Source organism: Lygodium microphyllum, unplaced genomic scaffold (assembly GCF_053477565.2).
Source record: "Lygodium microphyllum isolate KBCC unplaced genomic scaffold, Lygodium_microphyllum_v1.1.10 scaffold_35, whole genome shotgun sequence".
NCBI lineage: Eukaryota > Viridiplantae > Streptophyta > Polypodiopsida > Schizaeales > Lygodiaceae > Lygodium > Lygodium microphyllum.
Window position 1 is genome coordinate 225,526 of NW_028229518.1, and position 72,089 is coordinate 297,614.

The 72,089-nt window shown below is 40.1% G+C and overlaps 1 protein-coding gene across 3 annotated transcripts; it reads left to right on the plus strand.

Moving 5' to 3' along the window:
• Positions 1-20,385: 20,385 nt before the first annotated feature.
• LOC148009163 (2-hydroxy-palmitic acid dioxygenase MPO1-like) lies at positions 20,386-37,833 on the plus strand. Of its 3 annotated transcripts, XM_087673741.1 has the most exons (6): positions 20,386-20,592; positions 36,311-36,386; positions 36,463-36,825; positions 36,947-37,009; positions 37,113-37,184; positions 37,348-37,833. In XM_087673741.1, the coding sequence occupies exons 3-6, from the start codon at positions 36,475-36,477 to the stop codon at positions 37,465-37,467; spliced, it is 606 nt and encodes a 201-aa protein (XP_087529867.1). In that variant the 5' UTR covers positions 20,386-20,592; positions 36,311-36,386; positions 36,463-36,474; the 3' UTR covers positions 37,468-37,833. The 3 variants fall into 3 exon arrangements, with proteins under 3 accessions (XP_087529867.1, XP_087529866.1, XP_087529865.1); XM_087673740.1 differs by lacking the exon at positions 36,311-36,386 and having other exon boundaries at positions 36,454-36,825; XM_087673739.1 differs by lacking the exon at positions 36,311-36,386 and having other exon boundaries at positions 20,387-20,592; positions 37,348-37,832.
• Positions 37,834-72,089: the final 34,256 nt, after the last annotated feature.

Below are 72,089 nucleotides of genomic sequence, written 5' to 3' on the forward strand. Positions count from 1 at the left end.
GACCACCTAAAGTGCGTGGAGTTTCTCAAAACATACAACCCAGACCAAGAAAGTGGTATTGTAACAATGGGCAGAGGAGAAGGTGCAAAGCAAGTACAAGTCCGGTTGGATCCAGCCTTGGTGGAGAAGGCTTTGGGATTGGTACCAAAGACAGAAAGGAAACAAAAAAGGGATGTTTATGCCATGCTAAAAAGGTGCTCACAAATGATGGCATAAGCATCCAAGACATCTCTGACACAGAAGCCAGGTTGCAGGCCAAGTTGGTACATGTGCTCTTCTCCAGCCAGCGTTACGATTCCTTGATGCATCGAATTAGCGTACCAGTGCTGGAGAATGTAGCAGCCCATACCCTAGACGAAGTAGATTGGAATGGGTACGTGTGGAAAACGATTGATCAAGCAGCCAAAGCGCTAGCCCTAGGAAGTGTACCAGCAGGAGGAGAATCTCCAGCTTCTAAAGTCACAGAAAGAAAGAAAGCCTCCTTCATCGGGTATGGAGGAGTCTTGACTGCACTCATCCAGGAGGCAGTGAAGGAAGCACAGGAGGCGGAAGAGGGAGAAGGAGAAATGCCAGAGAGGTCGCCTCCTCACCAGGACAAAGATAGGTCCACCGACAGAACTGAAACAGAAGAAGAATGGGAGGGACAGACTAGCAAAAAGACAATCAGGAAAACCAAGAAAAAGATGACGTAGAGGAAGAAGAAGGATGACGAAGGCAGAAAGAAGGAGAGAGAAGACTTGGAAAGGGCAAAGAAAGAGTCCCTAAAAGAAGCAAAGGAGAGAGAGAGGACAAAGAGACAGGAGGAGGAGAAGGAAAAAGAGGAATTACAGAAAGCAAAGGAGGCATCGAAACAAGAAGCAGAAGAGAAGAAAAGGAGGGAAAAAGAACAAAAAGGGAAAAAGAAGGAAGAGCATAGAAAAGTGGAGGAGGAAAGGAAGAGAAAAGCGGATGAGGAAGAGGAAGAGCTACGAAGGAAGGAGGAAGAGGACCTAGCGGAAGCCACCCGCCGGTCCATCGAACAATAGAGCCGAGCAGATGAACTGAGGAGCTTGAGCCCGCGTAGAGAAGAGGGGCTAGGGTCTAGCACACAGGTGCCAGAATTTGTGCCACCTCCAGTCCCTAAGGGCAAGGGCAAGGCCCCGATCCATCCGATTCCTACCCTCCTAGTGCCTTCCGCTGAACCCTCCTCTATCACCCCCAACATCCCGACCAGTGCAGACGTGTCAAACTTCGTGGCCTGGATGCAGTATTTCATCAACAAAGAGATGGAAGCACAGAAACCACGACCACAGGACAGAAGAGGCCAGCTACGGATGCGGAGTCCAGGCAAGAGCCCAAAAAGCAGAAAGTCAAAGCCTCAACCTCGCCCATCCACACAACGATGATGCCATCGGCTAATTACGATGAATACGTCGCCGAGCTGCTCTCCCAATTGGAGAAAGCTAAGGAGGAACGCAAGATAGTCGTGGCTGAGTTGGCAGCCGAGAAGGAATCAGTGGCCGCCTTCCAGCTGGATAAAACAAGAATGATAGCCTTGCAACAAAGGGAGATCGCAGATCTCAGACAAGAAATGAAGGCTAAGGATGAGAGGGAGGAGCACTGGAGGCAGTAGCTCGAAAACGAGACATAGCAGCTAGTAAAAATGCAAAGAGAGCACAAGCTCCTAATAGTCCAGTACCAAGAGCTTACTGCGAAATCTGCTCAGATTGATGCACTTGTGGCTGAGCTGACCCTCGGATTCAAGGAAGAAGCACCACATGCAGAATGGCAGGGGGAGGAAGCAGAACTGGAAATCGATATGAATCGATTCAAGGAGGATGTAGTCCCCCAATCCCCCTCGCCGCAGTCTCAAGAACCACCACAAGAGGACCCATCTGTGGAAAGAAAAGTCGCCTCTAGGGAAAGACACAAAAATCTAGTGGAGGAAGCCAGGAAAAAGCTGAGAGCCAGGCCAGCTGTGCTACCATCCGCACCTCTCCCACCGTGCCTTGATGATCTTTCCACAGGATTCCACGCAGAACTGGTGTTGTGGGAAATACAGGAACTAGGAAAGGATCCATTCCCCTTTAGTTTCCTCCTACCGAACAGTCTGCGGAGGGTCCTGCCGCTCAAGGTGATGGACGAGGTAATCGCGGTCGGTGGCCGGTTGGGGCAAAGATGGCTAGAAGAGCGGGAAAAGACCCCGACCTCTTGGGGCACAGAAGCGGCCGACTACTAGCAAAATAAGTTTTTGAAGTCCCACACACTGTACAGGGCTACAAAATCCAACCCCTGTGGAGGAGGCCAGCATGCGACATCAGCATGCTCTCCTGGATGGCGTTTTGTAACACCCTGCCATTCGAGCGGAACAACCCTACCTACATGGCGTACCCTCGAAGGGTAGGGGTAGATTTTGATGCCACCCTCCACGGGCGGTACGACTTTCCCATTATTTATAACTCCACTGTAGCATCCTTCGAGCATGCCCTTCTTTTTACCGCCGAAAGCCTAGATGAGTCTATGATGCGCTTTCTTGCGGATTTCTCCTCATGTCCTGACCCCGCTCTTGTAACAACTTGTAATTATCTTAGGTTACTTAGGCTACTTCTTAAGTAGGACCCGACTCCACAAGAGCCGGCCTACCTCCCCTATTCTTTGATCCTAACGCTATAGAAAACTGCACCATGGCTCATCTTATGATGAGGGCTAGTCTCCTTCCCTCTTTTTGCCTAGCCCTCCTAGAAGATATGAACGACAGCCAATTCACTAGGTGCAATCACCCCTTCCTCTCCACCACTTCGCTTCATGTCAGCATGAATCTGAAAGATTTCATGCAAAGTCGCCAATTTTTGAGTAAATCTATCCGACCCACTTCCCCTTCTCATTATTTCAAAAAAAAAAAAAAAGAGAAATGCACCACAGTCACTGCACCTAGGGTTTCCCTAGGCCCCTCCCCACTTCACGCTTAGGGCACATCAAGGGCAGGACTTTCAGACCTGTCACCCTAAGACTTGCACTGCACCTCCAATGACGCACAAACTGGGTCCTTAAGTGTGGGACGTTACCAAGGGCTTGCCCAAGGTTAGACCCATCTCCCAGTTCCACAGCCACGGGCACCACACACTACACGGCGAGACAGACACACCCCTTAGGGAGTGCACAACTTTTCTTGCAGGTTATGTTCGAGTTTCAAGAAATGGCTACTCTGCGAAAGAGGATCACCCACGGCATCCTTTAATGACCAAAACTTCTTTCCATGTGCCGGCATCCAGCCATCTACCTGTTGATGGCTACCATGATTGAACCAAGTCAAGGTAGATCTGCCATTGGCATAGATCTTGGAACCTCATCTTCGAAATATGCATGCCCAACGCCTCAAGATCTACAGATTGCTTATTGATTCCACCAGCCTAAAGAATTTCAATGCAGGGTTGAAGATCTTCAATGCTATACTGAAGACCTTCAACTCAAAGACAAAGACCTTCAACTCAAAGACAAAGACCTTTAAATCAATGACACAGATTTTCAATACCAAGACAAACTATATCTTTGTCAAAACAAAGTTTGGGGGGGGCTTCTCCAGAATAAATCCCTCCAATACCATCCTCCTAAGGGATTGCTTATTTCTTCAAGCATTTCTGATGCTCAAGGGATGACCAGCTACATAACGAACGCCACAACTATGTGAAAGATGTCGAGCATCTTTATGGAGCCTAAAGCACGCTGGAACCCCTCCTGGTCATCGTCACTAAACTCCATCAACTCTCATTCACACAACCACCTTGGAAGAAGGTGTCATCCCCCCACCAATTCCGCCTCGCAGCAACCCTAAGTAGCCACTACTTCCCATCGCAGTGCCATGGGACTGGCACTTGGCTAGGAGGGGCATAATGTTACCATGTTTTCCGCAGCACAGAGGAGCGGAAAACAGAAAAAAGGAAATAGCCAGAAAGGCGCCTTGACCAGTAACCAGACCCTAAAAAATTTAAATGTTCGAGCACGACCCTCAGAAAGTCTCAGTGTCGCCCCGAGGCGACAAAAGAGTAAAAGGCGCACCATTAAATACGAAAGCGCTCCCAAATCCTTGTAAAAGAACGCCAGGCTCGCTCCTGTGTAAAGTGTATGCATTAGTTGGGAATATGATAAATTAGAATGGTGGGAAATGGGAAAAAGGGCCTAGGCTACGGCCGGCCATGTAAAAAAAGGGAAAAGGGGATGACCGCCCAAAAATGATTTAGGGCTTTGTATATAAAGTTGAAAAGTGAATGAGAAGCTCATTCCTTGGTATGTGGCAAAAAGAGTCTTCTTCTTCCTCTCTTCTTCTCTTCCTCTTGCTTGTGTGCTCTTGAGAGAGGGAGTGTGAGAGTGTGAGGGAGTGAGTGTGTGTGTGAGTGAGGGATCAAGAGGGTGAAGCTCTTCACCATCTCCTCTCCTCTTCTCCTCTCCTCTTCTCTTCTCTTGCGTGTGCGGCTATGGAGGATGGAGCTTGGAGATGGAGGAGGCTTGAGGATGCTTGAGCTAGCATCAAGAATCGTGGAGCTACCGGAGTGCAAGAGAGAGAAGGGTACTCGATCAAGTATCAAGGTAAGCTCACTACACTCGTAGGATCGATGGCGCGTCGCCTAGGTGAGAGATAGCCATTAGAGCTCGCTTGGAATGCTTGAAACAATAAGCGGTCCGTGAGTCTTGGCGGTTGAGCGAAAGCTCCCACAACAATAACCATATCATGTAAAGCCATAGTGTAGTCTTGGTCACATCCCTATTCTTAACACCAACCTTGTAGTAGTGAATATTCAATGATCATAAGAGAGACCAACTCACCAAAATCTGAAAATGGCTTTCGTATATATACAAAAATAACAATGATTTCCAAGCCTTCCCATTATTAAGGCCACCCAAAGTAGATGAAACCAAATCATCATCATTATGCATTGCATCAATCATTGTCAAATCATCTATAATGCTCCAAGTATTCAACTCTTGCTTGGGTTGAATCTTTTATGCCTTTGTATTTGCTGAAAATGTATTCTCAAAAATTATCCAAGCTACATGTAAAGTTTATGTATTTTTTATATATTCTAGCATAGTATTATTAATGACTGCAAATAGCCAATATATCGCCTTTTTGTTCTTTGCATTCTATTATTTCCATGCCTTTAATTAATCTGCAATCATAGGTTTACTCAGCTCTAGCTTCTTTTCTTCACCTAAAAGGAACTTGTAAAGGTCTTTTTTAATAAGAAAAGTTGTCATATAGAAATTCCATGGTGGGTAGTTATTATTCTCTAACTTCTTAATGATGGGGTTTCCACAATTCTTTGTCATTATCACAAAATTAATATAAAATAGCAAGCCTCCTGTAACCTTTCACAACAAGTGCACAATAATATACCAATTAATGTTTTTCACTGATTTCTCAATAGTATATGTCATTTGCAATCTATTTGCAAATAAAACTTGTGTTTGCATTCTGGCAAATACCTCAAAACTTATAGATTTGAAGTTTGTAATGTGTGTACCCACTTTTGGACGACACAGCTGAAATTGTAGGAAACCTTGAAACTACTATTTGTAACCTTGTGGATCTAAAACAAAGCTTGAAATTTGCCTTAGATTGCCAAAAAAGAAATCTAAGTTTTTTGTGTGTACACCAAACCTCATAGCAATCTAAGATTTTTGCTTTGTCTTACTTCTGATGCCTCCACAAGTACTATCCAAGAGAAAGAGTGGAAGAATAGCAAAGCTTCTTACCCATTGCTTACTTGCTCGAATCCTTGCTTCTCCTTCACTTCAGCCTTCAAAACCAACCTCTCTCAATGACACTGCTGTGATACCATGTCATGAATCATGTGGTGGGTGAACTTGCTTGAGTTGTTATGTCAAACACACACCATACACACAAGAGGAAGCTCAGTCAAGAACACAAGAAGAGAGATTATAGAGGCCAATATGTTTTCTTTCTAGTTTCTTTTTCTTATTTCACTCACAATACAATATACACAAAGTATAGATAATATATAACAGAAAGAAAAGTGTCCTACTTAGTCAAACAATGCATAATCAACTATATTAATCGACTTGATGCTATAACTATACTAGCTATAAGTAGGTGTAATAAACTAAATATAATAAGTGATAAATTAGTGGCTATGTGAGGATCATAATGATCATTTATATGCTAAGTGTAGATATGCGAACCCATCTAACTAGGTGGTCCCATAATCAATATCTGCATGTGTTGAGCTTGCCATATCAAGAAAGGAGTATTGAGATGTTGAGCTCTGCATGAACTGGCATCCACTACACATACCTTGGTAATGTGGCAATATATTATTCACTAGCATGTTAGATGACTAACATGAGGATATACCAATGATTCAAGTCATCTATAAACACGAGGTATGATATCCTTGATTTTGCAAACTTGATTTCTGTATTGATACTTGAGAAGAAGAACCTTGGCTTGGATTCCTTTTTTTCTCAAAGCAAGAATAAGTCTGAATATGTGCTTTACTCTACTAGGTAGAGGTAAAGATCATGGCAGAGGCCAAGGTGGTGGTCATGGTTATGGTTATGATGCACAACAAAATGGGGGAGGACAGTCTTTAGAAAGCGGGAGTTAAAGAGGGCAAGTTGCAAATTCTAATAAGCAATAGAATTCTGATTATAGTAGAGAATGCTAGCATTGTAGTAAAAAAGGCCACATTTCTAAAACTTCTTCAAAAAGAAGATTGAAATTAGAAATTGAAAAAAGTAACAAGGCAATTATGCATCCACTAGCAGGTAGAAACAATGATGATAGAAGTAAACAATTATTTGTTATGCAACACTTTATAAATAATATGACTACTAATGATGTATGGTATGTAGACTCATGTGCTTCTAACCAAATGACTTCTTATGGAGAGTAATTTAAAAAGATGTATAGTCCAAACCCTCCATGCTATGTGAAGACAAGGGATGATATAACTCACCCCATTAATTATGTTGGAAATGTTTCTTTGAGTATGTAGGATGGCAAAACCAAGTACTAGACTTATGTATTGCATGTACCAAATATTATTTTGAAAAAAAATTATTGGTCAAATGGTGGAACAAGGATTGTAGGTTTGATTCACATCTTATGGTTATTATATAGAAGATCTCAAAAATGATTGTATATTGATTGCAAAAGAAAAACATGATGGTAGATTATTTACTCTTAATATAAGTCTGCCTAAAATGGATGTTACTATGTTTGCACAAGGTTTAGGTGTTGTGGTTGATATTAAAATTTGGCATAAGAGAATTGGTCATGTGAATGTGCAATGGCTAAAAGACATATAGTCAAAATAGATTGTGAATGGCTTGCCTAAGTTTAGAGTTGATGGGATGCATAAAGTATGTGAAGCATGTCAATTTGGAAAGCAAGCAAGGCATACGTTTTCACATGAAAAGCATGTATGCAAGAAGTCACTTAAATTGATACATTCGAATGTGTGGGGTCCTACAAAGACTACAACTTTGAGTGGTTGTAAGGATTATATATTCTTCATTGATGATCATACTCGTGAAGGATGGGTTCACTTCATGCATTAGAAAAGTGAGGTATTTATATGAGATGAAGAAAAAACCTAAGGTATGGATATGGCAAAGGGCCTTAAGGTAGGTTCAACTCCTACTATTCATTCATAATAAAACAAGGCTGAAGGACTCTACTCTAATGAAGCTAGTCATAGCTCACCATAGCTCTGATACCATGTTGAGAAACGCGGATCTAGAGCTATGCTAGCTATGGCGGACGGAGGTTATAGACATAAAACACGATTGAGATAGAGAATTGTAACTCAAGTGAATTAGGTTCCAAGATAGATTAACTTGGACTCATAAACACAATCTCGAGTGACACAACATGATAGTACTATTTCATTGAAATGAGTGTCAACCAAGTACATGCCTTTATAGCTTTTTGGATAGTATCACAGTACCTCACTGTGCATATGGGATTTTGGACATCTCTTCCTAGAACTTCTAGAGCATATGTCTTTGTCATATCTTTCATACAAAGCCACTTATGGGCAAGCCTCTTTTGGGAACACATTTAGCCTCTATGGGCATACATACCAAGCATCATTTGCTATTCTCAACTATATTATATATATATATATATATATATATATATATATATATATATATATATATATATAATGCAGCAAAATAGAGTTATTGAGTGGAAAAACAAGATATTGCAAAGGTGTCTCGTGCATTGATGTCAAAAAGAAACTTGCCTTATCACTATTGGGCTGAAACAATTGCTACTACTATATACATTATGAATAGGACACCCATTGTTGTTGTACATGTTATGACACCTGAAGAGAAGTTTACAATTAAAAAGATAAATCTATTCCATTTGAAAGTATTTGGATATATTGCTTATATGCATATTCCTAATGAGTTGCACAGTAAATTGGATCCCAAAGCATTAAAAAGTGTATTTGTTGGGCATTCTCTTGAGCAGAAGGGATACATATATTATAACCTTGTTGCACATGAGTTGAGAGTTATCAAGGATGTTATTTTTTATGAAATGTGTAGCTAGTACAATAATGTGCAAAATGTAGTTGGGGTTGATGAGCATGAGAGTAGCTATGTAGAAAATAGGTCAACAGCTAGAGCCTCACATAAGCTTCCTACTCCTAACTTTGCCTACCAATAGTTTAATTGAGAAATCAATTATGCTAAGAAGTCTCCACTTGCTCCACAACTAGCATTGCCGGCCTCTGCAGCAATCGTATAACATGCTGAGATTAATCCCTTGGGAATTCCAAGACCTCAAGTACTAATTGTCACACACCTATCTAGTCCAATCCATTTCATTGAAGAACCAACAGAAGAAGAGGAATACACAAATCCTTTTGTTTGTTATGATGATAAAGGACATCCAATCATGATGGGCTATCGTATAAGGGGAGATTTGGACTTAAGTTTGGGGCTTATAAGAAATTCCACCTCAACATAAAGAGAGATCATTTAAAAATAATTGAAAATAGCACAAAAATTAGTTTAATTAATATATGATTTTTTCTTCAAAATGCACGAATTAGCATGAATATTTTAAGTTGCTAATTACGATTGATTAAGAGTCTAAAGGTAAATACATGTAAAATAGACTAGTCAGTGCTCAGAATTTGATGACTCGTATCTAGATCAATTTGAAATAATGATGCACTTCCTAGAAAAAGATTTTAGCCCTATCTCTCTATGTAAGCACAAGAATCTTTACCCCCAACAAGAAGTCCTATTATCCTCGTAACCAAACTAAGGACTTGGAAGCATAGGGTAATAATAATGTGGGTAACCATCACAGAGACTCAAGTTGGTACTTTGGAGACTATCACAAATCATTTTAGCATGAGAAACACAAAAATCATCTAGCAAAGGAGCAACACCTATATATAGAATGAAGCATAATCTTGTACCATATAACTACATTTACTTTACAAATTTTCAATGTTTTGAACATGGACTATGCATCCTACCTAGTGTGGTAGATAAAAATAATATACCTAACAATTTGATAATATAAGGATACATCGATTGGATCTTTTAGCTCCTAAAGGAAAAGATTTATGGCCAGAGCCCCCCTGGCACTCCCGCCTCCTCCTACCTAATAATTTCTTCACCAAGTGACCTCTCACCATTGGGGCTGGTCCAAAGCTCCTCGCGGTGGTACAAAATAATCCCCCTTGGAGCAGGGTTCTGCGTCTAGCCGTTGGGGAGGCATAGCACGATCTTTCCTCTTATTATCTTGATTATATGTTTACAGTCAGATCTAACTATTGCAAGCACAATCAATATTTCTTGTGCAACCATCAATGCATGCACAACTAAAAAAGAAACGCCATCAAGTATTTTTAGCATAGGAAGCAACCCCACCTAAATCTAGGATTTCTCTTTTAAGGTCCAACCTTATTCTTAGGGTTTCACTTTCTACTTTCAACTCTTTTTTCAAGATCCGCAAGATATTTCACGAATCTAAAGTCTATGTTATCCTTATGAAAAATTTGGTATTTCCTCCCTAAAAGAAAATATGGACATTTATACGTATGGCAGGCAATTCATGCGCTGCCCTGTCCTAATCTGTGCTTAGCAAGATTTCAAATGCTTTTCCAAGTCTGTTTAGCCTTTAGAATCTGTATCAACAAATTATTATCAATGTCCAACAAGTCCTACAGATTTTCGATATTTATTTAATTTCTTGATAGTTTCATGGTTGTCGAGTATTTCATAGTTGTTTTTGCTTCAACATTTTTGATATTTTGGGTTATTTTTACTTGCAAATTCATACATGGGTCAACTCATGATATTGATGCTCTCACTAATATAATCATTAATATTAAAATTGCATGAGTTTTCAGCAAGAAAATAATTTTTATTTTATTCTACTCATATTTCTATGGTTTAATCAATGATGTCCAACTATTTGCCAAGCTTTCAACGTTATCTAGAAAGATCAATTTTCATTTAGCTATGTCCTAAGTGCAATGCTCATTGTTTTTCTAAAAACTTTATTCTAGGCAATGCAAAAATCATAAGCGTAATTTTTCTTTCATCTTTCAGACATCGAATTACTACGCATCTAATTTATGTATGTTTAGTATATATTTTCTTATATAATTTTATGTTGATTTAATGCATTAATTAATTATTTCATAATATTATCTAAATTATTTTTTATAAATTATTATAAAACTCATATGTGTATGTTTATCATTAGCAAAATAAAATAGAGATACTCGCTTTCAAGAAAAATTTATAAAATATTCCCTTCCTTAACACCGTCTATCTTTTTTCTATTATTATAATCACATGCGTCATTAATGAAATAACAATAAATATCATGAAGTAAACTATAATTATGATATTTTCTTAATGATAGACATATAATCCTTTTCCAAGTGAAAGAGTCTTTTCATTGAATAGTTAATTAGTATATTACTTGGGCTATTTTCCTAATAAGTGACATTTCATATGCATTTTCATTAGAATGTGTTTTTAATCATTTAAAGTCAAATATAGCGATAACCTTATAAAAAATTAATTTTTTTCAAACCAACGAGATGTTACCTCTATCAAGTTTGTAGTAACAAGGGTTTCACCAATTTCTACTGTGTCATTTTCTCCATCGGTCGTGTTTCTTACTTCTCTTGCTTCAAATGGGCTTCTTGAAATTTTGCGACCTCGTGGAGCCATGGATGTCAAGCAAAATTGACGTGATAGCTCAGGAAGAGTTGACGGTCGTCCAAAAAAATTTGCCAGCATTTTGCTTACCGATATGGCTGTATGGGAGGAAGGCGTAATAGGGGATAGAGAAAGTGGAAATGAGGTAGAAGAGGGGTATTTTCCTTCTTCACGGCTCAAGCTAGAATGGAAAAGAGAAGTAGAGAAATTTTTCCACCATGAGGAGATCATGAGGAGGTCTTACTTCTTGCTTTTTTTGTGAATGAGAGGGGGTGTATTTATAGCCATGAGCGGGAGCATGCAATTGACTCATTCTTTTGGCTACTTGTTAAGAGCTAAGTAAGCTTTATACAAAATGCATTTTGATCGCCTATCTATTGGATAGTGGCATTGGGATGATTTTAACCAGGTGTAAAAAAGTCATGATTTTTTGCCTATTTTTTCAAAAACATATTTTTTTCTTCAAAACTACTTCATCTGGTGGTTTTTGGCCAAGTTACCTCATGACTTACTTATTTTATAAAGTCATGCCATACTCTTTGATACTTAACTTACTCAATATCACGCTTGTTCTTGCGCGTTCTTTGTCTACTGATTAAGGTTTTTGTGATTTGTTTTGCAGTTACAAAATCAATGCGATCTTTGACGCATTAAATGGAATGAGAATGCTAAATCAAATATAATGCAGGAAAAATGATAATCAAGCCGTCATAATATTAGTTGCGAGGTGTCTTTGCTTCTTGTTGGATGGAAACATTGAGGCGTCTTCTCGTGTTGGATTACAGAATTGATTTAATGCAAGACTCAATATTAAGAAAATTACGTGTGATCACTTATGTGACAACTCGACAAGTAATTTTTTCAAAACGTCTCAAGCCCGAATTTGTTTCTTGATATGAAATGGTGTGGCAGGAATATTACATCCTCTCCTCCTTAGAGAAATTGAGATGTCCTCATCTTAAAAAAGAACTGGGGAAACTCTTTTTCTAGAGTTGTCTCTTCTATTCAGGTGGCATCCTCCTCAAGACAGTCTTTCCACTGGATCAGATCTCTTTAATGGTTTTGTTTCTCAGAGGTTTCTCTTTTACATGTAGGATCTTATCAAGCTGGAGTTCAAGGGCTCCTTAACTAGGCATTACAATTTTCTGGTCATCAAGAATATGATCTTGATTTGCCACATAAGCTTTCAGAAGACTAACGTGAAATACATTGTGGACTTTCACATGATCAGGAAGGTGCAGTTTGTAGGCATTAGCTCCTAGGCTTTTGAGAACCTTGTATGGTCCACAATATCTTGGACTCAACTTTTTGAACTATTCCAATGACAAAGAACTCTTCTTTGGGAATACACAATGAAAACCATGTCTCCCTCTTGGAAAATATGCTCTTGCCGCCCTAGATCAACATAAGCTTTCTGGTAGTCTTTGGCAACTTGGATGTCTTGTGTGATAGTTTTGACATGATCATCCATGTCTTCTAGCATTTTCTTAGAAGCCTCAACTTTTAGGGTTGGATCAAAGAAATTCAGTGGCATCAAAAAATATTTCCCATACAATGCTTGAAATGGAGTCATTTGAATACTCTAGTGATTTGATGCATTGTAGGAAAATTCTACTAAGGGCAAATATTGTATCCACCTTGTCCGTTCTCTAGAACAATAAGCTCTCAGTATATCTTCAATGACCTGATTAAACCGCTATATCTGACCATCAGTTTGGGAATGGTAAGTTGTGCTAAAGCAAAGCTAGGTTCCAATTGCTTCAAATAGGCTTCTTCAGAAATGTGATGTAAACAGAGATTCGCAGACTAATGATCCATTTAGGAAATCCATGAAGCCTAAGATTTCTTTCACAAACAGTCGTGCAATATCTGAAGCTTTGTAGTTGTTCTTCAACTTTCTGGAAACTTAGACATTCAATAACATATCTAAGTACATCATGCTTCAGTCTTTCCCAGTAGTAACTTTTCATGACTGCATTAATAGTTTCTGCATAGCCAAGGTGTCCTGAGAATGGGGAGTCATGGGCTTCCCATAATATCTTCTTTTTCAGCATTTGAGTGAGGGGAATCTAGAGCCTTGTTTTGAAATAGACAAGTCCATCATCCGCAGTGAAATTTTGGTATTTGACTTTGAGCTTAGGATCAATGTCCTTAACTAGGATTTCTCTATACATTAGCTGATACTTAGGATCCTTGTCTGCCTCTTCTTTGGCTAGCTCAATGACTGGATTGCTAGGCATCGATATCATGGTAGCTAAAGTCTCTCCTTAAGATGGCTCTTCCATGATAAGTGCATTCAAAAAAGCTGTACGACTGAATGCATCAGCAATCACATTCTCTTTTCCAAGTTTGAACTTGATTTCAATATCAAATTCTTGCAAGACTTCAATCCACCGACGTTGCCTCATGTTGAGGTGTGGTTGAGTAAAGATCCATTTGAGCCTTTTGGGGTCAATGACCAAAGTAAACTTGCTTCCAAGAAGATAGTGTTGCCACAATTTGAGAGCATGGATCACAGCCAATAGCTCGAGATCATGGGTGACGTAATTCCTCTCATGGATTTTCAGTTTCCTTGAGGAATAGGCTATCGGATGACCTTGTTGCCTAAGCACACAACCTAGTGCAAGAGAACTTGCATCTATGACGACCTCAAACTCTTGACTTAGGTCAGGTAGCTTTAAAATGGGTGTTATTACCAAACTTTTCTTGAGTTGCTCAAAATTGGCTTGCTCAATGGGTGTCCATACAATGGAAGTTTGCTTTTTTAGAAAATTAGTGAGAGGTGCAGCTATTACGGCGTAATTATTTATGAAAATTCTATAGCATCCAGTCAGCCCTAAGAAACTTCTCACTTCCTTAACTGTCGTTGAAGGTTGCCACTCTTGAACATCTCTAACTTTGGCTGGATCTACCACGATTCCTTCAATAGATACTATGAATCTGAGATATTCCATCTGCCTTTTGAAAAAGGCACACTTCTTTTTCTTTGCATAGAGCTTGTGCATCCTCATTGTGTCCAGCACAATGCGCAATCGCAACTCATGGTCTTCGTCTCTCTTGGAGTATGTTAGGATGTCATCAAAGAAGACTAGGAAAAAGTCCCCATAGGCTCTTTCACATAAAAAGCTACATCACTTTTTATTGCCAAGTGTGGAATCCAAATCCAGTAAATTCATCAATGACATCTTGAGCTAACATGATGGAGAGTCTTATTGGGCTTATAGACAAATACCTAATAGTGTCTAACTCTGTCCAATATATTTTGTGGGTTACAAAGAGTTTTAGTAGAACCTACATACAATAACAAATTCGATTTGAGCCTTTTAAGAGTGTGGGTTGGATTTGTGATGGAATGGTTGGAATGAAAAATAGAATTGTGAACATAGTTCTATTTTAACAAGAGAAAGCCAATGCGAACATAGATTTAGAGAAATCGATTTGAGAGGAAGGCTAGTGTGAAAAAGGTGGCTATTACAAACCTTAGTGATAAGGTTTATAGAATGGAGTGATAAGAATGAAGACGAGCAGATGCCATGATGATAGGAAATGGTGCAATATGTGGCACGTCTCTTACATGAGTAAAAGGAGTTGATTCAGTACAGCATGTCCTCTCATAACAATCACCTTGATGAGAAGAGCTTAAAAATGGTATTCTTCTTCTTATTCTTTTCTCCTTATCTATAGCAGACACAAGCTACCCCCCATCTTTTTTTGAATAAGGAGACCTCCTACTCTTCACCACAAGAAGGGCCTTGACTTGTTGAGAAGCTGCCCCTTTAAGCAAGGCGCTTAAGCACCGCCTTTGTGTAAGTGATGATAGCAAGAACCTTAATCTAATGGAGCTTAGACCAACCCTTTCTAGTACCTACTACAACCTTCTTCTCCTTGATAATAGAAACCTTCTAAATCACTTGGAATGATGCTGAGCAAAGGAAGAAGATGCATCTCAATACCTTCCTTGAATCCACACCTTTGTAGTCTTCAATCCTAAGACTTGTCTCGAGCTTCCTTACCTTGTGCATAACAATGGATGCCTCTCTATCTCACAAGCCTCAAGGAAAGCGGCTCTAATGCCATGTTTCAAAACATGGTTTGGATAAGAGTAGAAGAGTAGATTATGGGGGAAAGAAGAAGAATAAGTGGAGAACCATGATAATACAAAATAGTGTTGATTGATTGATAGTGAGCAAGTACATCAATTTATAGCTTTTTAGCTTGCACAATCTTCCTTCTCTTTGCTTATGGGATGCATTCCATCCATTTGTGTGTGTCCTCTTTGATTGCCACCTCATCCATCCATATCTCTTAGATCTAGTTCCCATACGCATCAAATATGCTAACAATGGGTATACCATAGAATGCTCTCACACCCTTGGGAAAGTTTGCTAAGTCCATGTCTAGCTTATGTGGGGAAAATGATAAGATAAGGGGCAGGTGATCTATTTAAACCCATGATTTCCACCCTTGTTTAATGGTTCCCGCCTCAAGAATCCCAAAGATCAAGAGCTTGCTCTTCAAACCATGCTCTTCTCAAATTTTCTGATGATGCTACCTATTAAGACTGTGAAAATGATGACTATACATGCATATTCCAATAATAAGAAGAGTTTGAGTTTTGCACTTTTGTGTTCCTTTTTGTGTTTCTAAAGGTTTTTTCTTGAGTTTTGAGTTTTTTAAAAGATATAACCTATTTATTCTTCTTAATCTCAATCCAACACACCGATTCCTTATCAATTTGGCCTTATTAAACATCCATGCATGTTTGAGTGTAAGCAAGTTGTGAACACAAGGAACTAGCTCCTCACCATTCCACCCCATGCTCAAATGGAAATAAGGATTAAGGTTTAGCCCCCTATGAATTAGGGTTAGGGTAGTATCTCTCTATGAATTCAGGTTTAGGGCTTCCATCCAAGTTGGGCATCCTACCTACTCCTATGGCTTATGACTGGTCCTTCTCTTAATTAATGCTTCCACCTTAGGTTAATTAGTCTAGGCTAAAAGTGAATAGAATGCACATCTATAAGCCTTATATCATTTTTGTATTGACAAATCAATGTTTGAAAAATATTACAATTTGCAAAAAATTGAGTCTGACTCTCACCAAATATTTAAAAAAATGATATTGGAAATATGGAATAAATTACAAGTGACTAAACTAATATGATGAAGCTCAAAAAAATAATCCTTCTTCCAAACATAAATTCTAGAATTTTGAATTAGACTTTTTCCTTCTCTACAATTGTAATTAACAAGTACATGTATTGGTAAGTCATGGGACTATGAGAGGAATTTTGATGCTTTCCTAGAACACACTTAAGTCTATATTGGTGTTGATATCTCTTTATTGCTTCATTGCCCTTTAGATTGGAGAAATTGAACAATGTTGAAACATATGAAGTAGGGCAAGGCTAATCACCTTGAATATCAATAAAATTTTTAAAGACAAATTGGGATGCATGTGGAAACGACATGTGTCATTTGATCGCTCATTTTAGACTCGATGGTGAGATGCCCTACTATGTTAACCAAGGACTTATCAAGCCAATCCCAAAGAGTATTGAAATGAGACAACCTAATTATTTTAGGCCTTTGACTATGTTAAATACCATTATAAGCTAATGATCACACAATTGGCCTTAAGAATTAGTGTAATATGCTTTTATTCATGACAAGTGGATTCATGACACTATTCTAAATTTTCTATTTTTGGGATAGATCTTCAATGGATATTAGTGATTGACATTTTCTTATGCATCTTGAAAGAGCATATGATTAAATTAATGGGGTTTTATTATCGATGTGTTGGAAAATGTGATTTAGTGTAATATTCTATATGAAGATAATATATTTTTTTCTCTAAAAGTTTAGCTATTATTAGCATAAATGACATAGTCCTCAAGTTTTTTATTTTTAATAGACCTATAAGGCAAGGTTGTCCTAAAACTCCCTTGCCCTTTGCCCATTTAGCTAGTATTCACATCAATGGACATAATATTGAGGGTTTTTGTTGTGAATATATCCATAAGGAAAGGTTTTCCTAAAGATTCCTTTCTTTTGCCATTGTTACTACTCAAGCTTTGCCTTGATAACATTAATTACAAGACTAGATATGGAGATTGCCTCTTCTTCATGGATAAGTCTTTTGCTCCCAAATGTTTGCAAACAAAAATTTGAACATGATTGCTTGTGAGGAGCCCATGATGAGGAGAGCCCTATTAGATCACATTTGGATAAGGATAATGTAGAGGTACTCCCCCTTATTTGAGATGATGGTCTAATGTGTGATGATAACTTGGGTTCTAGAATGATCAAGAAGGGAAGTGCTTTTAGGTATTTAGGATCCCTTTGGGCTTGGGAGTTATGGATGAAGTAGAGAGATTTGATTGGCTTTTGGATCAAAGATAAAGTAAAAAGTAGTTGTGTCTTCCAAATAGACATATGGTAGTCAAATCAATTTGGACTCCAATCGTGATCTTCAATTCTATGATTTTCCCCTTTAAAAATGCAAATTGAGTATAGTTAGAGTAGGCTTTTCGAAGTTTGGTCCTTTGTGATAACAAGAAATGGCATTAAATAGCTCTTAAAAGCTTAGGAGGTTTAGGATTGGTGAAAATTTGTTGTGAGGGGTTGGTGGACATCAACCTTAGGCTAACTTATTTAAATAAGATTGGAGTGATCTCACTTGGGAGGATGTCTTGCAAATGTAATAAGGTCATTGCAAGATCAACAGGTCTCTTGGGTATTAACAATTGGTTTTAGATATGGAATGAGATATTCTCTACCTTAAAATGGAAGCTAAGATGGATAGATGTATGGATGCATCCTTAAGTCAAAGTGTCTAGTTGTATACCATTTTGTATATGAATTCTTTTCCCTATTGGTGTGAATACAAAGGTGCCTTTAGCCTTGTGTAAGAAAGGGATTAATAGCGGACTAGCTTGTGAGAGTAGAGCTTGCCTCAGAGAATAACATATTATCTACATGTTAATTGCATAGCTTGGATCATGACTTAAGCATCAAATGCTTGGCTTTAACTTGGTCTATGTAGGAGTCAAAATTGGTCCTCATGTAGCCACCCAAATTTGAACTCTTGGGCATGGTGCTATCCTTTAGCATGTCTTCACCATCATCTGTCTTTCTCTCCATGCACATAGCTAAGGAGTTGCATATTAGTGAAGATAGATCACTCTAGACTTTCAAGAAAAAGTAGCCCCCCGTACACACACACACACAGAGCCTAATTTTTGAGTGGTCTAGTTATTCATAAATGCAATGCATTAGGTGCACTTTGGAATCATTTACACTCCATGAATGAGTGAGACATATGACTCCTCCCTAACATTATCCCTTTCTTAATGGTCCATGACCACTAGACTTGAGCAAAAGCCTTTTGCATTTTTAGGGAACTAAAACAATCAAAACATACGGTGAAATTGGAAATCTAGAAATTGCAAAATGTTGAGGGTGTGAATGATAAAATTCAAGTGAATCAAATACCTCCCTATGAAAAGATTGTAAGCTCGACCCCAAAGGAAAAAGTATAGCCCAACAACAAAAACCTTATAGAAAGCTAAGTTTAAATATGAACCATGAATAAAGTGAAACCAATAAAATGATTGTTGGGTTTACAAAGCTTAAATGAAGTAAGGAAGTGCAAAGATCTAGAAGTATTGTACATTGAAGCAAAATTCTAGGCAATGTTAACGGTGGGAAACCATGATACAAAAAAGTCAACACAATAGACCATCTCAAGCCTAGAAATGCACGTAGTTGGAAGTCATTGTTTGTCCCACTATGCCATAGCAAGTTGAACAATTATAAAGCTATATAAAGTTCTCGACAATATGTAAGTCCAAGTAGTAGGTTATCGACTTGTACTAATTGTAAGGTCAAGGTGCAAACTGACCAACTTTTATTGGTGCATCTCTTAGAAGATAGTGTTATGGATACCTTTCTAGAAAATAAAGGTAACAGATTGATTTTGTATTCAGTAAAACTAGGTAGGACTAGTGACCTATGGGTTAGGAAATCTTGTAAAAGTGGAAAAGTGAATGATGACTTTGCTTTGTTGTTGCTATCACACACAAAGTTAATAAGAAAGGCAAGACATTGATTTGGCAATTTTGTAACAAGTTCGCACTAGCACTCCCCTTTGTGTGGACAAAAAACATAGTTTTGAGGCGTGTGTTAAGTAGTAATAGAATTCAACTAAGCACTTGAAAGTTCTTCTCAATTGAAATGTTACCTTTGGCCTTCATCAATGTCATAATTTAAAAATTGTTAAGGTCCTCTAATCATGCATGTGCCAATAATACTTTACCTATGGATGTGCCAAACCACAAGAAACAATACAACATTATAGTTTGCACACGCACACACACACACACACACACACACACACACACACACACACACACACACACACACACACACACACACACACACACACACACACACACACACACACACACACACACACACACACACACACACACACACACACACACACACACACACACACACACACACACACACACACACACACACACACACACACACACACACACACACACACACACACACACACACACACACATATATATATATATATATATATAGAGAGAGAGAGAGAGAGAGAGAGAGAGAGAGAGAGAGAGAGAGAGAGAGAGAGAGAGAGAGAGAGAGAGAGAGAGCATGATTTCTACCAATGAACGATTGTCAAGTCTTTGGACTTCAACAAGTCCATTGAGTACCGCCATTTGTAGAGGGTTACTCCATAAACTCCCTAAAGTTTTGACTCAAAGTGAAGAATGGTCAGGTAAACCAACCACATGCTATTAAACTTGACTATGAGAACTTGTGCAACTAAAACAAACTTGGCTCTAAGTTACCATGTGAAAAGTCTTTGAATGCACTACCAGAAAGGTCTTTTAATTGAAGAATGTGCGAAAGCACTCTTTGCTACTTAAATGAAGAGAAAAGAAAAGCTAGGCAGGTACCCAAGGCCCAAGCAACTTCACAAGTCTTGTTAAAGAATGTGCGAAAGTCCACTCTTTGCTACCTAAATGAAGAGAAAAGAAAAGCTAGGCAGGTACCCAAGGCCCAAGCAACTTCACAAGTCTTGTTAAAAGTGGGCTAAGTTCAAGCTCAAAAAGTGCAATTAAATTCAAACATGTCAACTTAAGTACAAAATGTACAGGCTGCTTGATCATCACAACCAAACCTAAAGAAGATGTACTTATGTGGTAATTGTCTTGAAAAAATAGACAGAAAATTTCCTGTCTATATATAATGATTTTCCATCCTTAAAGGAGCTACTGTCAGACTTCTTGCCCATCAATCTTCAGTATTAAGCACAGTCTAGAGCTCCTGCCACACGGAAACAAACAGGTTTGCCTTCTGCAAGTCTTGTTGCTGCCTTCTTATTCTGCTGCAGACGCTAATGTTTTTTATCTTTTGATTTATGAAATTCATCTTGTATCGAATGTGCAAAACTTTTGCTCTAGAAAACTGATCTCCTATCGAATTTGCGAATTTTTAATCTCTGTTTCCCTAAAACGCAATCAATGAAGGTTTGTCCTGGAGCATTATCACGACTGTGATTCGGGAGTATGCTGAAGCTTTCATGCTGAAATAGTGATCCCACTCTGTGCATATTTCACTGAAAAGCTCATTAGCCTTGTTAGTAAGGCAGAAACATAATTATTTATGAATTTCATGTTTTATGTCCGAAAAATGATCTGTAAAACCTATCAGGCTCTGAAACTAGAAGTGGGTTTTTCTAAGTGCCCCCATGCTTCATGTTCGAAAAATGATGTGTAAGACCTGTCAGGCTCTGAAACTAGAAGTGGGTTTCTCTGATGTGAAAGGGTAAATGGCCATTGCACCTCCTCTAATCTGCTAAGCGATCACCTGTTGCGTCTTGCAAGCATCGTCATACTGGGCCATTCAGGGACTTCATTAATGCTTTTGCCAATGAGGAGACTCCTCACATCGTGCGAGAGGATAAACATAGTTGGTGTGGACAATTGGGGGTGTGTGACTCGTTTTGGAACATGGGCCAGATTCCCATGTCTGTTCAGGATTGGTTGAAGATAAACGAAAAATTGGTAGATTAGTCAGAGCTCTCCCATTCCTCAGTCAACCATACATTAGAATCGTTGCAATATGCCATTTCAGCTAGAAGTGAGAAAGCATTGCCTTGCTGTCACAAACATACGATTCACAAGGAACATGTCAGCCTTGCTGAAGGACACATTTCTACACTTGTTTCTCTCTCTTTCTCTCCTCTCTTCAGTTGAATGGCTGTAGAGAATAGCCAACATGTGTGTAGAAGTGAGTGCAGCGATGGAAGCGTGTAAATCTGCTGTCATGAACTGCACAACACAAGAGAGAATAGAAAAGAGAAACACCATGAAAAGAGAAGAACACTGCAAAGAGAACTTACAGAACAAATACTTAGGAAATGGAATCTAGTACAGAAACAACAATGAGTCAGTGGCTGTACGGGCTCTGGCACCGGCTCCCTCTCTCCAATGGAACCTGCTATAGAAGTATGCAAAGCAATACACAGAGGAGGGAGCAGTTGGCCTATAAATAGGCCCTCAGTATGATCAAGTTGGCTAGCAATCTAGCATCAAAATAATAAAGTCATCCAGCAAAATAATGATTAGTCAGCCATACAACAAGTGCAAAAAATAGGTGACTACATCAATACTAGGTATAAATGTGCCCAACCCATTGGGACATGCACAGATTCACACATGGATCGACAAATCCTCTTGCTAGACCACCAAAGTGTGTCCCCCATGTGAAATCGGACTAATTCCACTCTTTGTCAAACAGCTCATCATGAATCTCGATGGCATCATTGCTTGTTCACACTCCCTCTTTGGCATTGGAGAGTTGTGAGGGATGACTTGCACCACCTGTACTAGTGAGTTGGAAGGGAGGCCCCTGTAGCCATTGCTGAAGCCGCATAGCTAGAGCCACAACCTGAATTTATAGATGATGAGGACTTATTGATAGAGTTGTCACCCTTTTGCTATGTTTGCTTCTCCTCCTTCTGTAAAGTTGTAGTCCTGACGAAGATGTCCCTTCTTGCTACAATACTAGCATTGAGACTTCTTTTTCGTTTGCATGCCACCTCTCTCTGAAACTGGAACATGTGAAGTACCAAGAGAAAACATCCTCACAAAATGAAATGAGCCTTCCTTCTTGGAAAGGGTAGTGATTCTTTGATCAAGAACTTAATTACAACAATCAACAAATAAACATAAATTGAAATGCACAAATTACCTTAATAATCTTGGACAGTAGATACCTTGTTGGCCCCAAAACTGATGCCCCTTTTGGTATTTCTTTAACTTCAATTGCCAATGGATATATTACAAGCCGAGATTAGAGGAAAATCTGGTTTTCTTTGTGAGAAAACCCTAAAATTTGCCTACTGCTTGCTCTAGCCTGTATTTAATGCAGTCACCTACTGCCAGGCACTTCCAAAATGCTGTCACTTGATCAACAATGTTGTTGCCAATCCTTCGAAGGTATCTCCTTGCTATCCCATGCCTGTTGAGGCGCCAGATGATTGTCTTCTACATCAAATTGCTATTCTCTAATAAAACAATGGATCAATGGTCCCCTTTCTCTCTCTCTCGTAGGTTGTAAATTGACATAATGGTTGAGACCCAACCCCCAAAAACGTTTTTCTTCGTTTGCATGGGTAGTTTTACCGAGTGGCAGCCTTCTAAACCCATTTTTCATTATCTAGCTATTTATTAATTTTCAAAATCAAATAATATTGAAAATTAATTTAGGCCCTTTTGACCATGCCCAAAATTAAATGTGCCCATCCATTATTAAATGGGCTATGCCATTTGCAATCTATAGTAGTCCCCAACCTCAGTTGACCCTTAGACTGTCATTAATTAATTAACTAATGCTAGTCTCTAGTGCACCACTAAGACTTATTGGCCAAACAATAGTCCTAGGGTCAAAATTGACACCAACTGACCACCAAAACCTAATTGGCATAACTTATCACAACTTTTGCCTTCATTGCATCCTCGAGGTCTTTGGCCTATTACCATGAAATAACTGCCATGTGCATCACGTGCTAAACAATCTTGCACATTTTATTAATATCTTAATCAAATGTTATTGGCAAGATTGGAACATCTCAAAATTTCATGTCTCCGTGACAAAGCTCCCCCTTGAAATCCCTGCAATCGTCCTTGATTGCATTGCATTGTGCAAAAGGAAAAGCATACTACACTGGAATTTGCATAAGGAATCATAGCCACAATATTGGCCACGATTGTCTAACCATGCCGTATGCCCCAATCCTGCTGAAAATTTCCAACTAGCATAAACATGATATAAATTTGACAAACAGTCCAAAACTATTGCTAGAAACCCATTGGATGTATCCATAACTCATGTTTCTCAATTGTTCTAACTTCACAACCATAGTAAAGTATATTTTTTCTTAGCATAAACCATGGCTGAAACTATCAATGGCATCTACTAACATGTTACTCTCCATGGAACCAGCTATAAGCCATTGAAAACTGAGTATAAAGTGATCATTTACTGATCTAAGAATTGATCACAAACTGCTATAAATGTGATCCCAAACTGATCACATATTCATTGCAAAAATTGATTAGCAATTGATGCAAAAACTGATGCAGAACTGATCCCAAAGTGACTGTAAACGGTTCTCAAACTGATCAAAAACTGAATTGAAATTGATCAGAATTTGATCTCAAAGTTGAGGTAAAATCTCATGCCCAATTGATCATGAATTGATCCCAAATTGATACAAAAGTATAGTCTCAAAGCATCAGTAACAACCATACTCACTTGCATACATCTCACAGTGACTAGTACATTGAGGAGTGACCCCATGGTAGACATACTGTTAGCATAGTACCTTGGATGCATGCTGAATACATTTGAGATCTAGTATGTATTAGAGCCGTCCACAATTGGAGGAGTGGAAGTGCTACCTTCCCTTTGAGCATCAAGCAATACTCTGGACTCTCAGAGTGAAGCAATTTTGAAGCGAATGACCAAGACAAAGAGTGAACGGAGAGGAAAGAGAGGGAGAAAGAGACAGCGAAATGCAGAAAATCTGCAATGTAGAATGCTGTATAAGGATGCAGAAATATACACAGATGCAGAGAGAATGTTTGCGTATGACTTTGCCTCGATGATCTTAGTCTCCGTCAGCCCCGAGGATAGTCTCCACGGTCTACGGTCTGAAATCTGAGAGAGCAACTATGTGAGACTGCAGAAATCAGGGCCAATAGATAGGCCAAGAAATAATGCCATAAATAATGCAGGCGTCCGATGTGCATTGATTGATTGTAGCAAAACTAGCCGACTTTGCCATGTGGCACCTGTGTTCCCTGCCGCCTTTGTTGTACGGACTGATTGCCATGTGGACTACCTGGTACAACTGCAGAGAAACTGCTCAGATCTGAAATTGCGTGGCTAGGAAACGCCAATCTCTAACATCGCCTCTTAGAATCTAGACATAGCAAAAGGCTAAGGGATCTGGAGTATTGTCAAAGTAAAGCTTGAGGAAGCGCCTTGGTAAACAAATCGGCAAGATTGTCCTTTGTCTTGCAATAGACTAGGGAAATGGTCGCATCTAGAATCTTCTCCTGAATGAAATGATACTGGATCTCAATATGCTTCGTTCGAGCACGAAACACAAGATTCTTGGCTAAGGCAATGCAACTCTCATTGTCGCATTGTAGAACAATAGGACCTTTTTTTGGGCAGCCAAGCTCCTCTAGGAGCCTGTGAAGCCACACTATCTCACATGTAGTAGAAGATGCTGCCTGCTACTTTAACTCAGTCGAAGAGAGGGCAACTGTGGGTTGCTTCTTGCTGCTCCATGAAATAGCACTAGCACCAAGGTAAATCAATAACTTGTTGTGGACCTCTGATAATCCACATCACCAGCCCAATTGGAATCACTCCATCCTATAAGTACCAAGGCCAGAGCACTTGTAGCAGCGGGATAATAGATCCCAATGTTAGGAGTCCCCTGTAGGAATCACAAAATCCTCTGAGCAGCCTGCTAATGAACCCAACGAGTACATCTATAACATAATATAAGTCAACACGAGTATTAAGAAGCCAGATCAAGGAGCCGACCAACTGCCTATAATGGGTAGCATTCGCCAAAGGAGAATCGGAATCAGCTGTAGCCTTCCAATTGGGGCCATAGGAGTTGTAAAAGACTTACATCCCTCCATCTCCAAAAAGTAAATTTCATGCAAAAAGAATTAACTTTTCTTGTCTTATGCTTACACAGTTCATTGAACACAATATCCAAATGTCTTCTGTGCTCTGTCTCATTCTTTGAATAGACAATCATGTCATTAAATAAAGTGTTTTACAAATCTTTTATCTGGCGTAAAGATGCGATCCATTATCCGATTAGCAGTGTACCATTGAAGGATTTAAACTTCACTACTTGTCCACCCTCATCATAGTCTTTTGTTGCCCCTTGGATGTCAAGTTGTAATAGACTGGCTGTTGCAAAAAGGGTGCATTTGTTGAAATTACATCAAAACCAATACAAATGGAGTATTTGCACGACCAACACTCATTCCTTGAGCTCCATAATGTCAAGAATCGCGTGGTGGAGGGGGTTGCTCAAGATGCTGCGCCGAACACATACAGAATGCACAAGGAGAAGCTCACTCAAGAGACAAGTAGAGAGATGGAGGCCAAAACGTTTTCTTGCTGGTTTCTTCTTCTTCTTCCACACTCTTTACAATGTACACAAAGTATAGATAAGATACAACATAAAAGGAAAGTGGCCTACTAAGTCAAACAATGCATAACCGACTACACTAGTCGACTGGCGCTATAACTATGCCAGCTGTAAATAGGTGTAACAACCTAAATATAATAAGTAATGAGTCAGTGGCCATGTGAGGTGCATAATGACCACCGACGTGCTAAGTATAGACGTGTGGACCTATCTAACCAGGCGGTCCATCATCAATGTCCGCATGTGTTGAGCTTGTCATCTCAACACTCCCCCTCAAGCTCAACTGCATCTCTGCAACTCCAAGTAAGCTTCGAAACTTTTGAAGCTTCTCTGTACCCAAGGCCTTCGTAAAGATGTCAGCTATCTGATCCTGTGTGCTGACATACACCAAGTCAATCTCACCTACTAGTACCTTCTCTCTCACAAAGTGGTAGTGTACCTCAATATGTTTTGTCCTGGCATGGAACACAGGGTTCCTCGCCAACTGTATACTGCTCATGTTGTCACAATAAATGACAACTGGACCTTCCACCTGCACATCCAAATCAGCCAATAGCTTTTGCAGCCATACTACCTCACATGCTGCAACAGCAACACCTCTATACTCAGCCTCTGTACTCGACAAAGCAACTGTAGATTGCTTTTTGCTGCTCCATGCAACTGCTGCACTACCAAGAGAGAACATGTATCCGCTGGTAGATCTTCTATCAGACATACTACCAGTCCAATCTGCATCTGTGTATCCAAACACCTGTACATCTGTACCTGCCTCATAGAAAAGTCCATAATGTAATGTGGACTTCACATATCTCAATATGCGTCTGACTGCATCCAAATGTGGCTTTCTAGGTACTTGCATAAACTGACTCACAAGACCAACAGCATAGCTCAAGTCTGGCCTTGTAATGGTCATGTAGATCAAACTCCCCACTATCCTCCTGAACATAGTAGGGTCTTCTATCTCATCCCCAATATCAGCACTCAGCTTTACATTCTGCTCCAACGGGACTGAAAGTGGTTTGCATGCAGTCATACCATACTTGGACAACATATCCAAGCCATACTGTCTTTGGAACAGCCATATACCATCATCACATCTGATCACCTCAATGCCAAGGAAGTACCTTAGCTCACCTAAATCCTTCATCTCAAACTTCATCTTCAAATAGCCCTTGACTTCAGCAATCCCACTATCACTATCACCTGTAATAATCAAGTCATCCACATAGATGACTATGATGACCAAACCTGCATCTCCCTTTCTCACATAAAGTGAGTGATCAGCATCAGAAACATAAAAGCCAATATTGACAAGATACTCTCTGATCTTGTCAGACCATGCTCTTGGTGCTTGCTTGAGTCCATAGAGTGCCTTCTTCAACCTGCACACATACGTGGGATGCTCTAAATCTTCATAACCTGCTGGCTGATCCATATACACTTCTTCCTGCAAATCACCATGCAAGAAGGCATTCTTTACATCCATTTGCTGCAACCTCCAACCTTTGGCTGCTGCCAAAGCAATCACACATCTGACAGTTGCCATCCTAGCAACTGGACTGAAGGTTTCATCATAATCTATGCCATATGTTTGGGCATAGCCTTTTGCAACCAGCCTAGCTTTGTACCTGCTAATAGAACCATCTGCATTGTGCTTAATCTTATAAACCCACTTACATCCAATAGCTTTCTTTCCCTTTGGCAATGATACTAGATCCCAAGTCTTATTGGCCTCTAATGCAGCCATCTTCTCATCCATTGCTGCATCCCAATGAGCATGACCAACAGCCTCCTCAAAACATGTGGGCTCAACATCCTCAACTAGTTTCACCATATAAGCATAATGGTGAGCTGTATAACCCTCAAAACCAAATCTTTTAACAGGGTATCTCACCCTGCTAGACCTGCGTACCACTGGATCACTCAATGGAGTCTTTGCATTAACATGTGCTCTCTGCACACCTGGAGTCCTCACTGAAGGAATGCCAAGCTCATCATCCAAGCTCTCTGAGCCACTGGAGTCTCCATCAAGAACTGCATCAATGCCTTCTGACACTTTATTCTTTCCTTTGTCTTTACCTGTAGTGCTACTAGATGCACTCGAAGATGTAGAGGTACTCCTTAGTCTCCCAGACCAAGGACTACCAGATGATGTCTCTGGTCCACTAAGAGTCCGTGATTCTTGCCTTTCAGCCTGCACATGAGTATCATGATCATCATCAACATCCAATGCATCACCACTAGATGCATACCAACTGCTCATTTCATCAAAGATGACATCCCTGCTCACTCTGAACTTACATGTGACAGGGTTGTAACAGCGATACCCTTTTTGCTCTAAAGAGTATCCAATAAAGATACACTTTTCAGCCTTTGGATCCAGTTTCTTCCGCAACTCATCTGGCACATGAACATACGCAATGCAGCCAAATACTTTCAAGTGTGAAACATCAGGCTTCTTACCTGTAAAACATTCTTCGGGGGTTATACCATGAATTGCAGCTGTGGGAGTTCTGTTCATAATATAAACAGTAGTATGAACAGCCTCAGACCAAAAATGCTTAGGCATATTCTTTTCAGCCATCAAGGCGCGTGCAACTTCTGCAATATGCCTGTTTTTCCTTTCTGCAACCCCATTTTGCTGTGGGGTATACCTGCATGTGAACTGTCTCTTTATCCCATGAGACCTCAGAAAATCACTGAACTCATTTGAGAGGTACTCTCCCCCTCCATCTGACCTCAGGCACTTTACTTTCAAGCCTGTTTCTCTTTCAACTGCAGCCTTGAAAGTTATAAAGTGCTCAAAAGCTTCACTCTTTTCCTTCATAAAATATACCCACATCTTTCTAGAACAATCATCAATGAATGTGACAAAGTATGAACTGCCTCCAAGAGATACATTTTGTGTAGGCCCCCAAATGTCTGTATGCACAACATCAAGGATATTTCTGCTTACATCTCTGTCATGTGAAAAGGGTTGTCTTGCCTGCTTACCAAACTGACATGCTTCACATACCTTCTGAAATTCTGCAACTTTAAAAGTAGGCAAACCTGTAACCAACCCTTTGGACTGCATTAATTTCAGCCTTTGTACATTTGCATGTCCAATGCGTTTGTGCCAAATTTCAATGTCTGCAACAACACCTTTTCCTTTGGCATACATAGCAGCATTCATAGTAGGAATTCCAGCATCTAGAGTGAACATACGTCCAACTCTACTTCCCTTTGCTACCAACCTGCACTTGTCATTGAAGTCTTCTACAAAGCAGCCCTTTGCATTAAATCTGACTTGCAACCCTTGCTCTACCATTTGACTGACTGACACCAAGTTCTTTGTAATAGATGGCACATGCAATACATCTGAAAGACTCTTTGTCTTACCATCATGCAAGGACAAGGGAACTTTTCCAATGTGTGAAATTGGGTGGCATGAGTCATCACCCGTCTGCACATAACCTGCATTCTGCAAATCCTGCATCTCTCCAAACCATTCTGCATGGCTGGTCATATGATTGGATGCACCTGAATCAACATACCAAACATATTCATGTGTTCCCTTTCCTGTGACAGCATTCAGCATATGCTGCATAACGAACAAACGTTCATTTTTGTCTTCATTCTGTCGTAAAGACGATGCATAGTTTCCTTGCTGCAACTTACCACTGCGGATATCATCTCTCTTAGCATAACATTGGGCTGCAATATGACCTGTTTTGCCACAGTAGTGGCACACAATACCAGAGTTGTTAGAACCTCTGTTCTGCCATCCACCTCTTCCTCTAAAGCTCCCCCTGCCTCTAAAGTTACCACGATCTCCTGAAACCTGCATATCGCCAAATTGCTGATTCAATCTGTTTTGCTGGTTATCACTACCACGTCCTGTACCACGGCCTCTTGAAGAGAACCTGCCACGTCCCCTTCCTGAACTGGAGTAGAAAGCTTGGACCTGTTCACCACTTCTTTCAGATGTCTCACTCTGTATGTTGATCTCTTCAGTGATCATAAGGGAGACCAACTCATCGAAATCTGGAAATGGCTTTTTGACATATACAGAAGTTACAAAAGACTTCCAAGCCTTTTCATTGTTAAGTCCACCCAAGGTAGACGACACCAAATCATCATCATCGGGCATTGCATCAATCGCTGCCAATGCATCTGCAATGCTTCTTACCTTCAGTGCATACTCATTGATAGACATCTTCCCTTTCTTTAATGTATTCAACTCTTGCTTGAGTTGAATCTTTCGTGCCTTTGTATTTACAGAAAATATACTTTCAAGTATGGTCCAAGCTGCATATGCATTCTCTGCATTTCTAATGTGTCCCAGCATATTATTGTTAATTACTGCAGACAACCAATACATGACCTTCTTGTCTTTTGCATTCCATTCCTTTCGTGCCTTTGTCTCTTCTGCAGTTGGAGGATCACTCACCTCCGGCTCCTTTTCTTCACCTGAAACAAACTCGTAGAGGTCTTTTCCAATAAGGAAGTTCGTGACACGGAACTTCCATGAAGGGTAGTTGTTCTTGTCGAGCTTCTCAATGATAGGGCTTCCACTGTTCTCTGCCATTATCACAAAATTAATACCAATAGCAAGTAAATCTTCTGCAACGCTGGACCTGTAGTACACAGCAATACACCAGACAGCCTTTTTCACTGTCTACTCAACAAAACATGCAATCTGCAACCTGTTTGCAGATAAACCTTGTGTTTACTCACTGGTAAACACCTTTGAACTTACAGATCTGAAATCTGTAACCTGCGCACCCACTTTCGGTCAATACAGTCGAAGTCACAGCGTACCCTGAAACTGATGTCCGCAACCTTGCGGCTCTAAAACGGGCTCTGAAACGGCCTCAAATGCCCAAAATCACTGCGGGAAAGCCCTAAAGGGCCTATCTGCAGAATACACAGTGTTCTTCGCGCACACCAAATCTCACTGCAATCTGAGATTTTTGCTCTGCCCTGCTTCCAGTGCCTCCACAGGCACTATCGAAGAGAAAGAGTTGAAGGATGGGAGAGCTTCTTACCCGTGGCTTGCTTGCTCGAACCTTGCTTCTTCTCCTTTGCTTCAACCTTCGAAATCAGCCTCTCTCAATGGTGCGGCTCTGATACCATGTCAAGAATGTGGAGGGGGTTGCTCAAGATGCTGCGCCGAACACACACAGAATGCACAAGGAGAAGCTCACTCAAGAGACAAGAAGAGAGATGGAGGCCAAAACGTTTTCTTGCTGGTTTCTTCTTCTTCTTCCACACTCTTTACAATGTACACAAAGTATAGATAAGATACAACATAAAAGGAAAGTGGCCTACTAAGTCAAACAATGCATAACCGACTACACTAGTCGACTGGCGCTATAACTGTGCCAGCTGTAAATAGGTGTAACAACCTAAATATAATAAGTAATGAGTCAGTGGCCATGTGAGGTGCATAATGACCACCGACGTGCTAAGTATAGACGTGTGGACCCATCTAACCAGGCGGTCCATCATCAATGTCCGCATGTGTTGAGCTTGTCATCTCAACACATAAGCATTCGGGGACGCATATGCATTACCAAACATGCTACTTTGTGCCCTAGGCATCAAACCAATGCTGCCATACATAGGGTTTTGCACATTTCCAGCCATACCCAAATACATTGGCCCTTGCACACCATGCATTGGTTGCTGTATACCATAGGGATTTGTGCCATACATTCCCGTATGTAGTCCCTGTCCAACCATAGCATGAAAAATCATGCTTCCACCAAAGTATCTTGGCTGTCCCATCGTAGCATGCATACCCAACTGTCCAAAATCCATTGGATGGCACTTCCATGACGGACTTGCATTTGCATTCCTTGCCCCATAGATACCAACTGTTTTGTTTCATTAGCATCTTTGGGAGCTTCAAGTGAAGGCTTTGGTATTACCTTTGATGCACCTTGTTGTCCCAAAGGTGTAGAAAATGACTTCTTCTTACCCTTGCTATCCTTCTTCGGAGCATTAAAAAATCGGATGAATTGAGGATCCTTTTTCAATTCAGCAAAGAGATTTGCTGCTATCCTTATCCAATTTTGAACTGGTCATTAAATTCCTTTTCACTTTGCTGGTCATTAGCCTCATTATTCCTTGGAGGCCCTGCATCTTGCCCAACAACAACATTTTTAGCTTGTTGTCCATAGTCTGAGCCTTGTCCAAGATTAGGCATTGCATTTTCTTCTTCTCCATGTGAGTGTCCATACTGAGAGGCATCATCACTACTTGATTTCATCTCATTGTATGAAGACATATTGCTGTAATTTCTCAGCCGATAAACAAAAATCAGCACTAGTACGAAGCTTTGGATTGCAATTAGGTACCTGAAGTCTACCAAAGCAAAGAATTGAGTGGTATCCCAGCAATGGAACCATGAAACCAACCTTCCTTCTTGGAAAGGGTGGTAATTCCTTGATCAAACACTTAATTACAATAATCAGCAAATAAACATAAATTAAAATGCACAATTTATCTTAATAATGTTGGATAGTAGACACCCTGTTGGCCTCAAAATTGGCACCCCTTTCGGTATTTCTTTAACTTCAATTCCCAATGTATATATTATAAGCCAAGATTCCATGATCTCCTTGGTTGATCCAAAGGTCCCTTGCTAATCCAACAAGCAGTAGGTAATTCACCCCTTAATTTTTATCTAAGACTTGCTTTAATTGGACCCCAACTGGCCAAATGCTGCCCCAAATTTACAATGGATGGATGGGCATTTGAAATCCTTGACAATACAATAAATTCCAGTTGTTGATTTTAGTGTACGATGCCTTATCCTATCGGCACGGGTCTTAAGGTGGTTGCTAAATCCTAATTTCTGCAGAAATTTAGGGTTTACAACAGAGATTCCTCTGCTGTCCACCAAATTTGGTTGAGATGTGTTTAAAATGGTTGAGAAATACTGAGATCTTGTGAGAATGGGTCGGAGAAGGTGAGAGAAAGCCAAGATGAGAGAGAAATTTGATTTTCTTTGCGAGAAAACCCTAAATGCGCCAACTCTAGCTTGCATTTAATGCAGCCACCTATTGCCAGGCACCTCCAAAATGCTGTCATGTGATCACAACAATGCTGTTGCTAGCCCCCTAGAAGGTGTCTCCCTGCTATCCCCTGCTTGTTGAGTTCTTAGATGGCTGTTCTCTGTAGTAAATTGCTATTCTTTGATAAAAAAATGGACCAACAGCTCCCTCTCTCTCACACCCAAGTTGTTAACTGACTGAATGGTTGAGATCCAATCCCCAAAAACGTTTTCTTAGTTTGCATAGGCATTTTTTGCCAAGTGGCAGCCTTCTAAACCCATTTTTTAGCATTATCCAACCATTTATTAATTTCAGAATTAAATAATCATGATAATTAATTTCAGCCCTTTTGACCGTGCCCAAAATTAAATGTGCCCATCCATATTAAACTGACTAGGCCATTTGCAACTTGGAGTGGTCCCCAACTTGTGTTGACCCTTGCACTGATATTAATTAATTAATTAATGCTAGTCCCTAGTGTCACCACTGACACTTATTGGCCAAATAATTGTCCTAGGATCAAAATTGACACCAACTGACCACCAAAACCCAGTTAGCATAACTTATCACAACTTTTGCCTTTGATACCCACCGCATTCTTGGGCCCGAGTCTTTGGCCTATTACCATGAAATAATTGCCATATGCATCACATCTGCTAAATAACCTTGCACATTTGATTAATATCTTAATTAAATTTCACGTCCCCGTGACACAAAATTTGAATCTAAACACAACAAGTCTCCAACACAACATTGGTAGTTGAGCAAACAATGTTTGCGTGTTGGTTATCATAGTATTAGTAATTGGAGGAGCCATGATGAGGTAGAGATAGAGAAGGTGAGCAGAGGCAAGGGATCGAGAGGGATAGATGCGTGCCAGAAATTCAGACCCACAATAGTTTCAAGAGCTTAAGCAGTAAGGAAATCGCATAGAGAATGCATCCACAATAAATAATGTGGTTTATGGAGATACAACAAACTGATTACACAAGATCCCTCTGCAAAGTTTTGTAGTGAATCAAAAAGCGGATCAGAAAACAACATTTTCTGCACAGAGAGATAACATAGGAATGAACAGACCAAAATGTAGCCAAAACAAGAAAAGAAGCATAGTTTTCAGACTACAAAACAGTCAGCCTGCATAGGGTCAAAACCTGAAAACACAGATTTGATGATGGGGAATCAGCAGTTCCCTACCAGTCCATGGGTCACTCAATGGAGAAAAAAGAGGAGACTGAAAACAGAAATTGCTGCAGTCAAAGTGCAGATCAGCCTACAAGCCAAGAGCCAAGAGTGGTGATCACACAATAATGTGCACAACAGGGCCTTGACTCCGATAGATACGACTCAGTTGCCTTAGCCCTGAAGAGTTCTTAGTGCAATTCACACTAAGTCACTTCATAACCACCATGACCAATGCTACTAGTGCCTGTCCAGATGTCCAAGGATTAGATACTATGTATGTTGTTATGCAGTTGCGTATGGATGCTTATCATGGCATTGAGTATCATACTTTTTGGGCAACTGTGATTTAGATTACACTTGTGGACATGTTCATGGCAGCAGCAGTGCCAATGTTGCTTCGGGTCTTTTGTGTTAGGTTTGCACTAATTAGTGCATTAATTCCTATTTTACTCTGCTTAAAACAGCTACAAAAAGCATTAATTGCTGAATACAAAAAAGAAATGGCCTTAATTTTGAATAGTTGGACAAATGCACCAAAATCCTATGTAAATAGAGTCACTTATGGCATCCACTTATCCTTTATTCCTTCCACACAACAGCCTTCAACCCTCATATTGCTGCCCACACCCCATGCAGAGCTACTGCTAGCCTCATTCAGCTGTCACCATCATTTCAGCCTATTGCTGCCTGTTGGATGATAGTGCCATCATGGAGGACCTGCTGCCAGCTGTCAAACCAGCCCACTGTCACCATCAGTGTGACAGCCGCTGCCTGTTGTCGTCATGAACCCAACTGCTTCGGCTTGTGTTTTGGAGTCTATACTTGCTTTGTTTACTGCCTAGACAGGCTGCCCAGCTGACATCATTATCAACCCTGCTATAAGACCTGCTGATGTCATCACCTGGAGTCCTGGATCATCACAGCTGCATTTTCAGTCGCCTCCCATGTGTTTTGCTGCAGCCTAGCATTATGCCATCCAAATGACTGTCGAGGACTGTATTTTGCTCCATTTGCTGTCATTGACATCATCATCCTGCCTGGTGGGCTGCTGCGACTGCATCTTGGGATGTGCCACAAGTATGACACACTCTTGGGGCTGTTCGCAGCATCTCTGACACCACTCTCAGCTCTCTTCATCCTCAGTCTCTGAGACATGGAGGTTGGAGGCTCCTTATATATTCAGCATATTACTCATTTATTCATTCATCTGAGAATTCTACATATTGAGTCCCACACATTCTGTTTGATGTACACTTTACTGCCTAGACAGGCTGCCCAGCTGACATCATTATCAACCCTGCTATTAGACCTGCTGATGTCATCACCTGGAATCCTGGATCATCACAGCTGCATTTTCAGTCGCCTCCCATGTGTTTAGCTGCAGCCCAGCATTATACCATCCGAATGACTGTCGAGGACTGTATTTTGCTCTGTTTGCTGTCATTGACATCATCATCCTGCCTGGTGGGCTGCTGCGACTGCATTTTGGGATGTGCCACAAGTACGACACACTCTTGGGGCTGTTCGCAGCATCTCTGACACCACTCTCATCTCTCTTCATCCTCAGTCTCTGAGACATGGAGGTTGGAGGCTCCTTCTATATTCAGCATATTACTCATTTATTCATTCATCTGAGAATTCTACATATTGAGTCCCACACGTTCTGTTTGATGTACACTTTCGGTCTCTCTATCTGTGCTTTGAGCTTTTCTTTACAATTACTTGTGTAGTTCATAATGCCTTGCTGTACACCCTCACCTAAGGTTCCCCTAAGAAATTACGTTTCGGTTTTATTGGAAGGGAAGAATTGAGAAATGAGGCAATCAACTTCAAAACATACCTTCTTCAGATTAAGAGCTAAGCTGTCAAGAAGAAGTACAGGTAGCACAATGGCAAGAAGCTATCTGACCCATTATTGACTGACAGCGAAAACATATTTGTACTCTAGTATAGTAGGCTAACGTAAGGGGCTGTTTTGATTTATCAGCAAAGTGATGATTTCTGATTTCTGATATATATTATATATTGAAATGTTCCGTTTGTAGTATTGAGTCTTGTCCAGTCTATTGCATTGTTTCCTTTGCAGGTCAAGTCTTGTCTATTGCACAGTTTCCATGGTGCTGTGGAGTCTGGTCTACTTAGTGTTGAATCTTCTCTTATAGGTATTTTTGTACATGTAGTAGACACAGCTTCTCAATGTGTGAGGGTAACATTCTAATCAACTTGCAGAAATTGCAGGTGTAAAGGAAGATGGCAAAAGGACTCATTGATATTGAGAAACATTTCGCATTTTATGGGGCCTATCATGCTCATCCTATAAATGTTCTGATTCATATCTTGTTCGTTTGGCCAATTTATTTCACAGTCCTCCTTCTCCTCGCATTTTCACCTCCGTTTTGCCCATTTCCATTGCCGTCTGGTGTATTACCTTTCCAACAGTATATGGTGATCAATTGGAGTTTCCTTGGTGCAGCCAGCTATGCACTATTTTATGCTTCATTAGATAAAAAAGCAGGGTCTCTTGCAGCCTTGCTTTGCTTAGTCTGCTGGATTGGGAGTAATGTGCTTGCTCAGAGATTGGGATTTGCTTTTGGATGGAAGGTGATTTCCTTTGTACTCCAACTTTTCATTGATAAGGACTTGATGAGTGCCATTGGTTGATTGAGGTGATCTTCTGTCAAGTTATTGGTTTAAGCATTTCTGCACCTTTTTGGTACTGCAGGTAGTGCTTGTGTCACAAGCAATTTGTTGGACCGGCCAGTTCATTGGACATGGGGTTTTTGAGGTAATTTTCCAGCATGTTTGTACTTGGTTCTCTCTCTCAAAGAAGCAATTACTTAAGTTCTATTGAGGCAGTGCTCTTTAATGTTGGAAAATACGGCATGCAGAGACGGAGCCCTGCTCTTCTGGACAATATTTTTCAAGCATTTGTTATGGCTCCTTTTTTTGTTCTACTTGAGGTTTGGAATCATAATCAAATACACCTTGTTTCATTTAACAAATTTCTGGTGTCTCTCTCATGTCGGCAGCTGTTGTGTGCTTCAGTACAAGTTTACCATATGACAAATTTTTTGTGTGGTCTTGTATGACAGCTAGTATGTTGACCGGAAAATCTTAATGCAGGTACTTCAATTTATGTTCAACTATGAGCCTTATCCTGGATTCCGTAAGAGTGTTCAAAGCAGGGTGCAGGCAAACATTGTTCAGTGGAAGGCAAAGAAAGCCACTCGAAAGGCAGCATGAGCTACTTTGAACAGTTAAAGGGTGTATTAATCTCTCCATACAAGCACGAGTCTCTGCATTAAAGATTGTAACTACAGAGCGATGAGCTGCTCCTGCCCGTGTGTTCTTTGTGTGCCTAATGGATTAGCAATAAGACACTCAAAGAGGTTGTTGTGCGATGCCCTTGTCCATCAGATGGAATAAAGACATGGTGTTTTTTTAATAATGCATCAGTGTATAAAAGAAGAAAGACATTTACACACCGTTATGGGTGCATCTTTGGGTCGTGACTTGACTGCTACCTTAAAGATATTACATTCATTCCCAGTGCTGTTCAGCAGAACCTTTTCCACAGTATGCCTATGACATCTATCACTGTCCGTTATGATGATATCACTGTCCATTACATATCATCATAATCTGGATATTTTATGATCAACAGTAATAACATTAGTCAAATGATGAGATGTCAGCCATGGCACAAATGACATAATCAAGAACAGGATCACTGCATGGAAATCCCCTTGCAAGGGCAAGAGTTGCAAGCAAACACCGCCATCTCCTTGCTAGTGCGAGCAATGCAACAAGCTTAGGTCATGTGAGAGCGCCAACTTTTGATTGTTAGGCCAACAAATTGGGGGTGTAAATTTTAACGTGTGAAGTTGTTTAAAGCCTTCGAAAATGGGCCGATGTCACAGGGCAAGCCTTGCATGCAGAAAGCGCCCAATCGCTAGCAGTTATCATCTCCTTACTGGCGTGGGCTAACGAGGTTCTTGGTTTGGAATTCAACTAGAATGGTGGCGAAGGAGATTACAGAGGTGAGGTCAATTCCACCACAATCAATGGCATTTGCCATTGCCCCAATGCATGCATGGCTTTGAATTATGGTGGAGCAACTTTCAATGATATGGGGTAGGTAAAGCTCTTTCCTCGAGTTGATCTCCTTGTGTTGCTGGTAATGAATGTAGGCGTTGTGTATGAGAAGCTAGTGCTGATGGGATTTTGTTAGGTCTTGGTCCACCAAATCATGGATTAAGTAGAACTAGATGACTAGAGGTCTTAACTCATGGATTAGATGAATCTAGACAACTAGAGGCTAGGAGATGCAGAGCATTCAATATCTTCCCAAGAGTTACTTTTGCTTCATTTTCAAGTCTCAAGTCTAACAAGATGGCAAATATTGTTTTGTCAATATGGACCATTGGATGATTAGGAAGTAGCCATCATCCCTCTTGAGATGGACTCTTAGGCTCTTCCCCAAAGACCTTAAGCTGATTGCAATACTTGTCTGGATTAAGTTCCATAGGTTCTTGTCTACTGTCCTTTTGTGTCGTAGTTAAGGTCACTTATAGAACAATTTTTGAGTTACCAACCTTAAACATAAATCTTCAACTCCTTATACAAACTTGTGTGGAAGTTGATTCGACCAATTGATATGGTTGCAATCTATCACCATCAATTGGGGAGGATATACTAGGCCTAAGATAAGAACATGTCGAATTTCCCATTCCCCTCTTCTCATGGCCATTTATGAAAAGGAAAAACCCATAGGGAAAAATAGGAGAAAATGACAAGAAGGCTCCTCACAAGGACCAAGAATGCTTCCAATTCGTGCAAATGAATGCTACAACAGACATTGTTGCTATACTTAGTTATGTTAAGCCATTGCTAACACTAACACCTTGGGTTGGTCACTTCAAATAAGAACAAATTGAAGTAGATGGTCTAACATATCCAAGGTTGACAACACCACGATGAGAACTAACAAGATAAGGATTACAACACAATGGAGAACAATAAGAACACCCAAAAAAAGCACTTTATAGTCAGTTGATATGGCACAATATTTAAAGTAAGCCACTACATGATGTAAATGAGGCTTGCTCAATGAGGAATGAGGGCAAAAGGGATATTGATCTTTGGGTGCAAGATAAGCTCTACTTGGTTGTAGATAAGCATCAAACATTTGAAAATTGTCTACGATTCTTGTTAGATTCATAAGCCATGGTTCTCACTTTTGTGATTGGTTGCGAGGCTAGTTAGAGAATAACTTTGCTTAGTTGTCAGTAAAAACGAGGTGTAAGTGGTTGCAAATGATACTAACATTGATTTGAAAAACTAATTAGATAGCTAATTTTGAAAAACAATTGAAAGGATTTGAGAATCAATAAACATTCATTTGGCACTTCATGCCACTGGTCTCTTTATGCTTCACATTAGGGTTTGAAAGCATGTTACATGTGACGAGAAGGTTCATGGGGGGTTAATATAAGGAACATAATCCGAACTTCAAAAGATTTGGCAACTTCGACTAATACAATGTTGAATACAAAAAATTATAATATATAGGGATGTGGCACTCGTTGATATATAGGGAGTGGAAGACCAACATTAGTAGGATCAAGCCAAAGCTATATTCCCAAAGAACTCTTATAACCATTTCTCAAAGTTTCTGAAAGACCAACAAATTTAATGATAATTTTTATTCACATTGAGTTGATAACCATTTTTCAAAGTTTATCAAAGACAAACACATTTAACAGTAATTGTTATTCATAGTAAGCCTATCATGGCGTGCATATTATCTAAACACATTAAGCCTACAACATTACATAAATTTGACAACCTACAAACTATATTGATATATATATTTCTTCTTCTTTTTCTCTTTCATTATCATCGTCATCTTCTCTCTCTCTCTCTCAAATAATAATTAATAACATGTATCCATGATTATGTATATATAATACGTAAATTGAAATACAATTATACATTCCAGATTAATAATTAAAAGGAGCTTGATCCTAGGGCCAAGCTCAAATTTCAAGAGATTTTGAAAAGCTTAAAAATAAAAAGAGTTGAACAAGCTCAATTACGAGGGGAGTTTAAATGACCTTGAGCCAAGCTCAACTAAAAGGAAAATTTGAATGAGCTTAGCCATATTAAATTGACAATTGGACACATTCAAATTTTAACAATGTTAATGTGAGCTTGGTCTCAAGGAACGTTGGCAAGCTTAAGTATAAAAAGAGTTGCCAAGGTTAGTCATAGAGGAGTTTAAATGAGCTTGGACAAGCTCAAGTACAAAGTCAATTTGATAGACCATGATAAAGTGAGTTGGCCAAGCTCAACCATAAAATGAGTTAAAAGGATATTGCCGCCACTTATCTGAGAGGGTCAAAAGAAGCTTGGAATTAAGGCCAAGATCAACTTGAAATTTGAATGAGCTTGGCCATGTTATGAAATTATGATAATCATTGTATTCTACCAAAATTCACTGTGAAAATAATGATGTTTATTTTTTTTGTGAATTTTAATTATTTTCCACATGATTCGTGATTTGTCGAACAAGTACATACATGTGATACTGGTCATGTTATGCCTAATAGATAGATGGAAAGATACTAATGTGTCTTGTGTTCTTGTGAGCAAACTATCAGAGGAGTTATAGAAAATAAATATTTTGGAAAAAATACATTTTAATGCATGAAAATTTTATACTTCATAGCATGAAAAGTAAGAATGTGCACATGTACAATTGATTTATTTTGGATGTATCTATTATAAAAGCCTAGAAATGCTACAATATTATTTTTAGATGTAAAGCTATTAAACTAGGTTATGCTAGATTTATTTTGCCAAAAGCAAGTCATACAAGACGATGAAAAAGCAAGAACACAAATAGATATCTCCAATGTATTTTTACATAAAAAGCCTAATATGATTTATAAATACATGCACGAGGGAGGTGATCATCCATGCATGATGAGAGATTGTACCTAATGTTCTTGTGTTGTATAAGCTTTGTGGATGTCTCTTCTCTCTTGCAATTTATTCTACTTGTATTTCCTTTCAATATTTGCCTAAGCAACATTAATATTAGAGTGCAATGATTGGTGGATTCATCAACATCAAAGAGAAGCCATACATCCATACATAATTCTCCATTCCAAGCCTCTTGTTGGACAAAGGTTTTAGGTAGTGGTTTTATCAAGAAGATTGGAAGTTCCTATTTTCCTAGCCATATCCATTAATCTTTGAGTGAAAAGGACCTTTCAAAAGGTCTTTGTCCACCCTTTTTAACCCAACAAAACTAGGATAATAGTATGAAACCACTTTGATAGTGGTATTAGAGGAGATGAATCGATATTGGAGAGCACGAGTGGTTTTTGTTTAGCGAGCGCACAAGGTTGATTAGATTGTATAGAGATTGAATCAAGACAAGAAGGTGCCTCCAAAACCGCTGCCAATCCTCCTACTATTTACTTTCCACCTAATTGATGAGCAACCATCATTACAACAACATGCTACTATTCTTAATCGTTTCTCTCTCTTAACTAAAGCTTGAAAAGTTTTAAGCAATAAAGCTTAAAAGATTTTGTTTTAAAATAGGCAGCCTAGTTTTTGTTTTTTTCCATTTTGGAGGGGAGGGGCAATCATTCTTAAGCCCCTTTCCACATAGCCTTTAGCCTTCTTTTCATATCTTTCCACTTATTACTTTTCAAAAAGCAATTTCTACATAGGGAGGGGAGTCCCAATTTTATTTATCAAGCTCAAGAAGAGTGTGAAAGCCCTTGTTTCTATGTAGGGAGTTGGCTCTTACTATTCAATATTTTAGAATCCTATTCAAACACAACAAGTTCTACTCTAGGGGATATTCCAAAAGGATGTTCCAACACACTAATTATTTTCTACCATGTTGGATCCAAGCTTCGAACACAAACGAAGTAAACATGGATTTAACTCTTCTGGAAATTACTTTGCAACAACAAATTGATCTTTTTTAGTATAATTCAAAGGAAGTTACAAAGGTGCTTCAAGAACATGAATAACAACAAAATTTAATTGCTCAAGATAAAGATGATTATATTGCTTGAATTTTGAAACATATTTTCAATGTACAACAAACCAAGAAGGACTAGAAAATCGATCCTAAGTCTTTTCAATTTTCTAAATTTGATGATCTTGGTTGAGCCAATTTAATAATTATTCCAACGAGGAAACTTTCTTCGAGAAGGATAAAGTCGTGTCAAGAAAAAGTTAAAAAATATTTATTAATACCTCAATTTCATCTTCAAGCAAGGTGAAATTGGCCAAATTTATATTAGCAAGAATGTGATAATGTATCTACCTATACCAAAGATTTGGCAAAGATTTTTGCTATTCTATATGCTTGAGGAAGTTCTCATGAGCACACTACAATGAAAATATGAAGATGGTCTTCAATTTGGCATCCATACTAGGCTAAAGTCTATTAAATCCACTTTAGTCCAAGGTGCTATTTCCTATGTCTATGATGTTGAAAAAGAATTCCCCATTGCTTAGATTCTTCATAATCAATCTTATTCGTCTCAAACTTTCAACAACCACAACCAAAAAGAATTCCCCATTGCTCAGATTCTTCATGATCAACAATCTCACCCATCTCAAACTTTCAACAACAACAACAACAACCACCAAAAGATATCTTTTGTTCCTTATTGTCTTGATACATTTTCACCTAAGAGATCCTCCAACTTCTAACCAAAAAGTGTCAATGCACAAAGGTATGTAAACAACAATGCGAACAACAAAGTAAAACCTCAAACCAAAATTCTTAATGTTCCAAATAAAAGACTTAAGTTTACTTGTCACAATTGTCAAGTTCAACTTCCACCCAACAACAATCAAAACACAACACAGTTGTATAACATCAAGGAGGTACCTGACTACACTCTTAATTGGACTACAAATATGTTGCAACAAGAGGTATTGCCTGAAGAAAAATTAGGCACACCTATCTCTTTACATGCTTTACTTAAAATGAAAGGTTCTATGAAGGATTTTGAGATTATTATCTTACATGAGGATGGTAATTCTCACGATTTTATTTCAAAAAAAAGGTTAGGAGGTTGCAATTAGAAACTAGTCCTTCATTGTACAAGGCTCATTTTGCATTCCAAAGCATTTGATATAATGGAATATGGAAAATCAAAGAGTTAGAAATTTGTGTGGATACATATAAAGAGAAACATGATTTCCTAGTTGCATCTCTCTAATCATTAGATAATATCCTTGGCATGCCATTTAAACATCAATTTTAAGCTTGACATTGACTATCATACTCACAATATCACTTTTAAATTTCAAGGACAAATCATTTCTTTGACTAGTGACCTTGAGATGAAATTGTTTCCACTGGAGTCACACACAAACTAAAAAAGCACTTAGAAAGCAATAAAAGGCATACATGATACCTCATGAATCTTTTGCACTGATAGCTACACAACAAAAATTCTTGGACTTTTATAAACATTATTTATAGATGATTATCTGCTAAAATTTCCACCTTCTTGAGGAGACCTAGATCACAAAATTGAACTTTTCCATTGGGTTTCTTGACTACGTAAAGCTGCATATAGGCATAGTACTTTGCATAAAAAAGAAATCCAAAGATAGTAACTAAATTGTTAAATAAGAGTTTGATGCATCCTAGTTCTTCTCCATTCGATGCACTATTTTATTGGTTAAAAAGAAAAATAAAATGTGTAAGATGTGCATTGATTATAGAGTTTCAAAGAAGGCGACTGCTAAAAATCAGTATCATATTCCAAGTGTTGATTTTTTTCTTAATAAACTTAAGCAAGCCAAAATCTTTAGCAAGATAGATCTTAAATTAGATATCATCAAATTTATATGGATTTAACTTATGTATTTAAGACCACATTCAAAACACAATTTGATCATTATGAATTTATTGTTATGCCATTAGGTCTCACTAATACACTAACTATGTTTGCATGGACGATTAATAAAATTTTGTGGATTATCAAGGTTTTGTGATTATTTTCTTTGATAATATACTTGTTTTCAGTAAGTTAGACAAGGAACATAAGAAATATCTTAGTATTGTGTTATACTTACTAGATAAAAATCATTTGTATGCAAATCCTAATAACATTTTGTTCTTTCAAAATCAAATAGAATATTTGGAACACACAGTTTTTACTAAAGGTATCACTTTAGATCTTAAGAAGATTCGAATTATAAAAGCTTAACCTAATGCTAAGAGTGTGCATGACGTTTGATATTTTTTTGAAGTAGCACGTTTTTACCAAAAATTTATCAAAAAAATTTCATTGAGATTGCGTGCGTTGCCTTTAACTATCATGCTATGTAAAAACATTATTTTTCTTAGGGACCCTAGTCAACAAAAATCTTTTGATACTTTGAAATACCTTTTGACCCATACACCTATCCTTTAATTGCCAAAATGTTCTTAGCTTTTCTTTCTTGTTGTAACTAATGCTAGTGGTTTAAGCATAGGTGCAATTTTAATGCAAAATGATCATCCTATCGCTTATGAGAGTTGCAAATTATCCTTCTAAATAAAATTACTATTATATATAAATTGCTAGATATGGTTCATGCTTTAGATATTGGAAAACATTACCTTATGGAATTCGAGATTCTTATCAAAATACATCAATAAACCATAAAACATTTATTGAACCAATCCCCTATTTTTGATTGGTACGTTAAATGAACTTCTTCAACTCAAAATTTTCATCCAATAGTTTACTACCATTCAAGTCATGTTAATGTGGTTGTAGATGTATTGAGTTGTAGGTTAGCAGAAAATATTTCATCTCATCATTTTCTTGGTTTTTATAAAATTAAAATGGAGTATTTGAATCATGTTTCTACTAGTCTAACCTTTTGATGCAATAATCCCTATTTATGCTTCAGATTTTGATTTTTTAAAATTTGGCAAGGATTTTAAAATATTAATATCATTATTTTCTATAATTACACTTATGTAAATAGATTTTTATACTATCAAAAAAAGTTGTGTATTTGTGTATCTTTTAGAAATGTTTCCATGATTGAAATGCATGCATCTGCTTATATGAAACCTAGAGGAATTTGATCTACTATAGTTGTATATAAAGAATATTCTTATTGGCCTACAATGAAGTATGATATTGCAAAATTTGTGTCTAAATGCATTGTGTGTTAATGCATTAAATGTCAACATGGAAAACATTATGGATTACTTATGCATTTACTTGTACCTAATGGACCATGGAAACAAATCTCTATGGATTTTATGGTGGACTTTTCACAACATGCATAGACCATGACATGATTTGGACAATAATGGATTAATTTAGTAAACAAGCTGATTTTATTGATTGTAAAAAGACTTTCTTTGCCCCATAAGCTACTAAACATTTCATTAACACTATCCTTCCTCATCATGGCTTTTCTAAGTTCATACTTTCCAATCATGGATGGCAAACTTTATAATCATTTTTGGGTGGCATTGTCTAAAAATCTAGGTTCTAAGATGGATTGTACATTAGCTTTCTACCTTCTTAGATCCTATACCATTGGTAGACCAAATAATTGGGATCAACACTTTGTCTATAATGACACTCCGCATTCTACTATAGGTAGAGAACCTTTTGAAGCTGTTTATGGAAAGAAATTACCTATCTCTATGACCACTATTGCTACTAATGTTCTAGCTACTATCGATACTTTAGCTAATGATCATAGAAAATTTTTAGAAGAAGTGATTGAAAAGATTAAGCAATCATAATTGAAATATGTAGCTTGTTCAAATAAGAAATATAAGGCTATTAAAATTAAAGAAAATGATTTGGTTTGGCTATGAAAAGAAGAGGTTAAAATCCATTCAAAGGCATCCAGAAATTAAGTTAGCTCGAAGGTGTTATGACTCATTTTGTATTCTTTATAAGTTTAATGAGAATGCATTTAGATTGCACATTGCTCCTCATTGGTAGATTTATAATTCTTTTTATATTAGTTTATTGAAACCTTTTAAGGAAACTCCACCTATTACTTGTGTTGTAGATAACCCTCCATTGTTAAAGGAAGGTACAAAATTTTTATACAAAAAGTAATTCTTGACTATGACCAAATCACAACAGGAATCAAAAATCAATATCATAGGTATTTGGTAAAGCATAGAAATTCTTTTATAGAAGAATTTCAATGGATTCAAAATCAATGCTAACTCTAGCTTATGATCATCTAATAAATGCCTACCACTCATAATCACATTATATATCCCATGGGCATAGATTTGCCGCATGCAATAGTGTTTCATGTAAAAGCCATGGAATATTATTTTTCATAGAAAATTGTAAATCCACCGCACGAGGCAACACTAATATGTAGTTGGCGAACCTTGTAGTCTACTTTGTTTTATCAACTGGGAACAATTGGTTTTTAATCCCTAGAAAATGTCATAGAATTACAATAATCATGAGTTTTACCATGATTCATTATGAAAATAAAACTATTACTATTTTATTTATTGTGGATTTTGCATATTTATCACATGATTCGTGCCTTGTCGCACAAGTACACATGTGATACTATCGCATTATGCTTGGTAGATAAATAGAAGGATGCTAATGTGTTTTGTGTTGTGGTGAGTAGATTATTAGACAGAGTTATAAAAAAATAAGTATTTTGAAAAAAACACGTGTCCATACATAGCATGGAAATATTATTGGAAATTGTACACTTTATAGCATGGAAATATTATTGAAAATTTTATGCTTCATAGTATGAAAATATTATATTTTTCTAGGTGCTCACTAGTGCAAGAACTTTGCATGTGCACATGCATAATTTATTTATTTTGGATGTGTTTATTTTATAAAGGCCTAGAAAGGACATTATCATTTTTGGATGTAAAGATATTAGAATAGGCTATGCTACATTTATTTTTCCAAAAGCAAATCATGCAAGAAAATAAAAAGGCATGAACACAAAAATATATAATCAGTGCATTTTTTTGCATAAAAAGTCTAATATAATTTATGAATACATTCATTGGGGGAGGGGCTCACCCATGCATGGGGGAGATTGTATCCAATGTTCTTGTGCCATGTAAGCTTTGTGGATTTCTCTTTTATCTTGCAATTTGTTCTACTTTGATTTTCTTTCAATATTTGTCTATTGTATGATGAAGGCTAGCAATATGCCCTATGGACAAGATCAACTCAAAATTAAGTTTTAATGAGCATGGCCTTATGGCTAAGCTCAATCTTAAAGAGAGTGGGCTGAACTCATTTTTTGAGAGTTAAAATGGGCTTCAACCTAGGGCCAAGAGCAATCCTAAAGAAAGATGTCCAAGCTTAAGTATAAATTTAGTTGGCCAAGCTTAATAATAAGGGAGTTTGAATGAGCTTAACTAAACTCAAATCAAAAAGAGAGTTGGCCGAGATCAACTTTTGAGAGAGTTAAAATGACCTTGACCCAAACTTTTAAAGAAAGTTGGCCAAACTCAAATATATGGGATTTTATTTGAGCTTCTCCTTACAGCGAGATTCAATCCTAAAGAGATCTGGCAAAAGTCAATTATATAGGAGTTTATTTGAGCTTCTCCCTATGGCCAAACACAATCTCAAAGAGAGTTGGTGAAATTCTATCATAAAGAAAGTTCAAATGAGCTTTGACCTAGGGTGACTTAGGGCCAAGCTTAATGTTAAAGAGAGGATCTTGGGCCTATAAGGCCAAGACCAATACTTTAATAGGGTAAAAAGGAGCTTGGCCCTTGGACCAATATCAACTTTAAAGAGACTTGGCCAATATCAAACATAAAGGGAGTTGGAAAAGCTCAAAAATATAGGGATAGCTTATCCTAGGGCCAAGAGTAAGTGGAAAGAAAATTTGAATGTAAGAGTTGGTCAAGTTTAAGTTTTATAGGGTTAAAATGAGATTAATTGCAAAAAATAATTTTCAAGATCAAGAATAAAGAGATTTTTCTGAGCTCAATTATAAAGGAGCATAAATAAGCTTGGTTAAGCTCAATTACAAAGTCAATTAGAATGAGCTCAACTATATGTCAAAGTTGAATCCTAAAAAGAGTTGGCCAAACTCATCATGAAGAGATTTCAAAGAGAGTTCAAAGGGTCTCAATCCAAATTCTTTGAGATGGGTAAAAGGATATTGGCTCTAGGGCTAATCTAAACTTAAAAGAAGGTTGGATAGGATCAAATAGAAAGATAGTTCACTAAGCTCAATTATAGGGAGAGTTCAAATATGAGATTGACCCTTGAGCCAAAGTAAACTAAAATGGAATTTCAAATGAGCTTGGCCCTATGGGCACAAGCTTGATTCTAAAGAGAGTTGGAAAAGTTCAATAATAAAGAGAATTAGCAAATCTTAACTATAACTAATACAAAAAGGACTTTGGGCTTGGGGGCAAGTTTAATCCCAAAGAGAGTTGGACAAGAGAGAGAGCTTAGATGGCTAGGGCAAATTGCCAATTTCCTAAAGATAGTTGGCCCTCAATTGGCCAAGCTCAAGCATAAAGAGAGTTTAGGGCTAGAGTTCAAGGTTTAGAGTTTAGGGTTTAGGGATTGGATTTCAAGCTCTATAGGAGTTTCAAGGTTTAGACTTAAGGGTTTACGTGCTAGATTTCTAGATCTCTAGGTTTCAAGATCTCTCCAAGATCTCTAGAGTTCAAGATATAGGTTTCAAGGTCTAGGGTTCAGGGTTTTGGCCCTAGGGTTTAGGTTTGTGGGTTTCACATATAAAATTTAGGATTTAGGATTGGGGCCCTAGGGTTTAGGGTATAGGGTTTCTGGTTGAGTGTCTAGGGCTTATGAAGTATGGGCTTGGATCTAGGATTTAGGGTCGGGGGTTTTAGTGTATATGCTTTGGGTTAGGCTTTATAATTTAGATTTTTGGGGTTAAGGTAGGGTCTGTGATTCAATAATTTAGGTTTAGTGTGAGTAGCCATGTTTTACTTGGAACTTTTATGGATGTAGACATTAGGAAAAATTCGGAGACAAAAATGGGCCGTCTAGGAGGTATGTCACTCTCTCTCCTAAAAAATGGGGACACTATGAAACTTTTACAAATGAACTCTAAATTTGTAAAACCTTGGATATTTAGAATATAATCTTCAAGCTCTTTCCATTGATCTATAATACACTATGAGATTCTTCATATTTCAAAAGATTCCAAATTAATATAACCCCTTTATGTGACACCATCTCTAGTATGCTATGAGATTCTTCATATTTCAAAAGATTTCAAATTGATCTGACCCCTTGATGTAACATCAATGGAGGGTGGATGTCATAATCTATAGTACGCTATGAGATTCTTCATATTTCAAAGGATTCCAAATTGATCTAACCCCTTGATGTGACATCCATGGAGGGTGGATGTCAATCAAGGGATTACATCAATTTGAGATCTTTTGAATAGGAAGAATCTCATACCATACTTTAGATAAAAAGAAAGAGCTCAAAGATTACATTTTAAATATCCAAGATTCGACAAATTTGGACTTCATTTGTAAAAATTTCATATGCCCCCATTTTTGAGGAGAGAGAGTGAGTTAAACCTCCTAAAAGGCCCATTTTTGAGTCCAAAATTTTCCTACTATTTAATAGGACAAAGGTCCAATGAACAAGAATATGAAATATTGTGGTAATTAAAGATTCACAACATATATCTTGAGTTAAAAGGTGAGGTTTGGAAGCATAGTTCTACACCAAGTTAAGGGTCATGTGGATATTACTGCTATTTCTATTGGACCCTTTGTGTTATATACCTAAACATTAAATAATAGTCTCTATATGGTAGACCCTAGATCCTCAAACTCAGTTGTTTGTAGTTGAAGAGGTGATTACTCTAATGTTTTCCCTATGGACTAGCTAGGTCTTACTTGGAAGCACACAAAAATATATATGATTATGAAGGACCTAGAGTTGATAGCATTAAGATCCAATGAGCTGGCATTTGAAATCTTATAACAATTAAAGACTTAGAACATAAATCTCAAGTTTGCTCATTATTTGGACAATGATAGATTGATAGAGAGAGCTATTGAGAGAAGAGAGAGAGCCATAGGTCAAGAGGGCAACAACAACAACAACAATCCATGGTGTCATTGCATTTGTGTGTTTCAAGTTTGCTCTAAGTTTTCCTTGATGCTTATTGAATGAAGTTAGAACCTTGGGTCCAGTAACATGTTCAATTGTTTCAATCAATTTTTTATCATTCACAATATTTTTTTTCCCCCCTCGAGACGGTCGAGTCCCTAACAGTCGCTTGGAGGGCCGAGTCACTTTAGTCCTCTTGAATGTCTTAAGACCTCAGACTCAAATGACCCATTCAGGCGTTGGAGCTAGTCCACTTGGATATTCAGACCACTCCCACTTAGATTCGAATCACCTTTGGGCCTCGGATGGCCAACCCACAAGCCTCGAATAATAAAATCAGACACTTGGACATGCATCCCTCATCCGAATCTGAGTCTGACCACTCAGATGGTCACATAGAGCCCACTTGAATGGCTGAGTCTAGGACTTGGACAAGCAAACTTGCTACTCAAATGGGTTGTCTAGAACAAAATTTTTGACAATTTTGACCACTCCATGACTTGCTAAGGCCAATATCTAGTTGCCTAGCAATTGAGTTTGGAACTTTGACCTGCAAATGAGACCATAAAAATGATTGTTACTAGAACTTTAACCTAACAATATAAGAGTGATTGAAATTATTGACCACCAGCCACTTACCCTTGGTAGAGACTCAATTTAACTACCTGCCTTAATCACCCACCATCAGACCACCTACCAAAATCCATAAGGGACCCAAAATCAACTATTAGGAGTAATCATGATTTATGTGAAAGAGCTGCAACTGCATGAAACTGATTGGTAAAAGTAAGGATGTGATTGATTTCATCAAAGGTTGCATCCTGCATCATAGACACTTAAGTGCATGTGAAAACTGGAAAGCCTGATTTCACATAGCTCACATCAAGTGGCACTACTCAAGCATGTAAGTGTGTTTACAATGTCACATCGATTTGATTAACAAAGAACATACTAAAGGGGATTAAGCTAAGAAATGAACCCACCAGGAGTGCAACCTCGAAAATTGAACAAGTGACTCACCAAGACACCAGAGAAGACAAAGATCTAGGGAAGACACAACCATTAGATCATTGATGGAAGGAAGGAATAACCAAGATTAGAGACACATCTTTAGCTGGTCTAGTCAACTTCAAAAAAAGACTAGTGGATCAAGAGACAACCACCATGGTAGGTACCAGTTCGAACAAGAATGACCTCGACCTCGACTTTGAACTTAACATAGCAGGATACCCAGATGACATCTGGTGACTTATTACACAGTATGACCAATAGATAAGGATAACACATCATGGAAGACATGCAGTTGATATCATAGCCAATCTTGAGGAGGAGAGGAGACTAGGAAGAATGGCACTATAGCACATACTGAGCCATAACTAGGAGCAATGGACTCAGAGGTCATGTTAGGAGAGAGAGCTCAATGAGGTTCATAGGATCCTAGCCATCTTAGGTAGAAACAGAGTGGGAGAAAATACCGATAGAGAGAGATTATTAAAAGAAGATCTTATAGTGAGCGAGCTACTCACAAAGCGATTGCTAGACAACACTGATGCCGAGCAAAGTGGAGTAGCCTTGGCATCATCATTGCTAGCTTGAGCTAGGGGTCACCCAAAATACCAAGATCCATTAGGGTAAAAAATGCTTTAAAAAAGGCACTTTTGTTAATCACGAGATTAAGAAAGGGGCCAAAGAGAGTTTTCCACGTGTGCAAGAATATGGTATTCTTGTCTTCTCCTTTTTAGAGATAGTAGAGTCCACTTCGTGATTCTCTCCTCCTTTTTAGCCAAAATCTCTCAAGTCTGACATGTTTTGATAGTCCCAAAGTCCTTATTTTTCTTATAAAATCTGACAAAAGACACGATAAAGATGTTATAAAGTTAATAATGACTTTTTTGAAAATCGAGAGCTTTTGGCATCTAATATATTTTCATTAGTCTTCTTAATATTCATTTTTAGTTCATTCGCCTTTCTTGATGAACTTCTTTCTCTGCTCATTTTCCTTTCTCGGCGAGCTTCTTTCCCTGTGAATTCAATCTAAGTATGGCATCCAGAAGGCGCCCTTCTCGTTTAGTAAACTCTTGCACTATCTATAGCCAAGGAGTTGATGGAAATTGGGAGCCCAAAACCTTTTGCATAAATGATTGGGTTACCATGCTACCCTCTTACAAAGACTCTCACAAGGTGAAAAGAAGAAAAAGAGAGGATATAAATCATTGTTGACTCCAAGTCGAGATGGTGGAAAATGGCGGAAAATGAAGGAAAAAGCGGAAAAAGCATGGAAGAAGAGCAAAGATACGCAGGCGACCTCTAAAAGCTAAGCCGAGACCAAAGGCAAAATTTTAAATGAAAGGGGTCTCAAAAAACTTGGAAAACTCTTGTAAAAGAGCGCCAGACTCTCTCATGTGCCAATTGTAAAATATTAGACGGGCATAGGCTAGAGGCATAAGGCTAGAAGAGGGAAATGAAAAAAGGACCTTGCCACAATGGCCGGTCATGTAAAAAAGGGGATGGGTGCCCATGGGATTTTAGGGTTTGTATATAAAGTTCAAAAAGTGAATGGAAGCTCATTCTTGGGTGTGTGGCTAACAAGAGCTCTCTTCTTTTTCTCTTCTTCTCTTCTTCTTGCTTGTGTGTGCTCTTGAGAGAGGGAGTGTGAGAGTGTGGGGGAGTGAGTGTGTGGGATCAAGAGGGTGAAGCTCTTCACCATCTCCTCTTCTCTTCTTCTCTTCTCTTTTCTTGCGTGCGCGGCTATGGAGGATGGAGCTTGGAGATGGAGGAGGCTTGAGGATGCTTGAGCTAGCATCAAGAATCGTGGAGCTACTGAGGTGTGCGAGGGAGGAGGTTACTCACATCGGCATCAAGGTAAGCTCACTACACTTGTAGGATCAACGATGCATCGGCTAGGTGAGAGATAGCCATTAGAGCTAGCTTGAAACACTTGAAGCAATAAGCGGTCCGTGGGTCTTGGTGGTTGAGCGTGAGCTCCCACTACATTTTGGTTCCGTTGCCGGGACCAACGGATTCAAGCTTGAGCACTTGCGCGCCTCATATCGAGCATCGAAGTAGGGGATTCATCCCCGAAACGGAGCTTGAGATAGGTAGGAAGTTTGGGTGTTTTTGATCTTCAAAACAAGTAAGTATTTTGGGATATTTTGGTTGTTTGATGATTGGAAAACGTGGAAAATTTATTTCAGTTTTTTTCCTTTGATTTTTGTTGCATTTAGCATAGGTTAGAATTAGGAAATCTAACCGGAGAAGGGTAGGGTTTACTGTTCCAAAACAGGGCAAAATAGGGCAAAAATTGTGCAAAAATTGGTAAAACGCTCGCTAGTGATGCCTAAGATCAGCAAGTAAGTGATTGAAGGCATCACCACACCCGAGAAAGGGTATAAGAGCCAAGAGGCCAAGGGAGAGCTCATTTGTGCCATTTCATAAAGAGAGAGAGAGAGAGAGAGAGAGAGAGAGAGAGAGAGAGAGAGAGAGAGAGAGAGAGAGAGCTCCAGCCTGCATCGATTCGATCGCATCACCGACGCGCTTACCGGCCCGTTCAGGTATATGAATCTCTCCCTCTACTCCCCTAGATAGGATCTGGAAGTGCATGGCCATTGTGCTTGCTTAAATCTTGTGAATTGATCAAATTTGTGTTCGCGCTGTTTACATGCGCCGCACTCGGCCCGTCCGAGTGGCCTTTTCTAGGCCAAGTCCCAGAATCGGCCCTTGGCCCCTGTCACTCGGCCCACTCGGCCCACTCGGCCCAAACCCTAGTCGGCCCTCGAACCGCCGTCCGAGGCAGACCGTCCGAGTCCACCCATTCGGCCCGTCCGAGTCAAAATTTTAGCCACATGGCACATTCGGCCTCGACCCGTCCGAACGACCCGTCCCAGTCTCAAATTCGGCCCTCGGTCACTTTCCACATTCGGCCCTCGGCCCAAGTACCTCGGCCCGTCCGAATCACCTTGTCCAAATTTTCCATACGGCCCATCCGAATCAAAACCGTCTGTCAAACCCTGAAATTTGGCCCTCGGCCCTGTGCCTTGGCTCGTCCGAGTGACCTGCTCGAACCCTGCAATTGGACCAGTTGGTATGAGTGCAAATTTTTATCAAATTTTTCAAAAATTTGACTTGACCCGGCTAAAACGCAACAGTGCAAACTGTCGAAACCCTTTGGGCGCTCAGAACATGATTCTGGCACACGTAATAGGAAAAAAATCGTAGCACGCAGTCGCTTAGCAGCTAAAAGTAGGCAGTTGCGAGACCCAAGGACTTAGACACGAACCGCTGAGCTGTAAAACCTAATTGACCGAAAACAAACAAGGTGACATATGAGAAAAGCCCTAAACCCTGATAAAACGGACAGAAAATTGATCTACAAGCCTATTAGGCTCGAAACAAGTGAGAGTGCATAAGATGCTTAGGAATTGCTTGCTGCACTCACATTGAATTTCCGCACTTGAAGTACACTTAAGAAAGCTGAAAGCCTGATTGAGCACAAGTGTACGGGAAACGATACACGCACTGAGTGATCATAAATTGAGGTTTGTATTCAATAACTAAAGGAACTCACTCAGATAAACCACTCAAGGAACCCACCAATAAGAGAGGACCCAAGACATAGACAAACCATCAAAGCGCAGATTAGGACCAAGCAAGGAACACCAACGATGTGGATTTAACAAGTCTAATGAACCTGACCGACAGCTTGGTAAAGCAAGACAACTCGACAATGGCAGAGGAAAGCTCAGACCGCAGGTCTAATGAGGAACTCGATTTGAACGTCTTCCCAGATACTATTCAGCAGAGCTGGTAAGCAGTTACGACGCACACGCCCGGTATGAGCACTGCGGTAGGACAACAGACGCTATCATCACAGATCTAGAAGAGGAGAGAAAGCTAGCCCGCAAAGCATTGCAAAGCATAGCCGAATACAATAGGGATCAGCATGCTAGAAGCCAAAGGCAAAGTACGGAGTTGCGAGAGGTGCAGCGAGTGTTGAACTTAGCAGGTAGGAACTGAACAGATCACGAGAGAGCCCTAGAGGGGGAATTGACGTTGAGCGAGCTTCTCATGAAGCGACTGCTAGATAACACGGCTGCAGAGCAAAGTGCCGTGACACTAGCGACATCACTGCTCGCAGGACTAGGGGCGAACCAAGGCTCAAAGAGCCAGTCCAAAATACCGATTGTTGCCAAGTAACTTGACAATATACCAACCCCATGATGACCCATACAGCTTTGTTGAGCAGTTTGAGCAAGTCTGCGAAGCCAACAGTCTCAACGACCTAACTCAACGCTTGCAAGCATTCGGGCTTTGCCTAGGCGACAAGGGTAGGACGTGGTATACGAGCCTAGATGCTGTAGAGCGAGTCAACTTCAATGGCCTCAAGGATCTCTTCATTAAGAGATTCGTCGAGCCCGGATACTCCAATAACCTACTAGTACTCTTAATGAACATCAAGCAGAAAGAGAAGGAGGACATTCGCGACTACGTAACCCATGTGAGGAGTCTCTTCAAGAGAATCCCTCTGGGCGAGCGACCGACTGAAAGAGCAGTTTCGACTGTATTCATCAGCGAAATTCGAGATGAGGAGTTATATAAGGCTTTGGCAGGCAATTCAAGCTTGCAGCAAGATGTGATAGCTAGGGCGTTTGAGGAAGCCATCAGAGTCGATGATCAGCTGAAAGAGCAGAGCTCCAAGAGTTCGAACGTAGAGGAGACCAACTCGCGAGGTTCAGAGAGAGCGTCAGCCTCTAGTGAACGATCAATCCCATCATCCCAAGATAAGGGGAAGGCCACCGAGCCAGACTAAGGCTTGGCTGATGTCAAGATGGAATTAGCCAAGTTGCAAGACATGTTGAGACGACCAATGAGCCCACATGTCCAATGCGTATACTGTGGCGGAAACCACTTACCGGCCGAGTGTCAAGACCCTAGGTCAAGACCTTGTGCTAATTGCGGTAGGTTTGGCCATGACGTTGTGGATTGTAGATTACCAAGAAGACTTCTGTACTCGCAACCCTACGGCCAGCCTTACCTAGCGAACAAGCCACAACCATTCTTTGGAAGGGGAGCCCCATTGGCCCTTCCCGCGCCTAACGATATGAAGCTAGCTGTTTCTAGGATGGAAATAAATCCTATGGGCATCCCTAGACTGCCTGGTCCTTACGTGACCCATCCATCGAGCGATGCTCTAGTCCACTACGTGGAAGAGCCAAGTGAGGAAGAAACTTATATATACCCTTACGTCTCGCATGACGACGAGGGCAACGCTGTCCTCATGGACTATCGACCCGTGCCGGTGATGGCGTTAGGAAGAGGACGAGGTAGAGGCCTAGGAGGGCAGGCGCAAGATCCAATCATCTGTTGGACTTGTGGTCACCTCGATCATGTCTCATCATGCTGCCCTGAAAGAGAGCAGCAAAACAGAGACAAGGTTGACCAAAGGTGCGCAGAGTGCGGAATCACCCATCTCTTCATAGATTGCCCAAAGCGAAAGCCATCTTCTAGTTCAACCAATGTACCATCTATCTCATTGGGACTGTTTGGTGTCAAAAACCTCGATGGGGAGGCCACACCTATCCCATTGCGGGTCATGACTCGAGCCCAAACAAAGCAAGCCGGTATCTCTCTGCCAGGACCTAGCAATCTTGACATAGCCTCGATAGGGAAGAAAAGCCGTAGGCAGAAAAAGAAGAGATTGGAAGCTAAAGTCGCACTAAAAACCGAGAGTGCTACGACTCTGCCTGCTGGAAAGAAGGTTTCAAACGCAGAGACAGAGGCTTCAGCCCCTAAGATGGCCGAAAAGGAAAGCGCTAAGGTAGGGGAATACCCACATCCGAAGCGACAGTTAGAGGCCATAGAAAAGGTGAAGGAATGGGTGAAGTGTTGAGATATCGAGCTCCACTCGTGATATGCCAGGGTGACCGTTGTGCATTTATGTCACTGACGTGTTTGTTGCAGATGCGGTTGGTACACTGCCCATGAATAATAGCTAGATGACAGCTATCCTTATCTACTCTAGTTCGTGGCTCAGTTAGTATGCCACCTTAGTTAGTTGAGTTTGTTTTGAGACCCATATATAGGGTTCTTCTATTTCTTTGTATGAGAGTTCTTTTTGGCTTACACAACTAAGAAGAGGAAAACTGTTTTCAGCCTCCACCCTTGTGTGTATTCCCCCATTGTGCAAGCAAGAAAGCTACAAGTGAGACTCCTTCCTTCTCTCCCACAATCTTGTCATGGTATCAGAGCCTTGTTCGTGGTAAGGAGCTCAAGAAAGCAAGCCAAGCTCGCGGTGTTCTGGTAAGAGGAGCAGCGTTGCTTTCATTTTCTGTTTTGGGAGCAGATCTCTGCAGCACAGCCGGAAATTGCAAGAGTGCATTGTCTCAGGTTGAGACCCCCTTCGCGGTGAAGCAAGAGGGCAGTATATGGTGCGGGTGAGGGCTTTAGCCCTTGGCGACCTTGTTTTTTTGATTTGAGGCCATTTCGGGGCCTGTTTTGGAGGCGGAAGTTTTCTGCACGCACTCAGGAAAAGGCTCAGTTTTATGCTGTGCAGCCACTGTTCTACAGGTCGGTGAAAAGTTACTGTAGAAATTGCATCGTATGCTTGTGCGCAGAGACATTGGGAGTTTCAGAATCATCCTTGGTTCCTATTTATGCAAAATCGTCACTAGGAAGTTACTGTGTGGTCAAATACCACTTTCGCCAGTTTTGCAGATTTGCCCTTGTGAGGGTGAAGTTGTGTTCTTTGCAGTGACAGAACTTTTTGCAGTGTTTTGTAATGGCGTCTGATTCTCTCTCACAGATTGTCACTGAAAAGCTTGACAAGAACAACTTCCAAGCATGGAAGTTTAGAATGACGAATTTCCTTATGGGAAAAGGATATTGGGAATTTGTTGCAAGAAATGAAGAAGAACCAGTTCTTCCTGATGTTCCCAATCAACAGCAAATGCAGGCATTTAAAGCATGGCATGAGAGAGCTAGGAAAGTTATGTACTGGCTGTCTATCAGTATTTCAGACTCTATGATTGTGCATATTCAGGATGCAAGTACGCCAAAGGAGGCATGGGATACTTTGTAAAAAATGTATAGCACAAATACGCAAGCCAGGAAAATGCAGCTTAAGCAAGAGTTGCATAATGTGCAAAGAGAAAATATGAGCATCAATGACTACCACATGAAGGTGAAGAAGATTGCAGATGCACTTGCTTCCATTGGGTCGCCAGTGGAAGATGATGATTTAGTTTCTGTGACCTTGAATGGTCTAGGAAAGGATTATGCACAGTTTCGGACTTCCATTTCAGTTCGTGAAAGATTTCCTGATTTTGAGGAGTTGATTGCTCTTCTAATTTCTGAGGAGCAGAGAAATGGTGGTGCATCTTCTTCAGGAGGAACTTCAAAAGAAACTGCCTTCTACTCAAATGCTGGAAGAGGTAGAGGCAGAGGTAGAGGAGGCCGATTTGGAGGCCGTGGTAGAAATCAGAGTATGCAGCAAACTCAAGAAAACCAGTCCTATGGAGGAGGACGTGGTAACTCTAGAGGCAAGGGGAGCCAAAGAGGTCGTGGTGGATGGCAAAGAGGCCAAAATGCAAATAGCAATGTTGAATGCTACTACTGTGGTAAAATGGGTCATATGGCTAAGGACTGCTATAAAAAGCAAAATGACATCATGAATGGTAAATTGCAACAAGGGAATTATGCATCTTCTAGTAGACAGGGTGATGACAGAAATGAGCATTTGTTTATGGTGCAGCACATGAACAATTCTGTGACAAGTGCAGAAGAAAGCAACGATGTCTGGTATGTTGACTCAGGTGCATCAAACCACATGACATGTCATGCAGAATGGAGGGAGGATGCAAGGAAAATGGAAAAACCAGGATTTCTGGAGACTGGTGATGATACTGCACATCCTATTGTGCAGATGGGAAAAATTCCTTTGTCTATGTAGGATGGGAAAAAGAAATACCTGTCCGATGTATTTCATGTCCCGAATATCACCAAGAATCTAGTTTCTGTTGGTCAAATGGTTGAACAGGGCTTGCAGGTCAGATTTAATCCTCATGGATGCTTTGTTGAGGATATGAAAAATAAAGGTCGCTTGATAGCAAAAGGAAAGAAGAAGGGCAGAATGTTTACGTTGGATGCAGACATGTCTAAATTGAGTGCAGCAATGTTTGCACATGGGACCGGTGTAGTTGCAGATATTGATATCTGGCATAAACGCATTGGTCATGTTAATGTACAGCGACTTAAATCAATGCAGGCCCAAAATATTGTTGCAGGATTGCCCAAATTCAAGGTTGCAAGAAACAGGTTTGCAAATAAAATGCCTAAGGTCAGATGGAGGGGGAGAGTACCTCTCAAATGAGTTTGCAAGGTTCCTGCAGGAGCATGGCATAAAGCAGCAATATTCATGCAGTCATACCCCACAACAAAATGGAATTGTAGAAAGGAAAAATAGGCATATTGGAGAGGTATCTCGTGCCATGCTCAATGAAAAAGACTTGCCAGATTTTTACTGGGCTGAAGCAGTTGCTACAACAGTCTACATAATGAACAGGACTCCCACTGCAACAATACATGGGATGAATCCAGAGGAGAGGTATACTGGTAGGAAACCAGATATTTTTCATTTGAAAAATTTTGGTTGCATTGCCTATGTACATGTGCCAGATGAGTTGAGATCCAAGTTGGATCCAAAAGCTGAGAAGTGCATCTTTATTGGTTACTCTCTGCAGCAAAAAGGATGCTATAACCCTTCTACTCGTAAGTTTACAGTGAGTAGACATGTTGTTTTTGATGAGATGAGTAGCTGGTATAAACCAGTAAATGTGATTGATAATGTAGATGCACAAAATGGTAATGTTGCACAGAATTCTTAGCAGCAATCACAAGATATTAGTGGACCTGGAGCGTCCTCTAGCAGTGGTTCACATTCTTCTCCATGGACAGGCAGATTGAGATTAGGAGAATCTTCTCAAAGCAATGCAGATAGTGGTATGCAGGTATCATGAAAAGGAAAAGAGAAGGTTGATCAGCCCATGTTTGATGTGAACGCAGGTCACTCTTATGTGGATGGTGAATCCAGTGGCTCAGAACAGAGCATTGATGATGAGTTGGGTATTCCTTCTATTGTTACACCTGGAGTAAGGAAGACCAGGGATGTTTTGAGAGCACCTGGGAGTGAACCCACTTTGCGCAGGTCTACTAGAGTTAGGTATCCTGTGGATAGGCTGAAATATGATGGATTTACAGCCATTCACTATGCATATATGGTCAAGGTGATACAGGAACCAGAACCCACTTCTTTTGAGCAAGCCATGGGAAAAGAAAAATGGGAGAAATCCATGGATGAAGAAATGGATGCCTTGGAAGCAAATGCTACATGGGAATTGGTACCTTTGCCTAAAGGTAAGAATGCAATTGGCTGTAAGTGGGTTTATAAGGTGAAGCACAATGCAGATGGTTCTGTGAACAGATACAAGGCAAGATTAGTAGTCAAGGGGTATGCACAAACATATGGCATTGACTATGAAGAAAGATTCAGTCCGGTTGCAAGGATTGTCAAGATTGTGGAAGAGAAGGAAGGAGTCTCGCTTGAAGCTTTCTTGCTTGCACAATGGGGGAAGACACACAAGGGTGGAGGCTGAAAATAGTTTTCCTCTTCTTAGTTGTGTAAGCCAAAAGAACTCAAGTACAAAGAAATAGAAGAACCCTATATATGGGTCTCAAAACCAAACTCAACTAACTAAGGTGGCATACTAACTGAGCCACGAACTAGAGTAGATAAGGATAGCTATCATGTAGCTATTATTCATGGGCGGTGTATCAACCGCGTCTGCAACTGACAAGTCGGTGACATAAATACACAACGGTCACCCTGGCATATCACGAGTGGAGCTCGATATCTCAACACTCCTCCTCGAGCTCAATCCCAATTCCTGCACACCAAGCAGGTCTCTGAACTTGCGCAGCTTCTCTGCGCCCAATGCCTTCGTGAATATGTCAGCTACCTGATCCTCTGTGCTGACATAAACTAGATCAATAAGACCTAGTAAAACCCTCTCTCGCACATAGTGATAATGCACCTCAATGTGCTTTATTCTAGCATGATAGACTGGCTTATTTGCCAAGTGTATACTACTCATGTTGTCACAATAAATGACAACTGGTCCATCTGTAGACTGATGGATATCATAAAGTAGCTTATGCAACCAAGCTACCTCACATGCAGCCATTGCTGCACCCCTGTACTCAGCCTCTGTGCTGGATAAGGAAACTGTAGGTTGTTTCTTGCTGCTCCAAGTGACTGCAGCACTCCCAAAAGAGAACACATATCCACTGGTAGATCGTTTATCAGAAATGCTACCAGCCCAATCAGCATCAGTGTATCCATGCAACTGTATCTGAACCCCAGTCTCATAAAATAGTCCATACTGCAATGTGGACTTCACATACCTGAGTATGCGTCTAGCCGCATCCAAATGTGGTTTCCTTGGAGCCTGCATAAACTGACTTACCAATCCAACAGCATAGCTCAAATCTAGCCTGGTAATAGTCATATAAATCAAACTTCCTACTATGCGTCTGTACATAGTAGGGTCTTCTAGAAGCTCACCTGCATCTGTGCTCAGCTTCACATTCTGCTCCAAAGGAACTGAAATAGGCTTATAGCCTGTCATCCCATATTTGGACAGCATCTCCAATCCATACTGCCTCTGCAAGAGCTGTATCCCACTTGGTGATCTAATCACCTCAATGCCCAAGAAATAACGCAGCTCTCCCAAATCCTTCATCTCAAACTTCTGCTTCAATAGCATTTTCACATGAAGGATATCTTCATCACTGTCACCTGTCATAATCAAATCATCAACATAAATGACAAGTAGAATAATACCTTTCTCTGTTTTTCTCACATAAAGTGAGAAATCTGCCTTGGAAATCTGAAAGCCAATAGTGACAAGATACTGTCCTATCTTGTCAGACCATGCTCTAGGTGCTTGCTTCAAGCCATACAAGGCTTTCTTCAACCTGCAAACAAACTCAGGATGAACAGCATGCACATAACCTGGTGGCTGCTCCATATAGACCTCTTCTTGCAAATCACCATGCAAGAAGGCATTCTTTACATCCATCTGATGTAAAGACCATCCCTTTGATGCAGCCATAGCAATGACTGCTCTTACGATTGCCATCCTTGCAACCGGACTGAATGTTTCTTCATAGTCAATGCCATATGTTTGTGCATACCCCTTGACTACTAATCTTGCCTTGTATCTATTCACAGAACTATCTGCATTGTGCTTCACCTTATAAACCCACTTACAGCCAATTGCATTTTTACCTTTAGGCAAAGGTACCAATTTCCATGTAGCATTTGCTTCCAAGGCATCCATTTCTTCATCCATGGCTTTCTCCCATTTTTCTTTTCCCATGGCTTCCTCAAAAGAAGTGGGTTCTAGTTCGTGTATCACTTTAACCATATATGCATAGTGAATGGCTGTAAATCCATCATATTTCAGCCTATCCACAGGATACCTAGCTCTCGTAGACCTGCGCAAAGTAGGTTCACTCCCAGGTGCTCTCAAAACATCCCTGGTCTTCCTTACTCCAGGTGTAACAATAGAAGGAATACCCAACTCATCATCAATGCTCTGTTCTGAGCCACTGGATTCACCATCCACATAAGAGTGACCTGCATTCACATCAAACATGGGCTGATCAACCTTCTCTTTTCCTTTTCGTGATACCTGCATACCACTATCTGCATTGCTTTGAGAAGATTCTCCTGATCTCAATCTGCCTGTCCATGGCGAAGAATGTGAACCACTACTAGAGGACGCTCCAGGTCCACTAATATTTTGTGACTGCTGCTGTGATTTTTGTGCGGCATTACCATTTTGTGCATCTACATCATCAATCACATTTACTGGTTTATACCAGCTACTCATCTCATCAAAAACAACATCTCTGCTCACTGTAAACTTACGAGTAGAAGGGTTATAGAATCTATACCTTTTTGCTGCAGAGAGTAACCAATAAAGATGCACTTCTCAGCTTTTGGATCCAACTTGGATCTCAACTCATCTGGCACATGTACATAGGCAATGCAACCAAAAATTTTCAAATGAGAAATATCTGGTTTCCTACCAGTATACCTCTCCTCTGGAGTCATTCCATGTATTGTTGCAGTGGGAGTCCTGTTCATTATGTAGACTGCTGTAGCAACTGCTTCAGCCCAATAAAAATCTGGCAAGTCTTTTTCATTGAGCATGGCACGAGATACCTCTCCAATATTCCTATTTTTTCTTTCTGCAATTCCATTTTGTTGTGGGGTATGACTGCATGAATATTGCTGCTTTATGCCATGCTCCTGCAGGAACCTTGCAAACTCATTTGAGAGGTACTCTCCCCCTCCATCTGACCTTAGGCATTTTATCTGCAGGCCTGTTTCTTTTTCAACCATAGCTTTAAGAGTTTTGAAATGCCCAAAAACTTCACTTTTCTTTTTCATAAAATACACCCAAACTTTTCTGCTATAGTCATCAATAAAACTGACAAAATAATGACAGCCTCCAAGAGATGCAGCTTTAGTTGTCCACACATCAGAGTGGATTAATTCCAATGGCTTCTTACTCTCTTAAACATGTCTAGGAAATGGTTTCCTTGCCTGTTTTCCAAACTGACAGGCTTCACATAAATTATGCATTTCTGCAACCTTGAATTTCGGCAAACCTGCAACAATATTTTGGGCCTGCATTGATTTAAGTCGCTGTAATTAACATGACCAATGCGTTTATGCCAGATATCAATATCTGCAACTACACCGGTCCCATGTGCAAACATTGCTGCACTCAATTCAGACATGTCTGCATCCAATGTAAACATTCTGCCCTTCTTCTTTCCTTTTGCTATCAAGCGACCTTTATTTTTCATATCCTCAACAAAGCATCCATGAGGATTAAATCTGACCTGCAAGCCCTGCTCAACCATTTGACCAACAGAAACTAGATTCTTGGTGATATTCGGGACATGAAATACATCGGACAGGTATTTCTTTTTCCCATCCTGCATAGACAAAGGAATTTTTCCAATCTGCACAATAGGATGTGCAGTATCATCACCAGTCTCCACAAATCCTGGTTTTTCCATTTTCCTTGCATCCTCCATCCATTCTGCATGACCTGTCATATGGTTTGATGCACCTGAGTCAACATACCATACATCGTTGCTTTCTTCTACACTTGTCACAGAATTGTTCATGTGCTGCACCATAAACAAATGCTCATTTCTGTCATCACCCTGTCTACTAGAGGATGCATAATTTCCTTGTTGCAGTTTTCCATTCATGATGTCATTCTGCTTTTTATAGCAGTCTTTAGCCATATGACCCATTTTACCACAATAGTAGCATTCAACATTACTGTTTGCATTTTGGCCTCTTTGCCATCCACCACGACCTCTTTGGCTCCCCTTGCCTCTAAAGTTACCACGTCCTCCTCCATAGGACTGGTTTTCTTGAGTTTGCTGCATATTCTGATTTCTATCACGGCCTCCATATCGGCCTCCTCTACCTCTGTCTCTACCTCTTCCAGCATTTGAGTAGAAGACAGCTTCTTTTGAAGTTCCTCCTGAAGAAGATGCACCACCATTTCTTTGCTCCTCAGAAATTAGAAGAGCAATCAGCTCCTCAAAATCAGGAAATCTTTCACGAACTGAAATGGATGTCCGAAACTGTGCATAATCCTTTCCTAGACCATTCAAGGTCACAGAAACTAAATCATCATCTTCCACTGGTGACCCAATGGAAGCAAGTGCATCTGCAATCTTCTTCACCTTCATGTGGTAGTCGTTGATGCTCATATTTTCTCTTTGCACATTGTGCAACTCTTGCTTGAGCTGCATTTTCCTGGCTTGCGTATTTGTGCTATACATTTTTGACAAAGTATCCCATGCCTCCTTTGGCATACTTGCATCCTGAATATGCACAATCATAGAGTATGAAATGCTGATAGACAGCCAATACATAACTTTCCTGGCTCTCTCATGCCATGCTTTAAATGCCTGCATTTGCTGTTGATTGGGAATATCAGGAAGAACTGGTTCTTCTTCATTTCCTGCAACAAATTCCCAATATCCTTTTCCCATAAGGAAATTCGTCATTCTAAACTTCCATGCTTGGAAGTTGTTCTTGTCAAGCTTTTCAGTGACAATCTGTGAAAGAGAATCAGATGCCATTATAGAAGACTGCAAAAAATTCTGTCACTGCAAAAACCACAGCTTCACCCCCACAAGGGAAAATCTGCAAAACTGGCGAAAGTGGTATTTGACCACACAGTCACTTCCTAGTGACGATTTTGCATCAACAGGCAACATGGATGATTCTGTAACTCCCAATGTCTCTGCGCACAAGCATACAATGCAATTTTTACAGTAACTATTCACTGACCTGTAGAACAGTGGCTGCACAGCATAAAACTGGGCCTTTTCCTGAGTGCGTGCAAAAAACTTCCGCCTCCAAAACAGGCCCCGAAATGGCCTCAAATAAAAAAAACAAGGTCGCCAAGGGCTAAAGCCCTTGCCCGTAGCATATATTGCCCTCTTGCTTCACCGCGAAGGGCGTCTCAACCTGAGGCAATGCACTCTTGTAATTTCCGGCTGTGCTACCTGCAGAGATCTGCTCCCAAAACAGAAAATGAAAGCAACACTGCTCCTCTTACCAGAACACTGCGAGCTTGGCTTGCTTTCTTGAGCTCCTTACCACGAACAAGACTCTGATACCATGTCAAGATTGTGGGAGAGAAGGAAGGAGTCTCGCTTGAAGCTTTCTTGCTTGCACAATGGGGGAAGACACACAAGGGTGGAGGCTGAAAACAATTTTCCTCTTCTTAGTTGTGTAAGCCAAAAGAACTCAAGTACAAAGAAATAGAAGAACCCTATATATGGGTCTCAAAACCAAACTCAACTAACTAAGGTGGCATACTAACTGAGCCACGAACTAGAGTAGATAAGGATAGCTATCATGTAGCTATTATTCATGGGCGGTGTACCAACCGCGTCTGCAACTGACAAGTCGGTGACATAAATACACAACGGTCACCCTGGCATATCACGAGTGGAGCTCGATATCTCAACAAGGATGGCAACCGTAAGAGCAGTCATTGCTATGGCTGCATCAAAGGAATGGTCTTTACATCAGATGGATGTAAAGAATGCCTTCTTGCATGGTGATTTGCAAGAAGAGATCTATATGCAGCAGCCACCAGGTTATGTGCATGCTGTTCATCCTGAGTTTGTTTGCAGGTTGAAGAAAGCCTTGTATGGCTTGAAGCAAGCACCTAGAGCATGGTCTGACAAGATAGGACAGTATCTTGTCACTATTGGCTTTTAGATTTCCAAGGCAGATTTCTCACTTTATGTGAGAAAAACAGAGAAATGTATTATGCTACTTGTCATTTATGTTGATGATTTGATTATGACAGGTGACAGTGATGAAGATATCCTTCATGTGAAAATGCTATTGAAGCAGAAGTTTGAGATGAAGGATTTGAGAGAGCTGCATTATTTCTTGGGCATTGAGGTGATTAGATCACCAAGTGGGATACAGCTCTTGCAGAGGCAGTATGGATTGGACATGCTGTCCAAATATGGGATGACAGGCTGTAAGCCTATTTCAGTTCCTTTGGAGCAGAATGTGAAGCTGAGCACAGATGCAGGTGAGCTTCTAGAAGACCCTACTATGTACAGATGCATAGTAGGAAGCTTGATTTATATGACTATTACTAGGCCAGATTTGAGCTATGCTGTTGGGTTGGTAAGTCAGTTTATGCAGGCTCCAAGGAAACCGCATTTGGATGCGGCTAGACGCATACTCAGGTATGTGAAGTCCACATTGCAGTATGGACTATTTTATGAGACTGGGGTTCAGATACAGTTGCATGGATACACTGATGCTGATTGGGCTGGTAGTATTTCTGATAGACGATCTACCAGTGGGTATGTGTTCTCTTTTGGGAGTGCTGCAGTCACTTGGAGCAGCAAGAAACAGCCTACAGTTGCCTTGTCGAGCACAGAGACTGAGTACAGGGGTGCAGCAATGGCTGCATGTGAGGTAGCTTGGTTGCATAAGCTACTTTATGATATGCATCAGCCTACAGATGGGCCAGTTGTCATTTATTGTGACAACATGAGCAGTATACACTTGGCAAATAACCCAGTCTATCATGCTAGAACAAAGCACATTGAGGTGCATTATCACTATGTGCGGGAGAGGGTTTTACTAGGTCTTATTGATCTAGTTTATGTCAGCACAGAGGATCAGGTAGTTGACATATTTACGAAGGCATTGGGCGCAGAGAAGCTGCGCAAGTTCAGAGACCTGCTTGATGTGCAGGAATTGGGATTGAGCTCGAGGGGGAGTGTTGAGATATCGAGCTCCACTCGTGATATGCCAGGGTGACCGTTGTGCATTTATTGTCAAGAATCGCGTGGTGGAGGGGGTTGCTCAAGATGCTGCGCCGAACACACACAGAATGCACAAGGAGAAGCTCACTCAAGAGACAAGAAGAGAGATGGAGGCCAAAACGTTTTCTTGCTGATTTCTTCTTCTTCTTCCACACACTTTTCAATGTACACAAAGTATAGATAAGATACAACATAAAAGGAAAGTGGCCTACTAAGTCAAACAATGCATAATCGACTACACTAGTCGACTGGCGCTATAACTATGCCAGCTGTAAATAGGTGTAACAACCTGAATATAATAAGTAATGAGTCAGTGGCCATGTGAGAGTCATAATGACCACCGACGTGCTAAGTGTAGACGTGTGGACCCATCTAACCAGGCGGTCCATCATCCATGTCCACATGTGTTGAGCTTGCCATCTCAACACTCCCCCTCAAGCTCAACTGTATCTCTGCAACTCCGAGTAAGCTTCGAAACTTTTGAAGCTTCTCTGTACCCAATGCCTTCGTGAAGATATCAGCTATCTGATCCTGTGTGCTGACATACACCAAGTCAATCTCACCTGCTAGTACCTTCTCTCTCACAAAGTGGTAGTGTACCTCAATATGTTTTGTCCTGGGATGGAACACAGGGTTCCTAGCCAACTGTATACTGCTCATGTTGTCACAATAAATGACAACTGGACCTTCCACCTGCACATCCAAATCAGCCAGTAACTTTTGCAGCCATACTACCTCACATGCTGCAACAGCAGCACCTCTATACTCAGCCTCTGTACTCGACAAAGCAACTGTAGATTGCTTTTTGCTGCTCCAAGCAACTGCTGCACTACCAAGAGAGAACATGTATCCGCTGGTAGATCTTCTATCAGACATACTACCAGCCCAATCTGCATCTGTGTATCCAAACACCTGTACATCTGTACCTGCCTCATAGAAAAGCCCATAATGTAATGTGGACTTCACATATCTCAATATGCGTCTCACTGCATCCAAATGTGGCTTTCTAGGTACTTGCATAAACTGACTCACAAGACCAACAGCATAGCTCAAGTCTGGCCTTGTAATGGTCATGTAGATCAAACTCCCCACTATCCTCCTGAACATAGTAGGGTCTTCTATCTCATCCCCAACATCAGCACTCAGCTTTACATTCTGCTCCAATGGGACTGAAAGTGGTTTGCATGCAGTCATACCATACTTGGACAACATATCCAAGCCATACTGTCTTTGGGACAGCCATATACCATCATCACATCTGATCACCTCAATGCCAAGGAAGTACCTTAGCTCACCTAAATCCTTCATCTCAAACTTCATCTTCAAATAGCCCTTGACTTCAGCAATCCCACTATCACTATTACCTGTAATAATCAAGTCATCCACATAGATGACTATGATGACCAAACCTGCATCTCCTTTTCTCACATAAAGTGAGTGATCAGCATCAGAAACATAAAAGCCAATATTGACAAGATACTCTCTAATCTTGTCAGACCATGCTCTTGGTGCTTGCTTGAGCCCATAGAGTGCCTTCTTCAACCTGCACACATACGTGGGATGCTCTAAATCTTCATAACCTGCTGGCTGATCCATATACACTTCTTCCTGCAAATCACCATGCAAGAAGGCATTCTTTACATCCATTTGCTGCAACCTCCAACCTTTGGCTGCTGCCAAAGAAATCACACATCTGACAGTTGCCATCCTAGCAACTGGACTGAAGGTTTCATCATAATCTATGCCATATGTTTGGGCATAGCCTTTTGCAACCAGCCTAGCTTTGTACCTGCTAATAGAACCATCTGCATTGTGCTTAATCTTATAAACCCACTTACATCCAATAGCTTTCTTTCCCTTTGGCAATGATACTAGATCCCAAGTCTTATTGGCCTCTAATGCAGCCATCTCCTCATCCATTGCTGCATCCCAATGAGCATGACCAACAGCCTCCTCAAAACATGTGGGCTCAACATCCTCAACTAGTTTCACCATATAAGCATAATGGTGAGCTGCATAACCCTCAAAACCAAATCTTTTAACAGGGTATCTCACCCTGCTAGACTTGCGTACCACTGGATCACTCAATGGAGTCTTTGCATTAACACGTGCTCTCTGCACACCTGGAGTCCTCACTGAAGGAATGCCAAGCTCATCATCCAAGCTCTCTGAGCCACTGGAGTCTCCATCAAGAACTGCATCAATGCCTTCTGACACCTTATTCTTTCCTTTGTCTTTACCTGTAGTGCTACTAGATGCACCCGAAGATGTAGAGATACTCCTTAGTCTCCCAGACCAAGGACTACTAGATGATGTCTCTGGTCCACTAAGAGTCCGTGATTCTTGCTTTTCAGCCTGCACATGAGTGTCATGATCATCATCAACATCCAATGCATCACCACTAGATGCATACCAGCTGCTCATTTCATCAAAGATGACATCCCTGCTCACTCTGAACTTACATGTGATAGGGTTGTAACAGCGATACCCTTTCTGCTCTAAAGAGTATCCAATAAAGATACACTTTTCAGCCTTTGGATCCAGCTTCTTCCGCAACTCATCTGGCACATGAACATACGCAATGCAGCCAAACACTTTCAAGTGTGAAACATCAGGCTTCTTACCTGTAAAACATTCTTCGGGGGTCATACCATGAACTGCAGCTGTGGGAGTTCTGTTCATAATATAAACAGCAGTATGAACAGCCTCAGACCAAAAATGCTTAGGCATATTCTTTTCAGCCATCAAGGCGCGTGCAACTTCTGCAATATGCCTGTTTTTCCTTTCTGCAACCCCATTTTGCTGTGGGGTATACCTGCATGTGAACTGTCTCTTTATCCCATGAGACCTCAGAAAATCACTGAACTCATTTGAGAGGTACTCTCCCCCTCCATCTGACCTCAGGCACTTTACTTTCAAGCCTGTTTCTCTTTCAACTGCAGCCTTGAAAGTTCTAAAGTGCTCAAAAGCTTCACTCTTTTCCTTCATAAAATATACCCACAGCTTTCTAGAGCAATCATCAATGAATGTGACAAAGTATGAACTGCCTCCAAGAGATACATTTTGTGTAGGCCCCCAAATGTCTGTATGCACAACATCAAGGATATTTCTGCTTACATCTTTGTCATGTGAAAAGGGTTGTCTTGCCTGCTTACCAAACTGACATGCTTCACATACCTTCTGAAATTCTGCAACTTTAAAAGTAGGCAAACCTGTAACCAACCCTTTGGACTGCATTAATTTGAGCCTTTGTACATTTGCATGTCCAATGCGTTTGTGCCAAATTTCAATGTCTGCAACAACACCTTTTCCTTTGGCATACATAGCCGCATTCATAGTAGGAATTCCAGCATCTAGAGTGAACATACGTCCAACTCTACTTCCCTTTGCTACCAACCTGCACTTGTCATTGAAGTCTTCTACAAAGCAGCCCTTTGCATTAAATCTGACTTGCAGCCCTTGCTCTACCATTTGACCGACTGACACCAAGTTCTTTGTAATAGATGGCACATGTAATACATCTGAAAGACTCTTTGTCTTACCATCATGCAAGGACAAGGGAACTTTTCCAATGTGTGAAATTGGGTGGCATGAGTCATCACCCGTCTGCACATAACCTGCATTCTGCAAATTCTGCATCTCTCCAAACCATTCTGCATGGCTGGTCATATGATTGGATGCACCTGAATCAACATACCAAACATCGTCATGTGCTCCCTTTCCTGTAACAGCATTCAGCATATGCTGCATAACAAACAGCCGTTCATTTTTGTCTTCATTCTGTCGTGAAGACGATGCATAGTTTCCTTGCTGCAACTTACCACTGCGGATATCATCTCTCTTAGCATAACATTGGGCTGCAATATGACCTGTTTTGCCACAGTAGTGGCACACAATACCAAAGTTGTTAGAACCTCTGTTCTGCCATCCACCTCTTCCTCTAAAGCTCCCCCTGCCTCTAAAGTTACCACGACCTCCTGAAACCTGCATATCGCCAAATTGCTGATTCAATCTGTTTTGCTGGTTATCACTACCACGTCCTGTACCACGGCCTCTTGAAGAGAACCTGCCACGTCCCCTTCCTGAACTGGAGTAGAAAGCTTGGACCTGTTCACCACTTCTTTCAGGTGTCTCACTCTGCATGTTGATCTCTTCAGTGATCATAAGGGAGACCAACTCATCGAAATCTGGAAATGGCTTTCTGACATATACGGAAGTTACAAAAGACTTCCAAGCCTTTTCATTATTAAGTCCACCCAAGGTAGA

Bases quoted from the DNA above. Each gene is read 5' to 3' on its own strand.
- LOC148009163 (XM_087673741.1), top strand. From the start codon at position 36,475: ATGGCAAAAGGACTCATTGATATTGAGAAACATTTCGCATTTTATGGG. The intron at 36,826-36,946 runs GTGATTTCCTTT...TTGGTACTGCAG, and splicing joins GATTTGCTTTTGGATGGAAG to GTAGTGCTTGTGTCACAAGC. The intron at 37,010-37,112 runs GTAATTTTCCAG...TACGGCATGCAG, and splicing joins TTGGACATGGGGTTTTTGAG to AGACGGAGCCCTGCTCTTCT.